Source organism: Oncorhynchus masou, chromosome 1 (assembly GCF_036934945.1).
Source record: "Oncorhynchus masou masou isolate Uvic2021 chromosome 1, UVic_Omas_1.1, whole genome shotgun sequence".
In the NCBI taxonomy this organism is placed as follows: domain Eukaryota; kingdom Metazoa; phylum Chordata; class Actinopteri; order Salmoniformes; family Salmonidae; genus Oncorhynchus; species Oncorhynchus masou.
In genome coordinates this window covers 24,980,948-25,034,632 of record NC_088212.1, presented here as the reverse complement: position 1 = coordinate 25,034,632, position 53,685 = coordinate 24,980,948, and the positions used below count along the sequence as shown (strand labels likewise).

Below are 53,685 nucleotides of genomic sequence, written 5' to 3'. Positions count from 1 at the left end.
CCACCGGACAATCAAACGTTGTGTTTGCGAATAGTCAACTGGGGCGCAAAAAACGCATGGGGAAGAAAAGCGGCAAAAGACTTGATAGAAATGAAACATAAAGCTACCAGGAACCCAGTATCTTACAGTGCCACCATATTCCACAACTGTAACCTACCTGGAGTGTCCAGAAGTACAAGGTGTCAAGTGTTCAGAGACATGGCCAAGATCAAGAAGGCTGAAACATGACCACCTCTGAATAAGATTCACAAGTTGAAGTGTCAAGATTGACAAATCTGTCTTCAGGTATTTCTTTGCCCAAAGGTTTTATGGGCAGATGAAATGATTGACTTGATGGATGGGAGTCAGGCGCCAGCAAGGTGGAGGAGGGGTACTGGTATAGGCTGCTTTCATTAAGGATGAGGTTGTTAGACCTTTTCAGGTTGAAGATGGTCTGAAACTGAACTCCCAAACCTACTACTGGTTTCTGGAAGATACTTTCTTCAAGCAGTGTTACAGGAAGAAGTCCTCAGCATTCAAGAAGGCCATGATCTTTATCCAGGATAATGCTCCAACACATGCATCCAAGTACTCAACTGCTTGGCAAGCCAGCAAGGGCCTCAAAGATGCCCGAATAAGGACCTGGCCCCGTTCGCCAGCCGACTTAAATCCTATTGAGAACTTGTGGGCCCTTCTCAAATGTGAGATTTACAGTGAGGGAAGACAATACACCTCTTTGAACAGCATTTGGGAGGCTGTGGTTGCTGCTTCAGCGAAAGTTGATCGTGAACAGATCAAGGTTCTGACAGACTTCATGGATGGAAGGTTCATGGAAGTTATTGAAAAGAAGGGTGGTTATATTGGTCACTGAATATTTTAGAAAGGCCAACATTTTTATTTAATTGTCATTTTGTGTTATTTGTTACACTTACTCTAAAAATGGAGAATTAACCAGTGAGTTGGGAGAAATTATTTTTGTAATGTAGTTACCTAATAATTCTGCAGACAAAACTCACTTTTCCTTTGTTAAACATTCAGGTTTGATGTTCATAACATTTTGGGTTGACTGTTTGTTAAACAATCAAATTTATCCTGATTTATCCTAATTGTGCAAGCAGTGTATAATTTAGCCACAGAGGATCAATAGCTTCTTTAAAAAAATAACCAAGCTGTGGATTGTGTGTTGCCCAATAACAAGGAATAGCCTACAGTCGGGAATGTGTGGCAAATCTTTCAGTGAAAAGCATGCAGACAAAGCAGGCCTTTCGCAATATTTCAAATACAATCGCAGGAGAATAGGTTGAAAAGCAAATGGCTCCTGCTGAGAATAGAAGACTAATCTATCTGCTGTAGGCTACCAAAATATTTGATCAACTTCCAAATATTGTTTTACAAATTAAAATAGCCTAGGTGTGTGTGCATGTGTTTTACAAAGTAAAATAGCCTAGGTGTGTGTGTTTTACAAAGTAAAAATAGCCTAGGTGTGTGTGTGCATGTGTTTTACAAAGTAAAATAGCCTAGGTGTGTGTGCGTGCGTGTGTTTGTTTTACAATGTAAAATAGCCTAGGCGTGTGTGCGTGCGTGTGTTTTACAAAGTAAAATAGCCTAGGTGTGTGTGCGTGTGTTTTACAAAGTAAAATAGCCTGTGTTTACAAAAAAAATAGCCTAGGTGTGTGTGCGTGCGTGTGTTTTACAAATGTAAAATAGCCTAGGTGTGTGTACGTGCGTGTGTGTTTTACAAAGTAAAATAGCCTAGGTGTGTGTGTGTGTGTGTGTGCGTGTGTTTTACAAAGTAAAATAGCCTAGGTGTGTGTGCGTGCGTTGTGTTTTACAAAGTAAAATAGCCTAGGTGTGTGTGCGTGTTTTACAAAGTAAAAATAGCCTAGGCGTGTGTGCGTGTGTTTTACAAAGTAAAATAGCCTAGGTGTGTGCGTGCGTGCGTGTGTTTTACAAAGTAAAATAGCCTGTTTTACAAAGTAAAATAGCCTAGGTGTGTGCGTGCGTGTGTTTTACAAAGTAAAATAGCCTAGGTGTGTGTGCGTGCGTGCGTGTGTTTTACAAAGTAAAATAGCCTAGGTGTGTGTGCATGTGTTTTACAAAGTAAAATAGCCTAGGTGTGTGCGTGCGTGTGTTTTACAAAGTAAAATAGCCTAGGTGTGTGTGCGTGCGTGCGTGTGTTTTACAAAGTAAAATAGCCTAGGTGTGTGCATGTGTTTTACATTGTAAAACAGCCTAGGCGTGTGTGCGTGCGTGTGTTTTACAAAGCCTAAAAAAGTAAAATAGCCTGGTGTGTGTGCGTTTTACAAAGTAAAATAGCCTAGGTGTGTGCGTGCGTGCGTGTGTTTTACAAAGTAAAATAGCCTAGGTGTGCGTGCGTGCGTGCGTTTTACAAAGTAAAATAGCCTAGGTGTGTGTGCGTGCAAAGTAAAATAGCCTAGGTGTGTTTTCCAAAGTAAAATAGCCTAGGTGTGTGCGTGTGTTTTACAAAGTAAAATAGCCTAGGTTTGTGCGTGCGTGTTTTTACAAAGTAAAATAGCCTGGTGTGCGTGCGTGCGTGTGTTTTACAAAGTGTGTGTTTACAAAGTAAAAAACAGCCTAGGTGTGTGTGCGTGCGTGTGTTTTACAAAGTAAAATAGCCTAGGTGTGGTGTGTGTGCGTGCGTGCGTGTGTTTTTACAAAGTAAAATAGCCTAGGTGTGTGTGTGCGTGCGTGCGCGTGTTTTCCAAAGTGCGTGTTTTACAAAGTAAAATAGCCTAGGTGTGTGTGTGTTTTTACGTAAAATAGCCTAGGTGTGTTGCGTGTGTTTTACAAAGTAAAATAGCCTAGGTGTGTGTGCGTGCGTGTGTTTTACAAAGTAAAATAGCCTAGGTGTGTGTGTGTTTTACAAAGTAAAATAGCCTAGTGTGTTTTACAAAGTAAAATAGCCTAGGTGTGTGTGCGTGCGTGTGTGTTTTTACAAAGTAAAATAGCCTAGGTGTGTGTGTGTGTGTGTGTTTTCCAAAATAAAATAGCCTAGGTGCGTGCGTGCGTGTGTTTTACAAAGTAAAATAGCCTAGGTGTGTGTGTGCATGTGTTTTACAAAGTGTGTTTTACAAAGTAAAATAGCCTAGGTGTGTGTGCGTGCGTGCGTGCCTGTTTGTGCGTACAAAGTAAAATAGCCTAGGTGTGTGCGTGCGTGCCTGTGTGTGTGTGCGTTTTACAAAGTAAAATAGCCTAGGTGTGTGTGCGTGCGTGCGCGTGTGTAAAATAGCCTTACAAAGTAAAATAGCCTAGGCCTAGGTGTGTGTGCAAAGTGCCTAGTGTGTGTGTACAAAGTAAAATAGCCTAGGTGTGTGTGCGTGCGTGCGTGTGTTTTACAATGTGCCTAGGTGTGTGCGTGTTTTTACAAAGTGCGTGTGTGTGCGTGTGTTTTTTACAAAGTAAAATAGCCTAGGTGTGTGTGCGTGCGTGTGTTTTACAAAGTAAAATAGCCTAGGTGTGTGTGTGTGTGTGTTTTACAAAGTAAAATAGCCTAGGTGTGTGTGTGTGTGTGTGTGTGTGTTTTACAAAGTAAAATAGCCTAGGTGTGTGTGCGTGCGTGTGTTTTACAAAAAGTAAAATAGCCTAGGTGTGTGTGCGTGTTTTACAAGTAAAATAGCCTAGGTGTGTGTGCGTGTGTGCGTGTGTTTTACAAAGTAAAATAGCCTAGGTGTGTGTGTGTGTGTTTTTTACAAAGTAAAATAGCCTAGGTGTGTGCGTGTGTTTTACAAAGTAAAATAGCCTAGGTGTGTGTGCGTGCCTAGTGTGTGTGCGTGCGTGTGTTTTTACAAAGTAAAATAGCCTAGGTGTGTGTGCATGTGTTTTACAAATAAAATAGCCTAGGTGTGTGTGCGTGCGTGTGTTTTACAATGTAAAATAGCCTAGGTGTGTGTGTGTGTTTTACAAAGTAAAATAGCCTAGTGTGTTTTACAAAGTAAAATAGCCTAGGTGTGTGTGTGCAAAGTAAAAATAGCCTAGGCGTGTGTGTTTTACAAAGTAAAATAGCCTAGGTGTGTGTGTGTGTGTTTTTACAAAGTAAAATAGCCTAGGTGTGTGCGTGCGTGCGTGTGTTTTACAAAGTAAAATAGCCTAGGTGTGTGCGTGCGTGTGTTTTACAAAGTAAAATAGCCTGTGGTGCGTGCGTGTGTTTTTTACAAAGTAAAATAGCCTAGGTGTGTGTGCGTGTGTGTTTTTACAAAGTTAGCCTTGTGTGCGTGCGTGTGTTTTACAAAGTAAAATAGCCTAGGTGTGTGTGCGTGCGTGTGTTTTACAAAGTAAAATAGCCTAGGTGTGTGTGCGTGCGTGTGTTTTACAAAGTAAAATAGCCTAGGTGTGTGTGCGTGCGTGTGTTTTACAAAGTAAAATAGCCTAGGCGTGTGTGCGTGCGTGTGTGTGTTTTACAAAGTAAAATAGCCTAGGTGTGTGTGTGCGTGCGTGTGTTTTACAAAGTAAAAAGTAAAATAGCCTAGGTGTGTGTGTGTGTGCGTATAGTGTTTTACAAAGTAAAATAGCCTAGGTGTGTGTGCATGTGTTTTACAAAGTAAAATAGCCTAGGTGTGTGCGTGCGTGTGTTTTACAAAGTAAAATAGCCTAGGTGTGTGTGTGTGTGTGTGTTTTACAAAGTAAAATAGCCTAGGTGTGTGTGTGTGTGTGTTTTACAAAGTAAAATAGCCTAGGTGTGTGTGCGTGCGTGCGTGTGTTTTACAAAGTAAAATAGCCTAGGTGTGTGTGTGTGTGTGGCGTTTTGCGTGTGTTTTACAAAGTAAAATAGCCTAGGTGTGTGTGTGTGTGTGTGTTTTTACAAAAAATAGTAAAATAGCCTAGGTGTGTGTGCCTAGGTGTGTGTGCGTGCGTGTGTTTTACAAAGTAAAATAGCCTAGGTGTGTGTGTTTTACTGCGTGTGTTTTACAAAGTAAAATAGCGTAGGCCTAGGTGTGTGTGCGTGTGTTTTACAAAGTAAAATAGCCTAGGTGTGTGTGCATGTGTGTTTACAAAGTAAAATAGCCTAGGTGTGTGTGCGTGCGTGTGTGTGTTTTACAAAGTAAAATAGCCTAGGTGTGTGTGTGTTTTTACAAAGTTGTGTTTACAAAGTAAAATAGCCTAGGTGTGTGCGTGCGTGTGTTTCACAAAGTAAAACTAGAGCGAGAGGCTTTTTGCACTGACACCGGCTGTCACCAGCGACTGAGCTGTGCATGGTGAGTCAGTGGATTATAATTTCCTCCTCATATTGTAGCCTACAATATGTCTCCACAAGCCTAGGCTATTGATGCAGTCGTTTTCATTGGTCTCAGTTTGTCAGTGTCAATGTATCCTGTCATTTAGATAATTTGTGCAGTATTAAAAAAGGTTCTTCCAAAGTCTCCAGTCATGTAAAAAATGACAGAATTGCAAGAAATGCATTTATAAAAGGCACATTTCTTTCCAGAACCTAGGCAACTAAAAATGTTCCACGTGTGTGCAGCTGTTGTCAGTCCCTCTACTGCTCTATGCCAATACACAAAGGTGATGATATGCCTACAATACTTTTTATTATAAAGGGGATTCTTTTTTTATGTGTTCCGATACCTAAGAGCAAGGTTGCAGAGCCCCCCCCCAGGTGCCGATTTACAAATTAAGCACTGGTTGGGTGTACCTAATAAACTGTTCCGTGAGTGTATGTGTTCATTGTAAAACGAGGATCAATGGCTCAGCAGTTTTTGCATTGATTAAGGTGAGGCTGTTTATAATGGTTTATCTCTGACCTCAGATCAGCAGTATAAGTCTGACACCCTGTGTACTAATAAGTACACTGTTCAAATCAAATATTCTGTCTAATAGTAAGGCAGCTTCTTCAAGTGACTAGACTGGTAATTGGCAGTGAGTCTCCCTGATGTACAGTACCATTCAAAAGTTTGGACACCTGCTCATTCCAGGGTTTTTATTTTATTTTTACTATTTTCTACATTGTAGAATAATAGTGAAGACATCAAAACTATGAAATAACACATGGAATCATGTAGTAACCAAAAAGTGTTAAACAAATCTAAATATATCTTACATTTGAGATTCTTCAGAGTAGCCACCCTTTGCTTTGATGACAGCTTTGCACATTCTTGGCATCCTCTCAACCAGCATCATGAGGTAGTACTTGTTAAAAGTTCATTTGTGGAAATTCTTTCCTTCTTAATGCGGTTGAGCCAATCAGTTGTGTTGTGATAAGGTAGGGTTGGTATATAGAAGATGACCTAATTTGGTAAGACCAAATCCATATTATGGCAAGATGAGCTCAAATAAGCAAGGAGAAACAACAATCAATCATTACTTTTTAAGACATGAAGGTCAGTCAATGTGGAACATTTTCTTCACGTGCAGTCGTAAAAGCCATCAAGCACTATGATGAAACAGTCTCTCATGAGGACCGCCAGACAATCGGAAGACCCAGACTTACCTCTGCTGCAGAAGAAACACGAATGGACATTAGACCAGTGGAAATATATAATTTGAGCTGATGAGTCCAAATCTGAGATTTTTGGTTCCAACCGCTGTGTCTTTGTGAGACGTAGAGTAGGTGAACGGAGGATCTCTGCATGTGTGGTTCCCACCATAAAGCATGGAGGAGTAGGTGTGATGTTGCTTTGCTGGTGACACTCAGTCATTTATTTATAATTCAAGGCATACTTAAGCAGCATGGCTACCACAGCTTTCTGCAGCGATACGCCATTCCCATTCCCATCATTTGTTTTTCAACAGGACAATGACCCAACACACCTCCAGGCTGTGTAATGGCTATTTGACCAAGAAGGAGAGTGATGGAGTGCTGTATCAGATGACCTGGCCTCCACAATCACCCGACCTCAACCCAATTGAGATGGTTTGGGATGAGTTGGACCGCAGAGTGAAGGAAAAGCAGTCATCAAGTGCTCAGCAAATGTGGGATCTCCTTCAATATTGTTGGAAATGCATTCCAGGTGAAGCTGGTTGAGAGAATGCCAAGAGTGTGCAAAGCTGTCATTCAGGCAATGGGTGGCTACGTTGAAGAATCCTTTTAACCCTTAATTGGTTACTTCATGATTCCATATGTGTTATTTCATAGTTTTGATCTCTTCACTATTCTACAATGTAGAAAATAAAGAAAAACCCATGAATGAGTAGGTGTGTCTACATTTTTCTGCAGCGATACGTTGCTTCAATATATCCACATAATTTTCCTGCCTCATGATGCCATTTAATTTTTGATGTGCCCCAGTCCCTACTGCATCAAAGAAAATAAAGAAAACCCCATGAATGAGTAGGTGTGTCCACATTTTCACTGGTACTGCCTGTATCTGGCAGAATGGGAAATATGGCTTCTCTGGAAAATGCTACTGCGGAGATAGTTTTTCTGCAAGTTTTGTGAATTTGTGTTGCGTCTTTATTGCAGTTCTCTACCTACTGTAAAACATTTAGTTTCACCTCCTCTACCCCCAGCCCTTCACATTACATAGTAGTTACATTCTGTTGCTACTGTGCAGTAGAGATCATATGTTCAGGAATGTAGGAGTTGATGTCTGCCGGCGAAGATGAGAGGAGGTGAGGTGGATGAGTTTCAGGGAGGATAAAACTCTTAAGTTCCCAGAGGAAACGAGAGAAAAGCGATACTAAGTTATTAGTTTCCAGGTTCTCTACTAACATTCCAATTACAAACCTGCATTTAAAATTCCCTATTTTCACTGCCAACTAGAGAATACCATGGGTTATATTTATATTTTACCATGGGTTAAATGACTTTGAAATATGTGTTACGCTAATTTTTATTTTATGTCTTGAATCTCCCCTGTAGTGTCAAACTGCATCTTCACGGAAATATTCCACACCAGAGTGATGTTTCTTACCTGGCATAGGTGAAGGAGATTGCAGGTGTAGAGAGTCATCCTGGATGGGTTCTGTCTCCTCCCCAGGGTCTGTTGTCAGAATCTAACCAATGCAAAAGTAATTATCAGATTCAATCCACATTTAATACTATTTCCGATCATTAGCCGGTGAGTCTAGACTTTTCTGTACCTGTATCCTATAATTTAGCCTATATGTAAGCGAATATTAATGGCATCACTTTCATATTGGTTAATATTTGGCTTCACAGTACCTGTCTGACTGCGCTTAGACTGGTCAGTGTTCCAAGGCTACTGCTGTCAGTGACAACCATGGCTTGGGACAGTAGGCTGGACGGAGGGTAGTGGGACATATCAGACTTGCTGTACACTGCAATGGAGAAATTGAGAGCAGGCGCAGAGACACTTTATGAAACCCTTGTTAGTTCTAGCTGTTTTATTATGTCACGTATTCCTTGTTTCATACATGTATTTATGTCAACAGCGCAAATGAAGGAATAACATGCTGCCACTGTGGCCTTACTGTGACATGGAAACCCTGTCATGGTTGCCATGAAAGGACTGTGGCCCATATGATTCTGAAACTGCTTTGTGAGTTGCTGCTGGAAAGAGATTGGCTGAAGGGTGGTGAACCCGCCTCCCATGTTGTTGATGACAGGTACTGTTTGACCTGTTGACCAACATAGGCCAGGAAAACATGGATTAGGCTACTTTGTAAATGTCAATTAAAGTTGATATCTGACAGTTTTCTGATCATCACTAGAAAAGGAAACAATACACTGGATATATTTTGAAATTATAATTTGATAATATGCACAGACTTAGAGCCATTTTTAATTTTACCTTTATTTAACCAGGCAAGTCAGGTAAGAACAAATTCTTATTTTCAATGATGGCCTAGGAACAGTGGGTTAACTGCCTGTTCAGGGGCAGAATGACAGATTTGTACCTTGTCAGCTCAGGGATTTGAACTTGCAACCTTCAGGTTACTAGTGCAATGCTCTAACCACTAGGCTGCCCTGCCGCCCACATGTGTAGAATTTGTATTTACATTTGAAGTCTGAAGTTTACATACACCTTAGACAAATACATTTAAACTCAGTTTTTCACAATTCCTGACAATTAATCCTAGTAAAAAAGTCCCTGTCTTAGGTCAGTTAGGATCCCCACTTTAGTTTAAGAATGTGAAATGTCAGAATAATAGAAGAGAGAATGATTTATTTGAACCAGACTTGTGGAGGTCTACAATTTTTTTTCTTGAGGTCTTTGCTGATTTCTTTAGATTTTTCCATGATGTCATACAAAGAGGCACTGAGTTTGAAGGTAGGCCTTGAAATTCATCCACAGGTACACCTCCAATTGATTCAAATGATGTCTATTAGCCTATCAGAAGCTTCTAAAGCCATGACATAATTTTCTGGAATTTTCCGAGCTGTTTAATTAAAGGCACAGTCAACTTAGTGTATGTAAACTTCTGACCCACTGGAATTGTGATACACTGAATTATAAGTGAAATAATCTGTCTGTAAACAATTGTTGTAAAAATGACTTGTCATGCACAAAGTAGATGTCCTAACCGACTTGCCAAAACTATAGTTTGTTAACAAGAAATTTGTTGAGTGGTTGAAAAAGTGTATGTAATCTTCCGACTTCAACTGTATTAAGGATCCCCATTAGCTGCTGATAAGGCAGCAGCTACTCTTCCTGGGGTCCAGCAACATTAAGGCAGTAATGTTCTGAGCCAATTGTAATTTTCTGAGGGACCTCTTTGTGGTACCTGACCACACGACTGAACAGTAGTCCATGTGTGACAAAACTGTAGGACCTGCCTTGTTGATTGTGTTGTTAAAAAGGAAGAGCAGCGCTTTATTGATAGACTTCTCCCCATTTTAGTTACTGTTGTATCAACATGTTTTGACCATGACAGTTTACAATCCAGGGTTACTCCAAGCAGTTTAGTCACCTAAACCTTTTAAATTTCCACATTATTTAGTGCAAGATTAAGTTGAGGTTTAGTGAACGATTTGTCCCAAATACAATGCTTTTAGTTTTTGAAATCTTTAGAACCAACTTATTCCTTGCCACCCATTCTGAAACTAACTGCAGCTCTTTGTTAAGTGTTGCAGTGATTTCACTCGCTGTAGTAGCTTATGTGTATAGTGTTGTGTCATCCGCATACATAGGCACACTGGCTTTACTCAAAGCCAGTGGCATGTCAATAGTAAAGATTGAAAAAAGTAAAGGGCCTAGACAACTGCCCTGGGGAATTCCTGATTCTACATGGATTATTTTGGAGAGGCTTCCATTAAAGAAAACCCTCTGTGTTCTGTTAGACAGGTAACTTTTTATCCACAATATAGCAGGGGATGTAAAGCCATTGCACATATATTTTCCAGCAGCATACTATGATCGATAATGTCATAAGTTACCTATGAGGAGACAGGACTCTCCCAGACTCATGGCGCTGGGCAAGGAGGCCATGATGAGTCCCTGGGGGGGAGAAGGCGAGGCAGACAGACTGTGGAGTGAGGTCAGGGTGCTTACTGGGGGCAGTGGACCACCTCCTGATACCTGAGATGGGAAAGAGGGTGGTTGGCAGATAGTGACAACCACAGCCATAGATTACTGTGAGGATTGAGATGCTTTGTAAACTCAAAGGTTTATGATGGAGGGAAGTATTGTACGATCTTACTAGTTTTATGCGACATGGCTTTGTAATTTCACTGGCTTACATGATGATCTATCACTTGTGATGATATGGATTGCGATCTCATTGGCTTATATTATGATGTAATAAATATGGTTTGCTATCTCATGGCTTATTATGATGTAATATGAGCTGTGATCGCATGTGCTTATTATGATATATTGTGGTTTGTGATTGGCTTATGATATAATATTATTTGTGATCACACTGGTTTGCATGATGTTGTGGTGCAGTTAATAATCTCTGTATGGTGATGATGTGTATTGCGATGATGTGTATTGCGATGATGTGTATTGTGACTATGTGAACATATTTGCTGATCTCTCTGGTTTGTGAAAATGGGAGGTTGTTTGTGATCTCACTGGTTGGTGACAATGTGTGTCAGTTTGAGATATGCTTAATGATTATACAGTGCATTCGGAAAGTATTCATCCCCCTTAATTTTTCTCACATGTTGTTACGTAACAGCCTTATTCTAAAATTGATTAAATAGTTTTTTCCCCTCACAAGTCTACACACAATACCCCATATCGACAAAGCAAAAACATGTTTTTAGACAGTTTAGCAAATTTGAATATCACATTTACATAAGTATTCAGACCCTTTACTCAGTACTTTGTTGAAGCACCTTTGGCAGCGATTACAACCTCGCTTCAAACTTGGCACACCTGTATTTGGGGAGTTTCTCCCATTCTTCTTTGCAGATCCTCTCAAGCTCTGTCAGGTTGGATAAGTGTAGTGTTGCTGCACAGCTATTTTCAGGTCTCACCAGAGATGTTTGATCGGGTTCAAGTCCGGGTTCTGGCTGGGCCACTCGAGGACATTCAGAGACTTTTCCCGAAGCCACTCCTGCGTTGTCTTGGCTGTGTGCTTAGGGTCGATGTCCTGTTGGAAGGTCAACCTTCGCCCCAGTCTGCGATCCTGTGTGCTCTGGAGCAGGTTTTCATCAAGGATCTCTCTGTACATTGCTCTGTTCATCTTTCCCCTGATCCTGACTAGTCTCCCAGTCCCTACCAATGAAAAACATTCCCACAGCATGATGCTGCCACCACCATGCTTCACTGTAGGGATGGTGCAGGTTTCCAGGTTTCCTCCAGACGCAACACTTAGTTGAATCTTGGTTGCAACAGACCAATCTTGTTTATCATGGTCTGTGAGTTCTTTAGGTGCCTTTTGGCAAACTCCAAGCGGGCTGTCATGTGCCTTTTACTGAGGAGTGGCTTCCGTCTGGCCACTCTACCACAAAGGCTAGATTGGTGGAGTGCTGCAGAGATGGTTGTCCTTTTGGAAGGTTCTCCCATCTCCACAGAGGAACTCTAGAGCTCTGTCAGAGTGACCATTGGGTTCTTAGTCACCTCCCTGACCAAGGCCCTTCTCCCCCGATTGCTCACTTTGTCCAGTCGTCCAGAGTCTTGCTGGTTCCAAATGTCTTCCAATTAAGAATGATGGAGGCCAATGTGTTCTTGGGGACCTTCAATGCAGTAGACATTTTTTGGTACCCTTCTCCAGAGCTTTGCCTTGACACAATCCTGTCTCGGAGCTCTACAATTCCTTCGGCCTAATGGCTTGGTTTTTGCTCTGACATGCACGGTCAACTGTGGGACCTTATATAGACAGGTGTGTTCCTTTCCAAATCATGTCCAATCAATTTAATTTACCACAGGTGGACTTAAAAACATCTCAAGGATGATCAATGGAAACAGGATGCACCTGAGTTCAATTTCGAGACTCATAGCAAATTGTCAAATTGTCTGAATACTTATGTAAATAAGGTATTTCTGTTTTTAATTTTTAATACGTTTGTAAAAATTCAAAAAAACTGTTTTCGCTTTGTCATTATGGGGATATTGTGTGTAGATTGAGGATTTGTTGGTATTTTAGAATAAGACTGTAACTTAACAAAAATGTGGAAAAAGGGAAGGGATCTGAATACTTTCCAAATGCACTGTATAATGGTAGGTGATCTCACTAGTTTGTGTTAGTGTGTTTCCAGGAGTGTGTGGCCGGTGCTCAAGTTGGATTTGGCTGGCCAGGTGGTCTCCCAAGCCTCGGTCTCCACTGCGACCCCTTGCTGATCCCAGACTGTCACATGGGATTTGCTGGCTGTACTTTATGCCCGAAAGAGTGTTAGGATGAGTTAGGATCAGGTGTTTCCTGGTATAAGGACATTTTGCACCCTGGCAGTCTTGGTTCTGTTCCTCTGTATCGCGGTACTAATAATAGTACATAACAGAACATCTGAGGACAACATGAATGATTAATTATGCTGTTTGTGGATTAAATTAATTAATATTTGTATTCACTTTGGTCTTAGTGAGTGATACCTTGCACAGGGCTGTGTGAGAGAGTGTGGTTGGTGGTGCTTGCTGATTGGCTGGTGTAAGGCATATCGAGAGCCAGTTTATGGCGGAATGCCTACTCCTTGCGGCGGTTAGCAAACCAGTTGTACACTCGTACCTCTGTCACCAGGTTAGAGCCCAGTCCAGCCAGCTGGGATGGAGACACACCCCTCTGGAGACACTCAACCCTGAGGGAGAGCCAGAAAGGCCCCAGAGCAAGAAAAACGTGTTTAAAAGGGGCACGCTAAAATGACAATGACAGCTCCTCCATTGCACTGAAACTGGGAACATTTCTTACCATTTCCATTATTTTTCATCTGACTCCTCCCCTCTGTCTCACCTGTTACACTCCTCCACGAATCCCTCTCGCTCCTCCTTACTTGGGTTCTTCTGTTGTTCATAGGCGTGGAATAGGATTTGCTGGGAGGCGGGTCCCCATTTGAACCTGTTCCTCCGTCCTTTCCTTATGTCCTCTCCCTGCTCCTCTCCAGTCCCAAGGCCATGACTGGCATTGGTAAACTCTGCATGGAAAACATGCATATTTTTGTATTGTTCATCTGCTATCGTCATATTAATATCAGTATTTACATTAGTATCAGTATTATTCAGACAGGATTGTGTTATATATATTTTTAAACATAGGGATAATTCACAGGAACTTGGGTAGTAACGGAATACATGTAACAGGGGTTACGTAATGGGCAATTGGGGCAGCAGGTAGCCCAGTGGTTAGAGCATTGGGTCAGTAACCGAGAGATTGTTAGATCAAATCCCTGAGCTAACAAGGTAAAAATCTGTGTTACATCCGTCGTCGGAATGAGACCAAAGCGCAGCGAGGAAAATGTACAGCTTACTTTATTTTAGATGAACACCCAAAAACCACAAAAGATCAACAAACATAAAATTCTGCAGGGCTATACAGCAGCTGTGCAAAAACAAGATCCCACAAACTCAGGTGGAAAACAGGGTGACTACGTATGATTCCCAATCAGAGACAACAATAGACAGCTGCCTCTGATTGGGAACCATACCTGGCCAACAAAGAAATAGAAAACTAGAATGCCCACCCAAATCACACCCTGACCTAACCAAATAGAGAAATAAACAGGCTCTCTAAAGTCAGGGCGTGACAATCTGTCGTTCTGCCCCTGAACAAGGCAGTTAACCCACTGTTCCTAGGCCGTCATTGTAAATAAGAATTTGTTCTTAACTGACTTGCCTAGTTAAATAAAGGTTAAAAATATATATTTTAAAAATTACATTCCACGGTAATGGAATTACGCTTTGACTTTAAAATGTATTCCAAACAAAAAACATTGATTTCAAAGTTTAACAAACCATTCAACTCTATACACAAGGACTACTTTGAACAATGTACACAGACAATTGAACAAAAACACGTTTACTAGAAAAAGTGTGCAGATGCAAAGTTTGTTTGGTAACAGAATTACGGTCAAATCTCCCTCAGTTTTTTCTGCGTTTACGTTTACCAAAAACGGTTAAATATCTGCTCCGAATTAAGATTCAAAAATGGCTTCAAAATAACTGGGTGTCAGCTGTGACATGGCACCTTGAGTTTGAAAAACAAATATTTTGGTTATTGAACTACAGTAAGTGAAGTGGTTTTACATCTGGCAATGGAATTATGGTAACGGAATTCAGGGCCAGCTCTAACCTTTTGGGGGTCCTAAGTGAAATTGCGTGCCCTGTTGGTAATTCGACCATGATTACTACAAGTTTAGATAGCTGAGTATACAAATTTACCAATTTGAAATGATGTTGCTGACATGCCAGTGTTCATTTTGTAACCAATAAATGACGAAAAATACTTGTCAACGACCTATTCCTGAAGCCCTGGAAAAAAATGTTTAACCTTTATTTAACTAGGCAAGTCAGTTAAAATCAAATTCTCATTTACAATGATGGCATAAAAAAAGACCTAACTATTACAATTACTTATAATTTTATGCTGAACAAAAACATAAACGCAACATGGAACAATTTCATTGATTTTACTGAGTTACAGTTCATATGAGGAAATCAGTCAATTGAAATAAATTCATTAGGCCCTAATCTATAGATTTCGCATGACTGGGAATACAGGGCCTCGGGATCTCGTCACAGTATTTTTGTGCATTCAAATTGCCATCGATGAAATGCAGTTGTGTTCGTTGTCCATAGCTTATGGCTGCCCATACCATCACCCCACCACCACCATGGGGCACTCTGTTCACAACACTGAGATCAGCAAACCGCTTGCCCACACGACGCTATGCACGTGGTCTGTTAGACATACTGACAAATGATCTAAAATGACGTTGGAGGCGGCTTATGGTAAAGAAATTAACATAAAATTCTCTGGCAACAGCTCTGGTGGACATTCCTGTAGTCAGCATGCCAATTGCACACTCCCTCAAAACTTGAGATATCTTTTTTCATTGTGTTGTGTGACAAAACTTCACATTTTAGAGTGGCCTTTCATTGTCCCCAGCACAAAGTGCACCTGTGTAATTATCATGCTGTTCAATCAGATTCTTGATATGCCACACCTGTCAGGTGAATAGATGATCTTGGCAAAACCAATTTGTGCACAACATTTTAGAGAAATACTTTTTTTTGTGCATATGGAAAATTTCTGGGTTCTTTTATTTCAGCTCATGAAACATGGGACCAATACTTTACATGTTGCATTTATTTTTGTTCAGTGTAGTTGACAAAAATGGGACGAGACAATAATTCCATGTGAGACTAATGGACATTACATTTGACATGAAGCGCCTTTTATCTGTTTTGTCCAATCCTAAGAATGCATGAAGAATATTTCATGCAATTCTTGGCAGAATTGACTTCTTTCAGTTGCACGGTCTGATTGAGCTAATCTGCCCAGCTCTCCCGCACAGCTCCCAAGCAGTCACTTCAGTCACTCATCAATCTTTTTGAACTGATGCGAAGCCAGGACACTTGACTTGTAACTGACCTCATCTAGAAACAATGTTTACTCTCTCTCTTACTTTCATGTAGGCTACTTTTACTTTGATCACATTAGAAGCTCTATTTTCCTGTGTGCACTACTACTCTCTCATATGTGTTCCCGCAGTCTGCAAATGCAAGTTGAGGATGTTGTTTTTTTGTGCAATTTGTTGAAAAAAGTAATACTAATAGCATTTTTGTAAAGCTCAAATTATCCCCTTTCAAGGAAACCATTGTTATTTACACCCTTGATGGTTATGATGGGGAGAAAATCAGAGCTGTAAATTGTTGAACCTGTAGCCAAGGCTTTATAGCAGAGATCATCAACTAGATCAGGTATTCCCAAACTGGGGTATGCATACCCCCAGGGGTACGCCAAATAAAAATGTGATTCACTTTTTTTTTCTTTTTAAAATTCTTTAAAAAAATATATTTTTCACATTTTCATACAGTCCATTTATATTTTACAACATGGTTATACATTTGGGTGAGTTTTTTTTCTTGCCTGAGTAGCCTCGTTTCACTGCCAAAAATAAAATGAAACCATCTAGTGTTCAGCGAAATAACAACACAATGTCAAATACAGGTAGCCTAGTCAAATAATTAACATTAACCATTACTCTCTCGCAGGAATTCCACTAACGGTCCATATGTAGCCAAATGTAGCTGTTGCTCATTCAGTTTGAAAATGGATATATGGTAAAAATAAAAAGTATGGCCCCCGTCTATAGAGACACATACCAGCTCTACTGGTAGTACTGCTACTACCAGCAGTACTACACCTGCACTTGTCGACGACACAAGTTGCTCTGCTAGCATCAGTAATTCCACATTTGTTGTAAGCCCAGCTAGCATGGACACTGACAGTAGCTCCCTTACCCGGAAAAGCACCAAACAACAGACAGAGACGTTGGACCATCAAAGAAGCGCAAATTTTATGAGAACTACATTGATTTGGGGTTCACATATATTGGGAGTAGTGCCTTTCCTTAGCCACAGTGTGTTATATGTACAAAAGTACTCTCACAACTTGATGAAACCTTCACTCTTGCGCAGACATTTAGAAACAAAACAGGCCAATTTGAAAATTAAGACTACTTTCGAGTAGTAAGAAGTGTATAAAAGCAACAGATACCATTAATAAGAAAGGGCTAGAAGCGTCTTATATGGTGAGCTATCGAGTGGCTAAGACAGGCAAGCGCCAAACTAATTCTTCCTGATGCCATGGCTATGGCAGTGACACTGCTGGGGAAAAGGCCCAAAAATCTATACAGACAATGCCTTCATCAAACAATACTGTTTCAGGACGCATCAGTGACATGGCAGGAGATATTTTGAAACAATTACTGCTTTGCATACAAGCCAGTGAATTCTGTGCATTACAGCTGGATGAGTCAACAGATGTGGCGGGTCTGGCACAGCTCCTGGTATATATCTGTTACATTTATGGGAGGTCAATTAAGGAAGACATCCTCTTCTGGAAACCAGGACAACGGGAGAGGATATTTTGAAAGTACTGGACAGCTTTGTGACATCAAATTAACTTTGGTGGTCAAGATGTGTTGGTATCTGTACTGATGGCACAAAAGCCAATACAGGGAGACATAGTGGAGTGGTAATGCGCATGCAAGCAGTTGCTCCAGACGCAACTTGGGTACACTGCAGCGTCCACCAAGAGGCTCTTGCTGCCAAAGGAATGCCTGACAGCTTGAAAGACGTTTTGGACACTGCAGTGAAAATGGTTGACTTTATTAAAGCAAAGCCCCTGAACTCTCATGTATTTTCTGCACTATGCAATGATATTGGCAGCGATCATTTAACGCTTTTACAACATATAGAAGTGTGCTGGTTATCAAGGGGCAAAGTATTGACACGTTTTTTTTAAATTGTGAGATGAGCTTAAAGTTTTCTTTACTGACCATGATTTTCACTTGTCTGACCGCTTGCATGATGACGAGTTTCTCCCACGACTGGCCTATCTGGAAGATGTTGTTTCTCCCGTGAATTATCTGAATTTAGGATTATAGGGACTTTACGCAACTGTATTCAATGTGCGGGACAAAATTGAGGCTGTGATTAAGAAGTTGGAGCTCTTCTCTGTCTGCATTAACAAGGACAACACACAGGTCTTTCCATCATTGTATGATTTTTTTGTGTGCAAATGAACTCAAGCTTACGGACAATGTCAAATGTGATATAACGAAGCACCTGAGTGAGTTGGGTGCGCAATTATGCAGGTACCTTCCCGAAACGGATGAAACAAACAACTGGATTTGTCAGCCTGCCTCCAGTCCACTTACCGACATCTGAACAAGAGAGCCTCATCGAAATTGCAACAAGCGGTTCTGTGAAAATTGTATTTAATCAGAAGCCACTGTCAGATTTCTGGATTGGGCTGTGCTCAGAGTATCCTGCCTTGGCAAATCGAGCTGTTAAGACACTGATGCCCTAAGCAGCCATGTACCTATGTGAGAGTGTATTCTCAGCCCTCACTAGCATGAAAACTAAATGCAGGCACAGACTGTGTGTGGAAAATTATTTAAGACTGAGACTCTTTCCAATATAACACAACATTGCAGAGTTATGTGCATCCTTTCAAGCACACCTTTCTCATTAACCTGTGGTGAGTTATTTACATTTTTCGATGTACAAATAAGGTTTTATATGTAAGATGGTTAAATAAAGAGCAAAGTTATTAATTATTATTATATTATTTGTGCCCTGGTGATATAAGAGCTCTTTGTCACTTCCCACTAGCCGGATCGTGACAAAAACTCACACTAATTCTTATGTTTAATAAATGTATCATGTGTGTGTGGCAGGCTTACCATGGTGGCAAAAAACAACATTTGAGAGTACGCTGACCCTGGTGCTAGAGGGGGTACAGCTGACCCTGCTTCTAGACGAGGTACGCAGCTGGAGGTTGAATGTTTGAACGGGTACAGGACTATAAAAGTTTGGGAACCACTAAACTAGATTAATCCGCGGGCCGATTTTTTTAGAGAGTGGCTAGTCGGGGTCCGGAACATAATTACAAATATTTTGTAGACTGCAAATTGACCGCAAGAAGCCCAAACAGATATAATCTTTGACTAAAACATTATCATTTCAAACCTTGCTTACATTTGTATACTGTCACGTCTCTATTATGTATGGTAATGCTTGGGAACAAAATGCTTAAATGAAAATCCCTTTGAGCTGATTTCCTGGTGTTTTTACAGTCTTTTAAGTCCAAAAATGAAGAATTGCAAGGTCAAATAAAACCATTTGGCAGGTCGCTAGTTTGGGAACCCTACTTTATAGCCTATATGGTTAAATATGGCTGGCATTGGTTACAATCTGCCACATTATCAATGTTGCCAGTTAAGGTATAAGAGGGGACAGTAGGCCTAGATGGACAAGGCTATCTGAATGTGCACATAATGGAAGTTAGAGGTAGCCTAAATATTCATTATTTGATACAAAAAAAATGCATTGACTTATTTGACAAAAACCAGACTAAAATTGTCCAGAGTTTTAGTCAACTAATAATAACTAAAACTAAGGATGGATAAAATGACTCAAATGTGATTGACTAAAAAGGAATTTTTAGACTAAAACTAAGACTAAAACAAAATCTAAAATAGCTGCCAAAATTAACACTGTGACATGGGCTAATTGAGAGACTGTCAGTGACTGACATAAGAAGAGAAACTGCTAATGCACTACCAAATTTAGATATTGCACCTTTAATGTTGTACTATTCTAACTCTCAACTAAGTTTATTTTTTTTAATAAGAATCATTTGGGTCGAGGCCCCATAACAAGTGGCGCAGCAGTCTAAGGCACTGCATCTCAGTACAAGAGGCGTCACTACAGTCCCTGGTTCGAATCCAGGCTGAATCACATTTGGACATGACTGGGAGTCCCATAGGGCGACGCACAATTGGCCCAGCGTTGTCCGGGTTTGGCCGGGGTAGGCCGCCATTGTAAATAAGAATTTGTTATTAACTGACTCGCCTAGTTAAATAAATAAATAAGTAAAAAATAGCGGTCACTTATGTAGCTTATACCTGGAACCAGCCCTGGCATCATGGGTCTCTGATCTGTAAGCTACTATACAGAAATGCATAATTATGGACAGGAATATCATTCTCTTCATGGTGATGTATCCTGAATAGGTACACATTTGGGTGTTATTCTACACACTGGCTATTACTGTAATGAGCTCTGGCCCCAAACAAGACCACATTTGGTTTGTCCGGACCAGACTAAATCTTAAACTATCATAGACGTCTATGTTTCACAGGTTTGGACATCACAGTACAGCACAGTAGAGAAAAGTAGATATGTTAAGGACAGTATACTGTACCCTACTCTAGTGTGCTCTACTGTACTGCACTCTGTTCTCTACTGTGTTCTACTGTACTGTGCTCGCCAAACTTGAGAAACATAGTCTATGATTGGTTCAGATTTGCTCAGGCAAGGACGGGCTGACCAAATTTCAACTACTTTTGAACGCCCATGGACGTCCGGTGTCGGGCAGTGCTCAATGGGTGAGGATGCTTATTACAGTAAATGGAAAGAGGGTAGGTGGTAGGTGTCATGGTAGGTGCCAGTAAGAGCTGGGAGAGGTGGCATTAACTGGAGAGAGAGAATAGAACGGCAGTGTGAGGAAGGGGTTGTCCAGACTTTTTTCACAGTCTTGTTTTGACCACGAAATGACAGAGAGAAAAAGTTAGGAGCTGAACATAACAGTATGCCAGTGGAAGGGAGGACAGTGGCAACTGAGATCCAACTGTGGTTTGGGACTACTATGATTTCCCATTGTAGCCTATTTAATTTGTACCGAGTGCACTGGGAGTCGGGAAGCAAGTTCAGGGAGTGCATCATTTAATAAACAAAACAAGAAACATGAACAACGCACAGACCTGAAACGGAAACAATAACACCTAGGGAAGGAACCAAAGGGAGTGACATATATAGGGAAGGTAATCAGGGAAGTGATAGAGTCCAGGTGAGTCTGATGATGCGCAGGTGCGTGGAACATGGTAACAGGTGTGCGAGCAGCCTGGTGACCTAGAGGCCGGAGAGGGAGCACAGGTGACACAATTGCAGTAATTCCGTTAAAGATTTGGTAACAGAATTGAGTTTTAATGACTTAATAATTCATAAACAAACTATATATCAGCAAAAATACCAACTAATCGGTACCTTTACCTACCTTTACTTGCTACTGCTGTGAACTTTCATCATCTAGAAAATATCTTAGAGATATGTAGGTTTTTGGTAATGGAATCACAAGTCACTGTTTCTTAAACTTACAGACAGCATGTCATTTCGCCAAAACAAAATATAAGTGTTGGTATTAGTTGGCAGGGAGCTTTACTTCAACATTATGTTTTGATTTACTAATTTCTAATACTTTTAAATACTTCTTCTGGTAGATGTTGTCTAAGACCCCCTTTACATCTGTTTGACCAGAAATCAAAGCCGTTGCTTATTCCTACATTTTAGGATGGACAATTGTTGAAAATGTATATATAAAATGTATATAGGTTTCATGTGACATGTAAATTGACATGCTCCAATGAACTTCACTTTGGTGTTCATGGCAGTGGTCCATGGGTCATCTGTTTGTTCAACCGCACACCTGCCTGCAATTGATAATAACCTAAATGCAACTGCCAGACTATATGTGATAAAGTGAAAATCTGAGGCCCGCACCTGTCCCTAACCCGCTAGTATAGAAAATGCTCTGTAGGCAGTCAGACAGAGGAACTATTTTTTGACAGGGGGTGCCTGATTTATATATGTTTCTGCTTATAATTTCCTTCATTTTGGTAGGATATTTGTTAGTCAACATGTCTATTATTAGATACATGCCGTTTCTCTTCTGCCATTAGGCTATATGTTGCCCTAGAAGACTAAATAAAAACCTTGCTCTCCAAAAATAATGTCATAGATCGATAGAATGAATGCTTCAATCAAGTTGACATCTGTGAAGTTCTCAGTCATCTCTGCTTCTTTCACTGAGCAAAGACTTTTAGGGAAGAAAATGCAATAAATAACAACAAAAAAACTTTTATATGCTAAATTTCCAAATGACATCAGTTTGACTGGTTGTAAGGAAATAGAGAGCTGTGAAAATGAACCAACATGTTTCTGATAAGATTTCAGTTTGTCTTGAATGCATATTTTATGTGGTTGAGTTGTCAGCGTTTATGATGCTGATAAAGATGGCCCAACCAACAAACGGGAACTAACTGCACATTCGAATTCTCCCAAGATGCTGAAAGAAAGAAATCATATTTCTCCATTCCTTTTCCGGAGTCAAAATGTAGCCTACATTTGGTGTCATTTTACTGCAAGAAATAATTTATTCTGCAGGAGTTAATATTAAGGCTATATTAGAGGTTATAGACCTACAGTCAGTGTCCAGATTTCAGTTTCCATTTAACCCATCTGAACAGTAGGCTACAGATCCCTTGACGTGCCATAGGCCTATTTGAAGTCCCTATCTTATGACTTTAGAATGCCTCACAACATCGCCGGCACTGCTATCATCCTCTTTTACCACTTCACCAAATCTTTCCCAAACAGGCTATTTTTCTGGCCCACCCTTCTCTTTTTCAACTCTCAATTTCACAGCTTTTATCTTATTGAGTTAAACTCAGATTGTTATTTTTTGCCTCAGTGGATGAACATGAACTTTTTCTACCTGTAGCTTAATTAGGCTTATGGGCTTCACACTAACGCCATATAGCCTCTAAATTGCACAACAATTATACATTTATGTTCTGAGGCCAAAAAGGGGGGGAGTATTCAATGTTTTGTATACTCAGTGTAGATTTATGGTAATTAATTGTGAATATTAGTGAATGAGGTAGTCATTATTTGACATACCCTACCGTTCAAAAGTTTAGGGTCAGTTAGAAATGTCCTTGTTTTCCATGAAAACATACATGAAATTAGTTGCAAAATGAATAGGAAATATATTCAAGACGTTGACAAGGTTGTAAATAATTATTTTTAATTGAAATAATAATTGTGTCCTGAAACTTTGCTTTCGTCAAAGATTCCTCCATTTGCAGCAATTACAGCCTTGCAGACCTGCAGCATTCTAGTTGTCAATTTGTTGAGGTAATCTGAAGAGATTTCACCCCATAATCTTCCTGAAGCACCTCCCACAAGTTGGATTGGCTTTATGGGCACTTCTTACATACCATACGGTCAAGCTGCTCCCACAACAGCTCAATAGGGTTGTTATCCGGTGACTGTGCTGGCCACTCCATTTTAGACAGAATACTAGCTGACTACTTCTTCCCTAAATTGTTCTTGCATAGTTTGGAGTTGTGCTTTGGGTCATTGCCTTGTTGTAGGAGGAAATTGGCTCCAATTAAGTGCCATCCACAGGGTATGGCATGGCGTTGCGAAATGGAATGATAGCCTTCCTTCAAGATCCCTTTTACCCTGTACACATCTCCCACTTTACCACCACCAAAGCACCTCCAGACCATCACATTGCCTCCACCATGCTTGACAGATGGCGGCAAGCACTCCTCCATCATCTTTTCATTTTTTCTGCATCTCACGAATGTTCTTCTTTTGATCCGAACACCTCAAACTTAGATTCGTCTGTCCTTAACACTTTTTCCAAACCTTCCTCTGTCCAGTGTCTGTGTTCTTTTGCCCATCTTAATCTTTTATTTTTATTGGCCAATCTGAGATATGGCTTTTTCTTTGCAACTTTGCCTAGAAGGCCAGCATCCAGGAGTCGCTTCTTCACTGTTGACATTGAGACTGGTGTTTTGCGGGTACTATTTAATGAAACTGTCATGGAGGACTTTCTCATACTAGACAATCAAATGTACTTGTCCTCTTGTTCAGTTGTGTACCGGGGCCTTCCACTACTCTTTCTATTCTGGTTAGAGCCAGTTTGCTCTGTTCTGTGAAGGGAGTAGTACGAGATCTTCAGTTTCTTGGCAATTTCTTGCATGGAACAGCCTTCATTTCTCAGAACAAGAATAGACTGATGAGTTTCAGAAGAAAGTTCTTTGTTTCTGGCCATTTTGAGCCTGGAGTCGATACTCAACTAGTCTAAAGGACAGTTTTATTGCTATTTTAATCAGAACAACGGTTTTCAGCTGTGCTAACATAATAGCAAAAGGGTTTCCTAATGATCAATTAGCCTTTTAAAGTTATAAACTTGGATTAGCTAACACAACTTGCCATTGGAACACAGAAGGTATGGTTGATGCTAATGGGACTCTGTACGCCTATGTAGATATTCCATCAAAATAAATCAGCCATTTCCAGCTACAATAGTCATTTACAACATTAACAATGTCTACACTGTATTTCTGATCTTTTCTTACGTTATTTTAATGGACAAAAAAATTGCTTTTCTTTCAAAAACAAGGACATTTCTAAGTAACCCCAAACTTTTGAACGGTAGTGTAAATGTTACACTTAGAGAGTCCATACTGTAATGTCATTTTGCAGTACAGGCAGGGTCAGCTTATCAGCTGGCCAAATACTCACGCTGGATAATCTTGCCCTGCTTACTGACATACCAGCTGTATAGAGCAGCCCGTTTCTGGTTCTTCATGGGTGTGCCTTTGTTGAGGTGTTGGGAGAGATGGGACTGGTTGAGGCCTGTGGACTCAACCACCTCTCTCTGGGGGAGGTTATGCTGCTGCATGTAGCTCTTCACCAGTTTTGCCACATGCCATGGATCCTTCCTATCACACACAGACACATACACACACAGACAAAACTCATGCGCATAAAGGGAGGGAGGGAAAGAGAGGGATGTTGGCAAGAGATAAGGGGACGCACAGTAGGGCAAAGTCCAGCTCTCTCCGGTCACTTGAAATAATACCCAGAAACATAGCCTACTTGCTGTGACACAAACCTTAATGGCTAGCAATAGTACATAACATAGCTATTATGTATATTAAAATATACAAAAGCTTTATCTATGTTTGATACATTTTGATACTAAGGCATGATTGGTCAAGTTCTGTGTTTTCATGCTAATGATTGTACAATTGCCAACTTTAAGCTATATACAATGAGCAGTTATACCATAATATGAGGTATTTGTTGTAGTTTGAAATGTTGTGAAAATTAAATGGCCTTCGAAGTTGTAGTAAATATTTACTAACATCTGTTCACACACACACACACACACACACACACACACACACACACACACACACACACACACACACACACACACACACACACACACACACACACACACACACACACACAGTAAGTACACACACACACAGTAAGTACACACACACACACACTCACACACACACACACAGTAAGTACACACACACACACAGCACATTTCTGTTCATCTTAACCCATGCATGCAGTTCATTCAACGATAGAAATGGCCAGAGAATAATGCTGGGTAATTAGTAATCAGGAAAGGAGGAACCCTCCTTTAAATCCACCTCAGAGGCCGAGAGAGATCTCATAAAGAGGAAGAGGGGGCAGGAGAATGAGTGAGGAAGGGGGGAGTGGGGAAACAAATTTGATAATTTGACCAAGAACAACACACTTATTTGTACTCTTTTCTTGGTGAGAAAACATCAGGAAAAGATAGCAGAAAAGAAAGAGAATGGAAAACAGAATCAAGTAACCACCCTAAAATGTATTTGTTTTTAAATCATTTTTAACAAATGATTTGGACATTGATTTGAGAAATTAAAGCTTGTGTGAGAAAATAAAACCACAGCAAAGGGATGTGGCAATTTTGTTGTTGTATTAATAGATGAGGTTTGGTGAAATGAAGAGATTGATGTGTATGTTGTTAAGGAGAGGATAGGGTGGAGGGCAGAGATTTGGGAGCTACTTACTGCAGAAGTTGGTCGACCAGAGCCCTCTGTCTGGCTGCCTCCTCTGAGGGTAGTGCCTCCAGCTCCTGGAATATTGGTGGTGGAAAATCAATTTCTCCCTCCTCCGAACACTCTCCATCTCCCCTGTCCCCCTTCTCTGCTCCAGGGGTGACCCTCTCTTGCTCCAGTTCTTCCAGTGCTTGGACCAGGACCTCCCGGGACAGTCCAGAGCCCAGCAGTGCCCAGATAAGCTCATTCTGGAGATTAGTCAGACGCCCAGGGCCCCATTTCCTCTCCTCTCCCTCCATTACACTGTTGCCTAAACCTTACCTCACTAGCACAACACACAGACTACACAGGCCACAGGTCACAAACATACACATATTCACACACTAAGACAGACACACTGCAGTCAAGCGCTTACACAAAAGACAAAGTATTGTGGCTTCTGGAGTCATTACCTTTCTGTCTTTCTTCAGTTCAGGAAAATACAAAGTTTGCTTTCATTTCATTTTCCCCCATTCAATTTTCTTCTCGTCTCGTTCTGAGCTGTCTGGTTTAAGCTCTCCACCTGCTGTCAAGCTTTCAAATGTTTTTATTTATTTTTTATCTTCCTCTCCCTTTACTCCCCATGTGCTCTCTTTGAACTTTGTCCCCATCTCACTCCATTCCTAAAAGTGAGCAAAGTGCAGTCAAAAACTCTAAATGAAAATAAACTTTTCCTGTCACATGCACATTCATACAGGTTCCTTCCTGTATAACACACATACATGAAAGGTTACAAAAATAATACAACCATTACAAATTATAATGTTCTTTTTTTTTCAATATATTCAAAATTGACACAATTCATTATGACACTTAGATATTCAGATATTCATTTTCGGATCCAATAAGGACGACAGCAAAATTAACATTTGGCCTGCCTTGATGTAATTTACGGCTGGTTACACTATACTATACTATTCAACTAAATTGTAATGTAAAGGCCCAATGGAATGGATGTTGAAGCTTAACGTTTATCATGAACACCTGATAGGTGTCTTGAGACGTGTTAAGTATGAATTGGACAGAGAAAATGAAAGTAGGTGTTGTCCTGCCCAGCACTAGAGAGCATGATTGTGTCATCTTAGACAGATGAGGTCTGATTGACGTAGCTTTTAGATGCCATACATCTGCTGTATTATCCGTCATGATTTTGTCATCTTAGACAGATGAGGTCTGATTGACGTAGCTTTTAGATGCCATACATCTGCTGTATTATCCGTCATGATTTTGTCTAACTTTATGCTTACTTAGGAATCAGTAATACTTAAGAACCCCTGCAGGTGGCATTGTAGCTATGCTGTATTGGTAGTGTTGCATTCAGTGGGGATTCAACTCCAATAACTCTCTCCTCTCTCCTTCTCTCTCCCACCCCCTCTCTTACCTTGTGCCTTCCTCCGGGTTCAGCCTATCACCTGCCTTTTTGTGTTGAGCTCTCTCTCCTCACCCGCTCTACCCTAGGGAAGATGGCATTGTACAGTATATGAAAGGGGGGAAACTGAGAAACAGGACTCCCTCTATCTTTCTGACCAGTAATTAAGTCCCATTGTGCCTTAGTTTTCACTGTTCAGAGGACAGCCTAGCCAGGGAAACAGGGGGCATGGTAGTGTGGCTTGTACTGCATTTAAATCCCATACAGTGCATTATATCACACATTCTAGCATACATTTGGTGTGAGAAAGTAAATATGCAGTTATGTAATTTTTTTATTATATTAAAAAGTGTGCTGTGTTAATATGTAACCTACTGTATTTTCTGTTTCTAGAAATAAAGAACCACAGAACCAGTTTTTACACGTTCTTTACTTGAAAAGGGAACAGAGCTACTGTTTTCCTGTTGTCCTCCTCATCGTCTCATTAGTCAGCCAACCTCTCTCCCTATTTCTGCCCCCTCCTCTCTCAGCATTGTGTCCATACTGCCCCGCCACCCCCCTCTACCCCACACGCTATTCAACCCCATTGATCATGCATGCAGAAATTTAACACACCCCTTAGTTCCTGCCCGAATAGGCCCTGTCCCATTTTTGGAGATTCCTCTGCTGAGGACCGAGGCTGTGTAGCCTACGCTGGGTGTCTCCAACAACGTGCAACAACTCACCCAGTATGAACCTCATGGACACTTCACACACAGGGTTTATCATCCAGAGCACAAAGAAATAAACCATTTCAAAACCAGTCAACAGACATGGCAATAGGAATGTAAGAAAGTTTGCCGTTTCACATATTGAGCGATATTCTCGTTCTTAATATAATCTGGAATTAGTTTAACAGCTTGTCATGAGTGCACCCCCTAATGGAACAAGCTGCATGTGTAAAGGGGAGTTGAAGAACCAGAGGCTTGTTTGATAATACAGTAATTATGGTTAATCAATTTGAAGTTTTAATGCAGATTAGACTTCCCAGAGTTCCCTCAACTGTCTTTCAGAGGCATGTGAATCAACAACATTGTTTACCTTTATCACTCTAGGCATTGGTGCTAATGTATTACCATTGCTTGAATTATTAGAATGGCTGTTCTGAGAAGCAACATTGTGATCGGCCTCCAAACGGTTAACGAGTCACATGTTGAGTCGGTGTTGGAGAGGAGATTAGGTGGAGCTGGCTTTGGGACTAATTAAATACTTAAGACCCAGCAGTGAATGAGCAAGCACACTGCCCAAAACCACTTCCTATATGAAACACAACCCTCATCAGGGGGTTATGGGGGGGGTGGTGGGTGGTGGGTGGATCCTGCCAAAGTGAGGGACTGTCTTACTGATGCTCGTGTTAGTGCCTGGAGACACTGACACAGAATTTAAAACTACGTGGACACTGATATGATGGTCTGTCTTTCAAAGAACAAAGAACATCAGTTAGGCCTAAAAGGTTCATTTTCTCAATCCATGATGTATTTATTTTGACAAAAAAGGGCACATTTTCATGATAGCCTATACTGTAATTGTACAATGGCATGTTTTGGGAGATTGATTAAAAGTGGAGAGCAGATTTATAAAGGCAAGCTACTGTATATTTAGTAATGCAGTGGTCAGAAAGCTAACAAACAACTACTATATATGACCTACTGTGAAACAAAATAGAATTCTAAGCTTGTAGGCTGTACAGGATTGGAAACAATATGGATTAGTGTGAGCGCCATTTGGTGTTAATGTTCATCAAACCTAGCAATTTGTTTTGTTGACTATGTCTTGTAAAGTTTTGCAGCAACTTATGTCACCTTAGTGAGTTGGGTGAACTCAAGCACATGTATTAGGCCTGTGGGCCAGTTCATTCAATCCTGTTATCCAACTGAATGAAGAGATGCTAGCACATTCAATTTAGGATTGTTTCATTGTAAACCATTTGTCAAACTAATAAAAAATTACTCTCTTTTCAAGACACCTGTTGAAAGAGAATCCCAGTTAAACCTCGTCAGGGGGAGCACCCACAGTGGGGTTTGAACCAGAAACCCTGAGGTTATAGGGAGAATGCACTACCTCCTGTGCCTTAGAGGCAAATCTCTAGGAAGAGGCCTGTACATTTTCATCTATCAAGGAGTGGGCACACAAGTTTAACAAATCCAATGCTTACAGATTGAAGCCCACTTACAACAGGACATTTGAAACTCTTGAAATATCCCGTCACTGACACCATTGTAGAGATTGAGGGGAAACAGCCATCATGGTCCAGTGGTCATGCAATAACTGGGCAAGCTCCATCTCTCCTGTGGCATGAAGGCCCAGACCTCTTGGCAGAAGTCATAGTAGCACACGTTACACGTCTACTTCTATTTTCAAATATTAATATGGCCAAGCTTAACACCTTAAACAGGTTTGATATTTGGAGCCCAGACCACCACAGACCGCAAGGCACTTCAGAGGGTAGTGTGTACGGCCCAGTACATCACTGGGGCTAAGCTGCCTGCCATTCAGGACCTCTACACCAGGCGATGTCAGAGGAAGGACCTAAAAATTGTCAAAGACCCCAGCCACCCCAGTCATAGACTGTTCTCTCTACTACCGCATGGCAAGTGGTACCGGAGTGCCAAGTCTAGGACAAAAAGGCTTCTCAACAGTTTTTACCTCCAAACCATAAGACTCCTGAACAGGTAACCAAATGGTTACCCGGACTATCTGCATTGTGTTCCACCACCCGCCATCCCCTCTTTTATGCTACTGCTACTCTCTGTTCATCATATATGCATAGTCACTTTAACCATACCTACATGTACATACTACCTCAATAAGCCTGACTAACCGTGTCTGTATATAGCCTTGCTACTCTTTTCAAATGTCTTTTTACTGTTGTTTTATTTCTTTACTTTACACACACACACACACACACACACACACACACACACACACACACACACACACACACACACACACACACCTTTTTTTCGCACTATTGGTTAGAGCCTGCAAGAGCCTGTAAGCATTTCACTGTAAGGTCTACTACACTTGTTGAATTCGGCGCACGTGACAAATAAACTTTGATTTGATTTGAACAAAAAGTATAATTCCAATTATTTCATACAATATTATCATTTATCCAAATTATAAAACATTTATTGACATCTCTATTTGTATATTTTACACATTTTAAGAAATTATTGTATTTATATAAGCGTGCGTAAAATAAGCGTGCGTAATTTCGAAATAATGTATAGGATAGAGCCGTGCACCGCTGACGCGGATGAGGGGAACTAGCCAGCACAGGGAGAGGAGGAGTCTACCAGCTCTCCTTGAGCCCGATATACTCCTCCCTTCTCTCTGCAACAGCCCGTTCCCCCCTTAAAACCCTTGGCCCAAACCCCCGCCCCATCACTCCACTCTGCCTGTTTTTCCATACGGTACAGTCTGAACACACCGGCACGGAATGGAGATGGAAAGGAGCCAGAGCAGCCTGTCATCCACGGACTCCCCTCACGATCCATGGTAAACTTACCTTCCCCGTCGGCTCTACCTAGTCCTGAGATCGGATACACCTTCAAGACAAAGAAAGAAACTTCCTATTGGAGTATTGAGATGAAGGAGAGCATGCTCGCACTTTTTGTGTTGCTGGTAGCAGTGCTCATTTTCTGAGAGACTGCTCATTCATAGTATTTTTGTGGACAGAGAAAATATATTTTGGTTTTAATAACGGTGTTATAACTGATAATAACTTATATAACGGGTCGACATTTCTAAATAATTTAACTGTCCTCGTTACCTAACATGAAAGCTTACATGTTACATTTACACTTGCATGTGTTCTTTTTTTATAGCAAAATGTTCATAGGCGGTCTCAGCTGGCAGACGACACAAGGTAAGCTTATTATCGCCTCAAAACTTTATCAAACTTTAAGCCGTTTATTATCTTATACAATTCTCAGCCATGAAGCAGTTTAAAGTACAAAGTGAGAGTTGGAAATAAGAATCCGTACAAATCATTGTTTTGATTCAAGATTTCTAAAAGTGATGAATGAGTTGTGCTACTTGTAGGTACTACTCTCGCTTGCCGTCTATATAAATCAAATCTGTGGTCCAATGCTGAAATCAAAGCGCTCATTCAACACAGATCAGAAGCCTACAGGGGGATACACTAAAGAATGCCAAATTGAAAATAAACCAATCCTAAAGTAATTAGAAAAAAATGCAATTGGCCTTAGGCTATAAATCCGTGAAAAATGTGTGGCATTTTGGAAAAGGAGTTTACAAAAGTTCTGATCGACTAAACCTTGGCAACAGGTTCAAGACAATAATTCAAGACAATAATTCCAATAAGTATTGAACAATAATTCTTCAAGACTGTTCAATACAATAATTGCACTCTTATAACATAGTAAGAGAGCTTTTCCCTCTTGGGGGATGAATTTTGTCCAGATTCTATCATTGGATCATAATTGACTCTTTATGCGGTAAGTAGGTTGATGTAACTTCAAGGGAGCATGTTCTGTATAGGCTGTCATTGTCAACTTTAAACATCCCTTATTTTACGTTCTCATTTCTGGACACTGGACAGTAGCATTGTTGATGTCTGAAGACAATCACAGACTGCAACCATCAGAAAGTTTAACAATGGTGGCTACAATTCTGCCGTCGTAGGCTATATGTCACACACCACCTGCTGTAGGCTTATGCTACGGACATACATTTTTTTGGCGCACAATTCCTTACTATTCTTTATTTCAGAGGGATTGAAAGAGTACTTTTGCAAGTATGGCGAGGTGAAAGAGTGCATGGTGATGCGGGATCCAGTTACTAAGCGCTCGAGGTGAGGGAGGCGTACGCGGTGCAGCACCCTATCAGAAAAGCCCGCTCGGTCACAACACAACAGTTCAACTGCTAGTAATGATATAGGTCAAGTTCATTCATATTCAGATTATTATCTGTGTCGATTCTTTGTGTTTAATGATTGTATATTCTGATATTTTTTTTGAAGGGGTTTTGGATTTGTCACTTTTGTTGACCAGGCCGGTGTGGATTCAGTTTCGGCAGTAACCAGGCATGAGTTGGATTCAAAAACAGTGAGTTATTAAACCGCTAACAGTGTTCATGTAGACGAGCATACTCTTATAGTCTTATCACTTCCATTTCAACCAATACTACAAGACATGTTTCCACTCTCAAGAACTAACTGAAACATTATTGCAAATGTCTGTAGCAGTTTGGTCACTTTGAATAGTCTTTTAGACATACACTACTTGTTCTACTTTTTTAAAGTTCTTGCATCATCTCTAGGAAATAAGTTGAATATAAATAAAAAATGAAGTAAATATAGATAGGTCTACACTATTGCCTTTATATGGCACTATTAAAGAAGTTGCCATAACTAACTTTAATTTAAATTGGACTAATAAACGAGGCTACTAGTAAAATACTTTGGAATGCTGTTCCCATTGTGATTTGCAAGTGTTCTTCACACGTGAAGTGTAATGGGATCTAAAATGTACATGTTGAACCATGGAAGAAAGCTCAGGAATAGACTGGGCTACAGAATGTGTTCTCTCTCCCCTCACCCTCCCACAGTGAAACAGTCAAGAAAGTGTTACTCAGTGTCAATTTCCATGGTAACTGGGGGACCCAGACAGGGTTGTGCTCAATAGCACAGTCTCTGCTTCATAGCAAACTCATCATCAAACATTCCGCATGCTGTTTTGTGTTTCACTTTGCAAATATGTCTTATGTGAACAAATCTACTAATTAATTTGTGCCTCTGCACCCTGAAACCAGTAAGCTACAGATGTTGATGTAGTTGGGGCAAGATAGTGATTTTCCTAACATCATATAGGTGCTATTCCATAGGGAGTGTCAGAACAACCACTACCATATGGAATGGCATTATGATCACTTGTGGGAAAACTAAAAGACATTTCAGAACTCCATTAGCCAGATCAAAGATTGCCCCATTGTTTCAGACATGACCTGTTTCTATGTGTACATGTGCGTGAGGGAATGCGTGTAACTTGTGTTTGTAAACTCTGTTGTGTGTGTGTGTGTCTTTGTCAGTAATTAATGTGGGCTGGTCTGGGAACAATGCTGCCCGTTGGTCGCCATAGGGACGGCTGAGTTCCCCCTTACAGGGTGGGAGTGGTGGCGGCTGTGGGTAGATCAGTGATGGCTGGGGGTAGATCAGTGTATGGAAGTGTGTTGAGGCTCCTTCTCCCATTTTGTGTTTGGAGCGGGACACCATCTCAACATATCTACAGATACACACAAGGAAGATGACACCACTCAGGAAGGAATGAAGGATTAAAAGGGGTCATAGTTAGGGTGGAGCACTTTATGGGATGGGAACGGGACAGTTTCAAAGTGGTACAGTAGTTTTGCACAAGCATTCTGTACAGAAGTATTGAAAGTGGTTTGTGGATAAACAACAGACCAAAGTCTTACCAAATCAAAAGTTACTGCAGCAGTCTGATTTGGCATGATGATAACTTAGAATAGGGGCTTTAATGGTTAGTCGCCATGGCGTTTTTGTCTCCATGATACTTCCCTCCAAAGTAAATGGACACAAAACCAACATAATTGAAAATTATAATTTCTCCAATACCAAACAAGCCAACAGTTTAAGCTCATAGCAAAACCCTAGAGCAGTAATAGGTTAGATCAATGTGATGTCAGCTGGAGGGAGCTTGGCTGAGTGTGGTTGGTAACAGGGTGGGACTGTGCTCTGCATGGATGGTGCTCTGTGGCATCTTTAGAGTGTGTGTTTCTGGCAAGGAGAAGGCTCAGTGACCAGCGGCAGGGGTGGGATGGTGAGTAGAGTAGGCTTTAGTTTAGAGAGAATACCCTGCCCCCTCTCCTCTCTCTCAGCCACAGGCAGGTTATCCTGTTAGAGAGTTCTCCAGTGGCAACAGAAAGAATGTGCCATGCTCTGACAGACTGAACTGCTCCAGGACAAGAATGGAGAGAGGTTTACTCAGACGGGAGAGTAGAGGGCAACTATTCTCAGAGTTGGAGAGGAATTAATGGACTTTTATTTGTAGCTGCTAGCACACTGTCTGCTAGTGACTTGAGTAGCCCATCTATGCAGAATTATTATATTATGTTGTTGTAAGATTATACTAGCTCCCCATGGTGTCTACAACTAAATGTTCTTGGGTCCTAGGTGACACAAGTTGACGGAGGGGGATAGACTGGTTGGCTGCTATGGGATTTTGATAGAGATGGCCCTATCTGAGTGACATTGGACGTTAAAGGTTTAGAATAGTGTTTGTGGGGAAATTAGTTTTACAAGATATTATGTCATCCTACATTTCTCCAGCATAGCTTTAGCACAAGGATACTTCAATAGGCAGATAAACAGTATATTGATGATAAAAAACAGTAGTTAAATTTCAAGTGCTTCAAGTCACAGAGTGTTCAAGACCCCTGCAGCTTGTAGAACATATTCTGTCTAAACATGGAGAACTGTGTCTGTCGGACTCAGTCCTGAATATGGACATTGGTGCAGTCCCACACCTGCTATGCACCCACGAGGCAGGTGCTCAGTCCTAAGACAAGGAACATATTCACCTGTCCTCAAAATCGTCCAGGTTAGATCAAAGCAGTTTGAGACATCCTAAAATCAATAATTCTATTGATTATAGAATACGATGTTTCAGTTCACCCTAATGTGAAGAGACTTACAAGCTGACCCAGAAGGAAGAAGATGAGGAGGAGGAAGGGAGGGAAGGTTTCAGGAGGGATCACCCCATCTGTGATTAGTATGGATCTACAAAGCAGCTAATAGGATTGAAGGAAAAATGCTTGGGTTGTACTTCTGAGTCACAGATATTTTACTTGACAGTGTGTTTGACCCCTGAGTTTGTGTGTGTTGCTAACTAAGGCTGGGTCGTGCAACTCACCAACTGTTGCCTATGGTTGGACAGTAATTGATCAAAGGGATTGTTCTGATTTGATAAACCCCCTTGCCTTGTTCTTAGACTCAGCTCTGTTGATGTTGGGGGTGAGCCTGGGTTACGGCCTGGCCTGTCTCTCCAACACCAACACCTCTGCCACGTTTAGCATCCTGGAACTGATACCATCTAATAAACATGTGATCATTAGATTTTTTTATTCAATTTGCATGATTATGTCTGTTATTTTGTCATAAATATAGAAGAAAGGGGGCATTTCATTTTTTTCTAAAATCAATTGTTTATTCGGGACATTAATTTTGTTTAAAAAAAATACTTTTATTAAAAAGTTACCTCACCTGTCTAATGTCCATATTTCCCCCCCATGGATGTGTGTTGGTTGCTCTATGTTGATTTTGTCTGTTTGTTTGTTTTTGAATGTGCACAGGAGTGTTGGACATCAGGAGGGTTGGTGACCGGAGGTGACTATCAGAGTAGTCTAGAGACCATAGAACTAAACAGTAGACTCTGCATCCGATACTTCGTCCAGTCTAGCCTAGCCTTCTCACATTGCTCTATAGAACCTGCCGTGATGACTACACTACACATGTAGACTAAACACTGTACTTTACTCTGGTAAACACATGTGGTTTGCCATAGAGGCTCTAGCTGTTTACTGTAGTTCTGCTCGTCCCCGTCATGGTTACGGACTAATATAGTGCTCTTAGCACTGTACTGTCTTACTGTCTCGTAGCATAACAACAGTACAGCGTGGAGTAGTCTAGTCATTCTTTAGTTCTGTTAGATCAGTATAGACTAATACTATAGCTAGTGGTCTCCAATTGCTGTACTATAGTCTCTATAGTTGCATCTTTTTGGCATGGTGTAGTTACTCTTTATCCAATCTGAGTAAATTACTATATTGTAAATGTATGAATTCAAATGGGTTTGGCTTTTGTGTTACACATATCCTGGTGAATCTACAATTGACCTGACAGTTTATGTAGTTGCATTGTTATTATATGTATTTAGTATTATTATTATCATCATCATCATCATCATAAAATGTCCAATATTTCAGTCTGCACTGTGATAGCTTAGCTCTCACGTATACTGAGGCTTTTAGAGCAGAGGTCAACACAGTGGAAGAACTGTGTGATGAAAACACGGTTGATTTTTAAATAGCGCACAAGATCATCATATTGTCTTAGTGGGAGAGGGAGGCAAAAACAAACAAACACAAACAAAATGAGGCTGATGTGCTGTCAGTGTGTGAGGTTGATGGCTCTCTCCTCTGTTTGCATCCGCCCATTCTCCCTCCTTGTCTTCCTCTTGTTCTGTGCTGTTTCTCCCTTTCTTTAGCTCACTGTGTCTCTTTCTCTGTCCTTTTTTTGCGGAGGTGAGATGTGTTTGTGATTGTAGTGCCTGTGTGAGATTCCAGGAGATCACATGTCACATGTTGGTGACGAGAGGAGGAGAGGGCTTTGGAAGGCAGGCGGGCCAGAGAGGAGAGGCACCTCTGTGCCTCTGTCACTCCAACATTCCCACACATTCTACCTGCACAAGCACACCAATAGACCAGCACTTCTGAGGTTGGATCAGTGTTCAGTACATCTGAGGGCTGGCTCAGGCCAGTGCACGGTGTAGGCCAATTGGGTTATTGTTAGAATAAAGTTAAAATGAGAATTAGTTCCAAATCTACCAGCAGATTCTTTCAATTCCAAACATTTTATTTGTAACATGCTTCGTAAACAACAGGTGTAGACTAACAGTGAAATGGTTACTCGTGGGTCCTTTTCCAACAATGCTGAAAAGAGAACATTTCTTCAAAGAGAAAGCACATTTTATACTCAACATTTGTTTCACCTTCTATGCCCCACATTGTGGAAACAATTACCCCTCTATCTATCCTCTACTTGTCTTATTCCTCAAGGTCTCATAATGACCTATGTACTGGTGTAGCATTATAACCCAAACACCCATGCTAAGGAACCCTTACAGGATGAGGCAAAGAGCAGCATCAAAGAGACCATAACCATGGACTTGGTTCACACAGATCCACCTGATTGCATGGGCTAGTTGATCTGTATTGAGCTGTGTGTGTAAACAGGCCTTTCTCCTCTTAACTCCCTCTTCTAGATTGATCCGAAAGTTGCGTTCCCGCGTAGAGCCCAGCCCAAGGTGAGTGAGCCAGTCTAGTCATTATTTGTCAGGGCTTAATCAGTCCAATGTGAATGACATTGCTGGGAGGGAGCAGGTTAGCCTGTGCTTGCTGTGTTTAGCTCTTCACATTCTATCTGGGCTAATGCCTTGTAATGAGATGAACATGACTGCTCCTGTGACATCACTGTGCTCCGTACACTCTTATGTGATCAAGTGGCTTTTGTTAACACCTTATACAGCACAATAATGTACATGGTATATTCTCAAGAGCCTAAAGTGTATACGGCAAATTCACCGGCATTAATGCTGATTGTGGTAGCATAAGTCATTTTCTACATAAGCAGTGCAATAGTATGTTAATAATGTACTGTACTGTTGGTCGGGATGGCATAAAGATCAACATAAAGTCTATGACCATTTTGTGGTTATACATGGGCAGAGCTTTTTCATTTGATTCCTTTATTTGTCATGCAAAGCGATCTTTTAGGAGCTTTAGGGGAGATTGGAAACATGCCTGCTGGTGGTTTTTCCATTGACATCTGAATTATTTTATAATTTAGACGAAACACATGAGGATTGATAACACAAACATATGATGGACAATACCAGGCTACCCAACGACAGCCACCATTAATGGTTGATCTTAACCCTTAATTTTATCACAGTTACTCATTCATGAATTCATTCTCCATCCATTAATAAACTGACCCATTTCTCCTTGCAGCTAGTGACTCGGACCAAGAAGATTTTTGTTGGAGGTCTGTCCGTAAACACGACCATTGAAGATGTTAAGGCGTATTTCGACCAGTTCGGAAAGGTAAGCAGCATGTGAGCTAGTATTGCTATTGAATGTGACTTTTTAAAATGTTTTATTTAGCTTGTTAGGTCGTTAACGTTAGCTAGCGCTAGTCGGTTGTACCGGCACCAACACTTCGGTATTTCTCCTTCTATAGCTTGGCCTCAAGCTTCTTTTTAAATGGTGTGCCAACATGTAATTATTTTTATCGTTATAAGCTGTGATACATATACAGTGCATTCGGAAAGTATTCAGATCCCTTGACCTTTTCCACATTTTGTTACGTTACAGTTTTATTCTAAAATTGATTAAATTGTTTTATTTTTACCTCCCTTTCAATCTACACACAATACCCCAAAATTACAAATAAAACAAAAAATATGAAATATTACATTTACATAAGTATTCAGACCCTTTACTCGGTACTTTGTTGAAGCACGTTTAGCAACGATTACAGATTTGAGTCTTCTTGGGTATGACGCTACAAGCTTGGCACACCGGTATTAGGGGAGTTTCTCCCATTCTTCTCTGCAGATCCTCTCAAGCTCTGTCAGGTTGGATTGGGAGCGTCGCTGCACAGCTATTTTCAGGTCTTTCCAGAGATGTCCGATCAGGTTCAAGTTGGTATTCAGTCCAAAGAGTTCAATCTTGGTTTCATCAGATCAGAGAATCTTATTTCTCATGGTCAGAGTCATTTAGGTGCCTTTTGGCAAACTCCAAGCGGGCTTTCATGAGCCTATTACTGAGGATTGGCTTCCTTCTGGGCACTCTATCTTAAAGGCCTGATTGGTAGAGTGCTGCAGAGATGGTTGTCCTTCTGGAAGATTCTCCCATTGCCACAGAGGAACTCTTGAGCTCTGTCAGAGTGACCATCAGGTTCTTCGTCACCACCCTGACCAAGGCCCTTCTCCCCAGATTGCTCAGTTTGGCTGGGCGGCCAGCTCTAGGAAGAGTCTTGATGGTTCAAAACTTCTTCCATTTAAGAATGATGGAGGCCACTGTGTTCTTGGGGACCTTCAATGCTGCAGAAATGTTTGGGTACCCTTCCCCGGAGCTGTGCCTTGACACAATCCTGTCTCTGAGCTCTACGGACAATTCCTTCAACCTCATGGCTTGGTTTTTGCTCTGACTTGCACTGTCAACTGTAGGACCTTATATAGACAGGTGTGTGCCTTTCCAAATCATGTCCAATGAATTGAATTTACCACAGGTGGACTCCAATCAAGTTGTAGAAACATCTCAAGGATGATCAATGGAAACAGGATGCACCTGAGCTCAAATTCGAGTCTCATAGCAAAGGGTCTGAATATTTATGTAAATAAGGTATTTCTGTTTTTTATTTTTAATACAAATTCATAAAACCTGTTTTGGCGTTGCCATTATGGGGTATTGTGTATAGATGAATGAGTAAATAAATATTTATTCCATGTTTAGAATAAGGCTGTAACATAACACAATATGGAAAAAGTGAAGTGGTCTGAATAGTTTCCAAATGCCCTGTAGAATTGCGATACATATTGTATCTGCACCTGAGTACTGTGACAATTTTATAGCGTGATGTCCCTGGCAATTCCCAGCCCTAGTACAGTCATGTCAGTCATTCTATACCTTAAAGAGCTATTTATAACTTGTCAGAAATGTCCAGATCAACTAGCCCATGTCAGCTCATGTTTTTTAGCTAGGGTTTTTTAGCCTAAAGATTTGGTTGTAATGTTTGAGTCACTTAAATATCACATGAATACACATTTAGACATGGCAAAATGTATAGAATTGCAATAAAATGTACTTTAAAACTGCACAATATCTCTGCACCCATGACAAAAATGTGTAGAATTGCAAAACCTGCAAAATGTTCTCTCTGCAGACAACAGTTTGTGTTATGACTAGTGTCAATAGAAATAGATGTGGCGGGTGCACGTGCAGGGGTGGTGTGGGATGTTCCCAATGCTGGAAGGGGGGCCTGAGTGAAAAAGTTTGGGAACCACTGTCCTAGTAAATGTCTCTGAATCTCATAGCCATTAAAACCAGTAGATAGTAATAGTGCTGACGTCATTCACGTGTTCCTATGGAAAACTCCTGATGGCGCATGAAGCCGGAAGTATTTGAATTTGAAGGGCGCCTTATTGCTGAATGGGGCTGAATGGCACCAAAAAAATCTTTACATGTCATTGTGAAAGTGGCCGTAGCTAGCAAAGGATCATGGTCGATGTAGTCATTTTCATCCTGCCTGAGAGAGTGAACCGGCAGCCTTCTCGTAGCCTGCCGACCCGTGATTGGTCTGTGTCAGCAAGTGGTCCTGTGTGACGACAAATGGAGTAGTCAGACTGGATCACTATTTAATTAAATATATTGATTTGTAACTTTTAAATAATTCACCTTGGGGATTTATGCCGATCGTAATTTACATAGGCTTTCCTGTCCGGCTTTTGGCACGGCTAGATTGCTACACAGTAGCCGACCAACAGATCTCCAGACCGGACACTGGAGGGCTGGTGGATCTGTTTCTTAGACTGTGTTGTTGAGGGAAGGAGGGCGTGGAGATGAGTGTGATGTTGTATCCTCCTCCATGGCAGTGTTTTCCTCAACACATCTCACATCTTTGTTGTTTAGATGAAACTGATTGCTGAGGGAAGTGTAAAAATTAAGTGGAATAGAAGAGTTGCTTTGGAAGGAAGGAGAGTTACTTGTGGGAGGGGTGGAGTAGAAGAGGGATAGAGAGAGTAGAGTGGACAGGCTTAGGGAGGTATGGAGCACTAGGCTAAGTTAGGGAAAATAGGGAGAAAAAAGTTTAGGAGTGAGTGTGTGTGGCAATGGTGGGGAGGGATTATCAGAATCTGAATTAATCTGATGTAACAGCTGCTTCTACCCCAACCCCCTCCTGGCCCATTACCGTGGTGACCCGGCTTGCCCATTGTCCCCAAGTAATTCAGCGGGCAAGGGGTTTTGTGTTGAGGGTGGGGGGGGGTGTGTCAACCCAGGAGTTGTGTAACAATAACACTCGTTGACCAACGGTCAAAACAGACCCAAACCAACATACTTTTCACTTCCAGTCTGTCATCAGTTCATAGATAATTATTTGAATATCCGCAGTGTACTGTTTTTACTATTCCCACCATAGATTCCAAGGGTCTTGAAATGTAGACTGGAGAAAATAAATGAAGGGTGAGTGATAGAGAGAGCGAGAGAGAGAGAGAGAGAGGGGAACTAGGCCAAAGAGATGAGGTGCAGGGATTTAGTAGGACTATTAGGTATTTGAACAAAGTTAGGCAAATATTTTGTTAGTTTGTACAGGAGTTTAGTATTTACAAGGAGGAGCACTTTTACTCTGTTGAATCTTCAAAATATTCTTACTTTTTGTTGACACTGTACCTATTTTAAACAGGCAAAACCTAAAATAGTGGCCGCAGGTAACCTACAGAAGTAGGTACGGTGCAATTCAATAGGAAATCAGATAAACCAATGAGCCTGGATGCTAACTAGATTAGCTTTCAACCCCAGTAATAGGCTGAGGCAAAGCTCATTTATGTAGTTTAGTCAGCCACTAGCCAGTCTAGTCTAGTCAGTCAGGGCAGAGTTTGATTATGTAATATTACATTCAAAGTCTTGATAGTTGAAATGGTACTTACTGTATCTATCATATACAATACTGTATGTGACACATGAAATGCTTCACTCCCAATCATAAAACAGCATGAATGGAATGAGAGAGATGGATGGATTGAGAAATGTAGGCTCCAGCCATCCATGGAAGTTCCTGATTATACTGCCTCACTGGACCTTTTGTATTCTGTCCTGTTCTGGACAAGGGGGTGGAGAGAGAAATGGGGAGAGAATGACAGGGAGGATGAGCGGTGGAAGAGGGAAATATTGTCCAGTGCGCCATTAAAAGGTCCCGTGTTTGAAATATCTAGATTTAAAGGACAGTTATTGATTTTGTTAAATGAAGACATTATTGCTGCTTTAACTTTTAATTGCACTGGGTGCTTGTGGTTCATCTCTGTTGATGACTCTATAGCACATGTGAATAACATATCTTAAGTGTCAGTTCTGCCTTTTTGCGAGTTTTAGATTTCAGCATATAATTCAGCTTCTAATTCAGTACAGTTTGGTGGTGTAAACCATGGAGTGACGTTGTCTGTGGTGTTTCATTGCTGTGTCATGGGGCTTGGCCTAGAAAGAGGCAGTCCTGGTTAGGGAGACAGGAGGGGTGATAGGGAAATGTCAGAGTGGAAGGAGTCAGTGATTTGAGAGGGCTAAGACCAACAGGTCTTCTTTCACACTGGCTGGAGGCACTCCTCCCTCACCCTTGACCTTTCTGCGTGCAAGCTGCCCAATGATATCCCCAATCACGAACACACACACACACACACTCACTGACACTAACACAATGTACCAGTTCAGGGTGGAACCGTATAGGCCTGTCAATGGTTCTGGCAAAAAGTTAGGTGGAACCATGTACACCTGTCAATGGCTTTATTACAAACCGAAACACATTTTATGTGGAAAACTCAGATTCATTTTGGAGTTTATTTGAATTTTGAAGTTTATTTGAATTATAATAGGTGTGTGATATTTCATGCATTTTTAAATTCGATTTTGTATTGAAAGGTGTTAGTCTGTGTTCAGTTGAAGGATATACCTGGGTCTCTTCACTTTGAAGGAGGGAGAGAGAAAGGGCACAAGGAGAGGAGGAGTTATGGCTGGCTCTGCCAACAGACAAAGCCTCCACACCTCTTTGTTCTCTTGCTCCCATTCTTTGTCTCTCTCTGTTCTCCTCCCTCCCTATTTTGTCCCATACTTTCAGTCTCCACCTTTATCTCACGACACTGTATCTTCTCTCTCACTCTCTCTTCCTCTCACTCTCTCACACACTCTCATCTCTACCTCACTATGGTCTATAGCCGTATTCTCTCCCCAGTCCCTCTTCTTGTCATCAATTCTATACTTTCCCACATTTTTACTTTACTTATTGTACCCCCTTACCACTCTCTCTGTTTCTCTCTCTCACCCTCTGACTCTCTCTCTCACACATTCTCTCTCTCTCTTCACAAATAGTGCTTGTTGCCCGATAAAGCTCTTTAGGAGAACTTCTTGCACAATTGCCATGGGAAGGGCAAACTTTCGAAAGTAGGGGGAACAAGGATGGATTATGTCTTCTTTTTCAAAGAGATTGCGACAATGCAGTTCAGAGGCAGGAAATCTAACAGTGAAGGGTTTCTAATTCTGGCCTGAATGAAGCCTTTCCTAGCGACCATCTTGTGCCCATGCACCACAAATGTCCCCTCAAGATTTTTTCTGTTTTTTTTTTCTTATTATCCTTCCCTCTCCTCCTTTGTAACCCCCCTCCTCCTCATTCTGCCCTTTCTATCCATCTGTTGCTGAGCCTCCCTGCAGAACTTGAGAAGGGATGAGGTCAGACAATAAGGTGCGAGTGTGCGTTGTTTGAGGTGATGTGTGTACAGCTCTGTGTTTGTCTCGTCTAGGTTGACGATGCCATGCTCATGTTTGACAAGACCACCAACAGACACAGAGGTGAGACTCCATCTCTGTATCCTCAACAACCATTTTTTGGTCATTTAGCAGACACTTTTATAGTTATTGCATTCATCTTAAGGTAGCTATGATAGACAACCACGTATCACAATCGGAGTAAGTTAAACTTCTCTCCAGAAAGCAACTATCAGCAAAGTCAATGCTAGTAGGAAAAAAACCACTACCCCCCCCCCCCCCCTCCCATAGGCTGAGCAGGAAGAACTGAGCATGAGGAGAGGAACGAGGCTAGGCTAATTAGTCCGTTAATCGGGATCAGGTTAAAGCCTCCTTAAGCTCCTCCTCCCCACCCTGGGCCTGATCGATTATGACAGCCCACCAGCTTTACTGGGCTGAGGGTGGAGGGGAGGCTCGCTGGCCTAGCCAGGAGGGATGGAAAGGAGGGGGGGATGAGCCAGGAACAGCACTCCAGAGGGGGGAGGGTGCCAACATTCTAAGCAGTTATTACAGGACCTAATACAGGAGGGGGTTAGCAGCAGTGCATTAGCCCCACACTCTAACCCCCTAGAGACAGTAGAAGGGATTTACCCAAACTTGGGTCTGAGATGTTCAGTAATGGGAACAAGAGCTTTAATCCATTGTGTCGTGCACAATGCTTCACGAGTTGAACCTCCTCACATACATGATTTGTATTTTGTCTACTCCAGGATTTGGCTTTGTCACGTTTGAGAATGAGGACGTGGTAGATAAAGTGTGTGAGATCCACTTCCATGAGATAAATAACAAAATGGTGAGCTAAGAAGGGCGTAAATCAATCCTTCGTAATTCAATACACAATGTAATTATGAGAGGTACAGTTGTTGACTGTTTTTTCCCCCTCTTGTGTTTCTGACAGGTGGAGTGTAAGAAGGCTCAGCCCAAGGAAGTGATGTCACCAATGGGCTCGGCCAGGGGGCGTTCTCGGGTGATGCCCTATGGCATGGACGCTTTCATGCTGGGTATCGGCATGCTGGGTAAGCTCATAGTGACGATGAGGACGACAGTAATGCCAACGATAATGATGTGGCCCCTTATATCTTGTTACTCCATATCGTCAAATGATTTTGAAACACTGTAAAGAATCTTCTCGTAATATCATATTTTACATCATGTGGAGATCATTTACCATTGAAAGTACAACCGCTAGGGGACAGACTCTTTATGGGATCATCTCCCCATAATAAGATCATTCCATACTTGAGCCTGCCAACTGAAAAGTCTATTAAAACATCTACTACCAAATTAGTTTAATGTTGTACCCTGGAATTTATGCAATCTATGGTCTTAGGGTAAAGTAGTGTTTGTATGTGTGTAATATTGCTATTTATGAAATCCCAAATGACACATTGGTTTCCTTACCCTGTAAGCAGTCAATGGACAAGGTATGACAGCAATCCATGCTTTGGCTTAGTTTCCCTGGCACTGTTTCCAAATGCTAATGTTTTAGCATTTGTGGCAAAAATCCCATTGAAGTTATGGTACCGATATTAGCAATTTTCACCAATGCATGGATTGCTGTTATACCTTGTCCTTAGACTGCTTACAGGGTAAGGAAATCAGCATGTAATTTTGTCATTTGGGGTTATATGACACCACCATCATCTACTGTTCAGTCTGAGAACTGCAATATTCACAATGACATTGGCAGGACAAGGGGAATTATAGTCAAGGGTACAGTTGTTAAGTTACATCAACTGTGGGCTGAGCATACATACACTAAATATCCTATTGACTGATCTAGACTAGAGAATGTCATTGACTGCATTGTTTCTATGAACCTGTTGTTACATTGACAGTATCCTCTTTCACAGGCAGGGGGCAGCACTGTTTCACTCAAACACAGACCCATGACTGTCCTTTCACCATAGGTTACCCAGGGTTCCAGGCAGCTACATATGCTAGTCGAAGTTACACTGGCATCACCCCTGGATATACCTATCAATTCCCTGGTAAGAAGCTACTCCTCCACCCATTCATACTCCCTTGAGTCAATCATGGCCATTTTGCCCGTTCCCTGGACCATCACTGATCAGTAGAGGAGTCCAATCATTTGACGATGGTTGTGTAATTCTTAAGATTTATTCATTTGCAGTTGGTGTGTGTTTAGACTCGTCATACTGTATATAGCTCCCACAAAATACAGACAAACTCTTTAACCAATACATACACATGCCTCCATGGAAGCTCATAAAGCACTCTGTGTGTGTCATTGGCTGCTTGTAAATATCAGGGAGTGGAATTACATATGAGAAAGAGAGAGAGAGTGGGTGTGTTTGTGAGGGCCAGTATATTCTTAATCCATCCTAATGTATTAGGCTTGTATGACCAGTTAGGCGAATGAATTCTTCGGCTACGTCAATCTGCCACTTCCCATTCCCTCTCTTCTTTCATTTCTTCCTCTTACTCCATCTCTCCAGCTCAGTGTTGTGTTCCCCTGTTGTCACCCTAGTTGTGTGTGTGTGTGTGTGTGTGTGTGTGTGTGTGTGTGTGTGTGTGTGTGTGTGTGTGTGTGTGTGTGTGTGTGTGTGTGTGTGTGTGTGTGTGTGTGTGTGTGTGTGTGTGTGTGTGTGTGTGTGTGTGTGTGTGTGTGTGTGTGTGTGTGTGTGTGTGTGTGTGTACGGATTAGTGTGTCCCTTGCCTCACTGGTGGTGTGTTTCAACAGCACTCTGATGTTTTTGTTCTAGAATTCCATTTAGAGAGGACCCCCCTTCTGACATCATCCCACCCCCCTGAGCTCACAGGTCAGTCCCTCCTCTGGCCTTTACAAGCAGCTTGCTGTCAGTCTGCTACACACCCCTTTACTGTACTACAAACTAGTTATTACACAGTGACACCACTAATTACGCAGTAATTACACACTACAGAGTCGTGGGCTTGCACTCATCAGTGTTTTTGTTAATATACACTACCGTTCAAAAGTTTGGGGTCACTTAGAAATATCCTTGTTTTTGAAAGAAAAGCACAGTTTTTGTCAATAAATTAACATCAAATTCATCAGAAATACAGTGTAGACATTTAATTAATGACTGTTGTAGCTGGAAATGGCAGATTTTTTATGGAATATCTACATAGGTCCATTATCAGCAACCATCACTCCTATGTTCCAACGGCAAGTTGTGTTTGCTAATTTTTATTATCTTTATTTAACAAGTCAGTTAAGAAGAAATTCTTATTTTCAATGACGGCCTAGGAACAGTGGGTTAACTGCCTGTTCAGGGGCAGAACAACAGACCTTGTCAGCCCCCGGGTTTGAACTTGCAACCTTCCGGTTACTAGTCCAACGCTCTAACCACTAGGCTACCCTGCCACCCCTAATCCAAGTTTATCATTATAAAAGGCTAATTGATCATTAGAAAACCCTTTTGCAATTATGTTAGCACAGCTGAAAACGGTTGTTCTGATTAAAGAAGCATTAAAACTGGCCTTCTTCAGACTAGTTGAGTATCTGGAGTATCAGCATTTGTGGGTTCGATTACAGGCTCAAAATGGCCAGAAAAAAACAGATGCCTCACAAGTCCTTAACTGGCAGCTTCATTACATAGTACCCGCAAAATACCAGTCTCAACGTCAACAGCTAAGAGGCGATGCTGGCCTTCTAGGCAGAGTTCCTCTGTCCAGTGTCTGTGTTCTTTTGCCCATCTTAATCTTTTATTTTTATTGGCCAGTCTGAGATATGTTTTTTTCTTTACAACCCTGCCTAGAAGGCCAGCATCCCGGAGTCGCCTCTTCAATATTGACGTTGAGACTGGTGTTTTGCGGGTACTATTTAATGAAGCTGCCAGTTGAAGACTTGTGAGGCATCTGTTGCTCAAACTAGACACTCTAATGTACTTGTCCTCTTGCTCAGTTGTGCACCGAGACCTCCCACTCCTCTTTCTATTCTGGTTAGAGACAGTTTGCGCTGTTCTGTGAAGGGAGTAGTACACACCGTTTGTCACAGATCCCTCTGGAACTTTCATTGTGCACACCTGGCCCCTATTCCCACTGATTGTATTTGTATATATGTGCCCTTTGTTCACCATGGTGCTGTCGATTATTGTTACTATGTCCATTGGTGCGTGCGAGTACCTGTGCTGTGTGTTTTGGGCTTTCATGCCCTTGTGGATTGCACAGATGATTACGGGTCTGGTCCCGTGGGTTAATCATTGTGCACGTGTGTTATTTATTCGAGGTACTCCTCACTCTTTTGTTTGGGTTTCAACCCTGTGTTTTGTGTACGTGTTTGTTTGATCTTCGTCCCTATGCCTTTACACGACACGCCGTAATTTTGGCTGAATAAAAAACCCTATTACGCATTCCTGCGCCTGTCTCCCGAATCTCTATGCCGACGTGAAGGAATAATTGACCAATGAGGGAGACAGCGGGAATGGCCCGTCCGACAATGCTGCGACTGGTCCGTCTGGCGCCGCCGCAACTTCAGCAGCTGCAACTGGGTCATCTGACGTCGCCACAACGGGTCTGTCCGACGATGCAACTTCAGCAGCTGCAACTGGGTCATCTGACGTCGCCACAACGGGTCTGTCCGACGATGCAACTTCAGCAGCTACAACTAGCCCGCCCGACGCCACCACAACCGGACCGTCCAACGCCACTACTACTGGTCCGTCTGACGCCACCGCAACTTTGGCAGCGTCAACTGGCCCGTCCGATGACGACGCTACTTCAGCAGCTACATCGGGTTTTCTAATGATCAATTAGCCTTTTAAAATGATAAACACAGGAGTGATGATTGCTGATAATGGGCCTCTGTACACCTGTGTAGATATTCCATAAAAAATCTACCGTTTCCAGCTACAATAGTCATTTACAGCATTAACAAAGTCTACACTGTATTTCTGATCAATTTGATGTTATTTTAATGGACAAAAATTAGCTTTTCTTTCAAAACAAGGACATTTCTAAGTGACCCCAAACTTTTGAACGGTAGTGTACCTGCATCACTATGTAGCTCCATATGTTAGAGTTTTGACATGATGTCGATGATAATGGTAAAACTCATTTTCTGACTGACTTGTCTAGAGAGGTCATGTATGTTTTTGTAGCCTGAGATGGATGTGTAACCTGTTGTACCTCCTCTTCCCTGTCAGCCATTCCTCTGTCGGCATACGGACCAATGGCAGCAGCGGCAGCAGCAGTAGCTAGAGGTATGTCGGTGCTGTTTAAGATGAGGGACGACGATTTTTCTTCTATTACAGCATATTGGATGACTGCCATTCATATTCCATTCACCCAGTTCAATGTATCAGTGATAGGTTTAGGCCACTACATGATACTCAGATTCTCCCTATACCCATCATGAGGTTGCTACAACATAGCCTACGAATAAACATTTACAATGTAGGTTTGAGTAATTTGAGTAATCAAGGTGACAGACAGTGACACGTTCTATACCGTCTCGCACATCAAGCTCAGGGATGGGCAACTGGTGGCATGCGGACCAATTAAAAACTATAACTTACTGTTGAGAGTTAGAATAATAGAATACACAAGGTGCAATTTTTTTCACTCAATTAGATCATGTCAACTAAAATGTTTTTGAATGGTACGTTAGTCTAGCGGCCAGCTATCTAAACTTTTAGTAAGTATGGTCGATTACTGACCGGTATGGGGCCCTTTGATCATCAGTTATCATATTAAAAATGGTACACATTTGCCTCCACCCCCTGGCAAAATGTGTAGAATTGCAGCAAACTTGCTTTAAAATGGCAACATTTTCTCTACGTCCCATGGCAAAATGTGCAGAATTGAAGGAAATTAACTTTCAAACTTTTTTCCCCCTCTTCGCTGTCACGAAGGGGGCCGCTAAAATGTTCTAGATTCATTCTCTGCTCATTTGATTGGGTGGATTACACGTCAGTTCATGCTGCAAGAGCTCTGATAGGTTGGAGGACGTCCTCCGGAAGTTGTCATAATTACTGTGTAAGTCTATGGAAGTGGGTGAGAACCATGAGATTTTGTATTGAAGTCAATGTACCAAGAGGAGGACGGAAGCTAGCTGTCTTCCGGCTACACCATGGTGCTACCCTACAGAGGGCTGTTGATCCTACTGTAGACCTACATTGTAAAACAGTGTGCTTTAATTAATTATTTGGTGATGTGAATATATTTTGTACAGTTTATTCAAAAAAGGAATACTTTTTTAATGTTTCACAATTTTTCTGAAATTCACTGAGGAGGATGGTCCTCCCCTTCCTCCTCTGAGGAGCCTCCACTGGTAGGCTGAAAGACTGAAAACCTCTGTCATCTGTATCTCTGCCAGGGTATGACTGAATGGAGAAATTGTCTGGTTGTTGTACAGTATTTCTTCTGTGACTGTCCACTTATTTGCATCTGTATTTGATATATTAGGCTCCACCCCCTCTCGTTCAGGAGGGTTCCTGGGAACCAGCAGCCCTGGGCCAATGGCAGACTTGTATGCGGCAGCCAATCAGGAGTCTGCTGTCAGCAGCTACCTCAGCGCTGCAAGCCCCTCCCCAAGCACTGGGTTTGGCCATAGTCTGGGGGTAAGACACAGCCCTTATCACGTAGGTATTTTAGACCCTATTCATTTTTGGTAATGCAAACTATCTGTTCAGTTTGTCATAGGAAGAATATCTATGCCTCATAGCAGTGCTTCTAAGATGTTGATCTTGGCATGTGTTTATAGATTGAGTGCAATATCAAATCAAAAAATGATTGTTTGAAATAGATGAAAAAAAGAATAATAATAATTTTTAGAATAAGGCTGTAACGTAACAAAATGTGGAAAAGGTTAAGGGGTCTGAATACTTTCTGACTGCACTGTAAATACATATCCGGTGTATAAACAGTGTAACTAAAATGCAATGTACAGTAGTAGAAATATTAGAATGAGCTATGCCAAGAATACACTTTATAAATACACAATACAAAACCCCATAGTTATGACTGTATGAGCAACTGTCTGTCATTGTGACTGATTTTTTTTTAAAGGTCAAATTAACAAGTAATGTTGCTCTCGTGTAATGAGGTGCTATCTATACTGTCTATTTTGACAGACTTGTCTGGCAGATTTGGTGAGGGTTGTATTATTGTATTGTTGAGTGTGATATTGGTGTTGTGTTGTGATGACTGGGCGCGCCCTCTAATCACTGCTGTGTGTCTGACTGCTCCCTATAGGGCCCTCTGATTGCTACGGCTTTCACTAACGGCTATCACTGATAGAGTGAGTCTGCTACTACACCCACCCACAGCATCACATACTCAGAAGTGTCATGTTCCATTCAAATGAATCACTCTAACTTTCTGTACATTTATTGTAACAAATGTATAGATATGTTGTCTAAAAGAAACATGAAAATAAAATAAACATTGTCTCCATTTCTCCGCAGGTCTGTGATCTGAGAGATGGAAGGAGTTGAAACTGCTTTGAGCTGATCCGACTCTCAATGGTTACTCCTCTCTGGCTGTGTGACCCTGCAGTTTGGACCCTGACCCTTGACCCCTGATGTCCCCGCCCCTCCTCCCGCTGAGGATCTCTCTTCTTCAGACTTCCTGTGTTCTGTCTTAACATCACTTCCTGTCTAACATGTTACTGTAGTTAGCAGAAAGGAGCAACAACCTTTAAAATGTTTCTGCTTGTATTAGAAAGACATCCAGACAATTCTAGATACTTTTTTATTTTATTTTATTTCACTTAAATGTTTTGTGAAAATTGTAATGTAATCTCATATGTCTTGATTCTTTGTTTAGTTTTTGGGACTTTTTTGTCAGAAGGTGTTTTATTGAGAGGCGGAGAGGGAAAAACAGTGATCTCCAGGTACGAAATATGTGAAGGACTGGAACAATAATTTCTATTGAATAAGTGTATATTTGTCTTTTAGTTCATACTGAATTTTAACAGAAAATGTCTGATTAATGAATTAAATTTTTAAAAACATATTACAATGTTGAAAATTAATAACTTTGTAGGTTTTGAACAAGCATTTGTTATACTAATAATGATCAAAGTAACAAAATTGATAGTCATGAGTCTATTTCCAGTCAGATTGAACCGTGTGATGTCTGTTTTTGTAAAATATTGTAAATATAACTATTTTTGGATTCTGCAAAAAATGAAGGGTGTTGGGAGGGCAGGGGAAATGGTACGATGGTATTTGTTTTCAGCAGATAGTTTTATAGTTTCATTGGAAACCCAGACTGGAAATCCAGACTGTTCCATATCATAGTATAATAGAGACGGGAGGACAGTCGTCATCACAGGTATTGTCAGACACAAACTGTGTTTTTGTCAAGTCAGTTTTATCATTCTCTTTCCACTGGACAACATTCATGACACTAACATGAAGTTATGATATAGTTTTATGGGAGGGTTTATTGCTGATGTATTTGTTTGATTCATAATATTTAGTTGTCTTAGTTGTGAGCCTGACCCTGTCAGAGTGAAAGGGTTTTCTCCTATACTGTGAATTCACCCAAGAATCCCTTTTATCAGCACTGGGAGAGAGAAAGCTTGAGATGTTACATTAAAGTGGGAGACGCGGGTGTTGGGATACTCCTTTAATATGAGAAAAACTAGCTGTTTCTATCCTCATTACTTGGTACTGTTTTATTTTATTGTTGTTTTAGAATGATCATTTTTTTATATGTAATGGTTGTAAAGGAAAATGAAGGACAAGCATGCAGAAACAGTCGTAAAACAGTTTCACAATGGTACGATTTTACGACTCAATTCTTCTGCAGATTGTGTTGATGTGTGTGAGTGTGCGTTTGTGTGTGTGTGTGTGTGTGCATTGTATGGCTATATGTGGTCACACTTATTGGCATCATGTGTGAAATGTATTGTCAGGGAATGGATACATTGGTGGTAAATGTGAATGTATTACTGCTATTTTGGTTTGTTACTGAACTTCCTTGTCTCTTTCGGTGTGTGGAAGGGATTTGTTCATTTCTAAATTAACACTATCTCAGAGGTGGTCCTGAGGCTCTTCCATGATGAGATTGTATGTATTTCTCAACCCCTCCTCCACACCGACAGAGACACTACATATCTACTGGGCGACACAGACTGTAGCCATGAAACTCAAAAGAAGCAATATACTTTTTTTAAGAGAACTCAATCGTTTTGTTCAGAAATTTTACGTTGTTGCACTGGGAGGTCAAAATAAAGTGTTTTAATGTTATGGTTAGTTTAAGAAAAAGAGGCACTGTCAATTTCTATCACCAAGTTGTAGATTTTGATATTTTTCTAAGCCTGCTGGTTGCCACGGTGTTGCAGCCTTTGGATTCTGTGTTTACTCTGAAAGATAATGTTCTTGTCAACACTGTAACCCTCTTTCAGTTATTTTTCTTCCTGTTTTCTTTTTTTTTCTTCGGAAAAAAAAACTTTTAAAAATTCCTAATAAATTATTTTAAAACATTCCATTCATTCTTTGCGTTGTAACTGTCTTTCCAAACATTGTTTTGATGAAAAGGTTTAGAAACAGTATGAGAGGAGGAAGGGAGGGGGTAGTAATGGATTGATTTAAGCTCCAAAAGGTGTAGCTACATGAAAAGTAAACACGTTGACCTAACATGACTAGTGTACTGTGTGTCAGATATAAAGGGATGGCAGTCTCTCCATAGACTACTTTCAAGGTTAGGACACATTCAAGCAATTTAGTCATTTAGATTAACTCGCCCCAATGTGTTATGCATCCATATTGGAAATGTAAGCATAACGGAAAAGTACATTTAAAGTCATCAAAGTAGTGATTCTTAGGCAAATTGCCATTAAGTTACTCTTCTGAGCCATTTACAATGAGCAGAGGCACACAAACATCATGGTCCATGACTTGTCCATAATCTCCCAACCTCCAGCACCATGGGGCTTGTTTCAGTAGTAAGGCTGAAGCACGCGACTGCTGTTGAAAGTCAAAGAGTGAAGTCAGAGGAGGTGCATCTGTATACAGCCAAAAGTCAGACACTGATGTAGTTTTCCAGCAGCAAAGCTCAGTGCAACATGGCAGTGTTGCCATTGTTTAAAAAGGCTTTTACTTGTAATGTGGAAATAAACATGTCTCCAACCCCATATCACACACTAAATATGTGTGTAGCCTACATTATACTGTCAATTGGGGAGAGAGAGCCTCAAATATATCCACTGTGAATTGCAGCAAAGTTACTTCCTGTTTCAGTCATGTTTTTGGTCCCATTCACATGG

General features: G+C 41.1%; 3 protein-coding genes and 1 long non-coding RNA gene across 16 annotated transcripts; 2 read left to right on the top strand and 2 right to left on the bottom strand.

The window, feature by feature from the left end:
- Positions 1-4,591: 4,591 nt before the first annotated feature.
- Positions 4,592-5,686, top strand: LOC135540156 (uncharacterized). The gene is made up of 2 exons (XR_010455722.1): positions 4,592-4,673; positions 5,102-5,686. It is a non-coding gene; the product is annotated as an uncharacterized LOC135540156 (long non-coding RNA).
- A 1,790-nt stretch (positions 5,687-7,476) lies between these two features.
- On the bottom strand, positions 7,477-10,534 carry LOC135555527 (hepatocyte nuclear factor 1-alpha-like). The gene is made up of 5 exons (XM_064988463.1): positions 10,274-10,534; positions 8,368-8,514; positions 8,099-8,214; positions 7,848-7,929; positions 7,477-7,523 (listed from the first exon to the last, which is right to left on the bottom strand). The coding sequence occupies exons 1-5, from the start codon at positions 10,461-10,463 to the stop codon at positions 7,477-7,479; spliced, it is 582 nt and encodes a 193-aa protein (XP_064844535.1). The 5' UTR covers positions 10,464-10,534.
- Positions 10,535-20,117: 9,583 nt separating this feature from the next.
- On the bottom strand, positions 20,118-26,349 carry LOC135540140 (hepatocyte nuclear factor 1-alpha-like). 3 transcript variants are annotated; one of them, XM_064966568.1, is made up of 4 exons: positions 26,158-26,349; positions 25,718-26,047; positions 24,384-24,583; positions 20,118-20,918 (listed from the first exon to the last, which is right to left on the bottom strand). In XM_064966568.1, the coding sequence occupies exons 2-4, from the start codon at positions 26,002-26,004 to the stop codon at positions 20,674-20,676; spliced, it is 732 nt and encodes a 243-aa protein (XP_064822640.1). In that variant the 5' UTR covers positions 26,005-26,047; positions 26,158-26,349; the 3' UTR covers positions 20,118-20,673. The 3 variants fall into 3 exon arrangements, with proteins under 3 accessions (XP_064822640.1, XP_064822633.1, XP_064822648.1); XM_064966561.1 differs by having other exon boundaries at positions 20,119-20,918; positions 25,718-26,349; XM_064966576.1 differs by having other exon boundaries at positions 20,716-24,583; positions 25,718-26,349.
- A 4,195-nt stretch (positions 26,350-30,544) lies between these two features.
- On the top strand, positions 30,545-52,905 carry LOC135540098 (RNA-binding protein Musashi homolog 1). Of its 11 annotated transcripts, none has more exons than XM_064966524.1 (15): positions 30,545-30,653; positions 30,983-31,023; positions 31,890-31,971; positions 32,140-32,224; positions 37,178-37,219; positions 37,926-38,018; positions 43,481-43,529; positions 44,195-44,277; positions 44,383-44,500; positions 45,395-45,475; positions 46,211-46,267; positions 48,614-48,670; positions 49,896-50,029; positions 50,664-50,709; positions 50,876-52,905. In XM_064966524.1, the coding sequence occupies exons 1-14, from the start codon at positions 30,595-30,597 to the stop codon at positions 50,703-50,705; spliced, it is 1,023 nt and encodes a 340-aa protein (XP_064822596.1). In that variant the 5' UTR covers positions 30,545-30,594; the 3' UTR covers positions 50,706-50,709; positions 50,876-52,905. The 11 variants fall into 11 exon arrangements, with proteins under 11 accessions (XP_064822596.1, XP_064822580.1, XP_064822561.1 ...); XM_064966508.1 differs by having other exon boundaries at positions 49,875-50,029; XM_064966489.1 differs by having other exon boundaries at positions 49,875-50,050.
- Positions 52,906-53,685: the final 780 nt, after the last annotated feature.

Excerpts from the sequence above, each read along its gene's own strand:
- LOC135555527 (XM_064988463.1), bottom strand. The coding sequence starts at position 10,463 with ATGGCTGTGGTTGTCACTATCTGCCAACCACCCTCTTTCCCATCTCAG. Across the intron at positions 8,515-10,273 it reads AGAGTCCTGTCTCCTCATAG|GTCAAACAGTACCTGTCATC; the intron begins GTAACTTATGAC and ends GTTGGTCAACAG. Across the intron at positions 7,524-7,847 it reads ATCTCCTTCACCTATGCCAG|ACATCAACTCCTACATTCCT; the intron begins GTAAGAAACATC and ends CTTCGCCGGCAG.
- LOC135540098 (XM_064966467.1), top strand. The coding sequence starts at position 30,595 with ATGGAGATGGAAAGGAGCCAGAGCAGCCTGTCATCCACGGACTCCCCT. Across the intron at positions 46,268-48,613 it reads CCACCCCCCTGAGCTCACAG|CCATTCCTCTGTCGGCATAC; the intron begins GTCAGTCCCTCC and ends CTTCCCTGTCAG. Across the intron at positions 48,671-49,874 it reads GGCAGCAGCAGTAGCTAGAG|GCTCCACCCCCTCTCGTTCA; the intron begins GTATGTCGGTGC and ends TTGATATATTAG.
- LOC135540140 (XM_064966568.1), bottom strand. The coding sequence starts at position 26,004 with ATGGAGGGAGAGGAGAGGAAATGGGGCCCTGGGCGTCTGACTAATCTC. Across the intron at positions 24,584-25,717 it reads CTGGTCGACCAACTTCTGCA|GAAGGATCCATGGCATGTGG; the intron begins GTAAGTAGCTCC and ends TGTGTGTGATAG. Across the intron at positions 20,919-24,383 it reads GCAGGGCAAGATTATCCAGC|GTCACCAGGCTGCTCGCACA; the intron begins GTGAGTATTTGG and ends TCCGGCCTCTAG.